We start from the raw sequence: 68,264 nt of genomic DNA, 5'->3' as shown, positions 1-68,264 counted from the left end.
CTAGCCCCTCAGATGTCCAGGTCCTTGCCCGTTCACAGCCCCCTGCCCCACTCCACCCCACTCCACCCGCCACGTACTGATGTTGGGTGTCACCAGCCCCACGGGATTCAGGTATGTGAGTTCCATATTCCTTGCAAGTGTGGCTGCATACTCCTCAAGACGCTGCACCAGTCCTGCGCTGCCAGGGGAGGCCCCGGGGACCCGTTGCCCCAGTGCTGCCCACAAGTCCCCGGTCTCTGGAGCAAGCAGTGCAGAGCCGGCCCACAGCAGATTCTGGGAGGAGGGAGGGGAAAGTGGGCTCAGCTGGGTGAGGACATGTGAAGGGACAGGGCAGGCCTGAGGGGTCTGGTCAGGTGCTCAGAGGGGCCCAGCCGGCAAGGGGGTGGGTCTAGAGGACGAGGGAAGGAGAGCCCAGAGCCTTCACTTCCCTGGGACCAGGAGGGGCCTGAATGGGGGACCCAGGGCTTGGAGTCCAGGGCTAGGGGGTCAGGAGCACAGGGTACAGCCCCACCTCATTGAAGTGGGCATCCTGTGTGGCTGTCAGCCCAAAGCCCTGCTGGTGGCTCTCAAAGGCCAACAAGTGGGCCAGGAGGCGGGCAGTGACTCGGACATCTTGGCTAAAGTAGTGGTCAGTGTGGCCGGTCACCTCCCGCAGCCTCTGAGCCAGCTTCTTGGCCTCCACGGTATCCAATGCTGTCTTGTTCAGCTCTAGGCCATCCAGCTGCCAGGACAAAGATGCGGGTGGTCACTGTGGTCCCTTAGGCCTTTCTCAAAAGCCTCACAGGAAGGGTTAGGCCAGGTTAAAGGGCAACCAGGAAAAGCCCAGGTCAAGGGCTGGGGCATGGCGTCTGGGGCCTACCACAGGCCTGGGGAAGTTGAGGCCAGGGCTGGGGCCGGGGCCAGGCAGGTCTTGAGTGCAGGGCATGGTCTGGGCAGTCTCACCAGCAGATTGAGTTCTCGAAAGGCAGGGGAAGTACAGTTGAAGAGGTCGGGCTCCAGCCAACCCTGGTCCTCATCGCAGAGCCGCACAGCAGCACCTGGAGCAGGCAAGCCCTGGTCAGGCCTGGGGGCCTGGACACCTTCACTGAGAAGGTGACCACAGCACCTTCTCCCATCCCAGGAGGAGCGCTGAGGCAGAGACCAGGGTACCAGGGATCTGCGGTTAGACTCCTGGATGGAGCAGCCCAGCCCCCAGCCCAGGCAGGCCCTAGCTGCTTGTCAGTCAATTCCTGAAGGGTCTGCAGACCACACCAACTATAAAGGTGAGCACAAGGTGGGGCCTGTGCACATACCCACTCACGCGCATGTGCATGTGCGTGCGCACACACGCCAGGGGCGGTTCACAGATATGTGGCCCAGGGCAAGTGCACACACACTCACACACACCAATGCTCACATCTGCATCCACATAGGTGTGTGGACCAGGACAAACACACAGACACAATGCTCTCTCATACACACACACACACACACACACACACACACACACACACACACGTGCTGGCATACACCAGGTTCTCCAGGAGTATTTTGTGACCAAAGTGTGGGAGTGAAAGTTATCACACAAGTTTTAACTGCCCCAGTGATGACTTTTCTGCCATCGCTCTATTGACTGTGGGATTCGGGTGGGGTTTGCGTAAGAATTGACCTGGGCCATAAAGGAGCCTGTAGCCATTAGCAAGAGGGACCCTACCTTAAACACAGAGCTCCCTCCCCTCAAGACAGACTCACAGACACATGTGCAGGCACAGAAAGACACACACACGAACATGCATACAGACAATCTCTGTCCAGCCACTGCAGGGGACCTCAGGCAACGGGGAGGGCTTGGCGGGGACCTCAGGCAGTGGGGAGGAGTCTGTAGGGTTCTCAAATGGTGTGTGTGGGGTCTTTCTTGACCTCAGACAGTAGGGAGAGACCTGCAGGAACCTCAGGAACTGACGAGGTATCTGCAAGGACCTTAGGAAGTGGGGAGGAATCTTCAGGGTCCTCAGACAGTGGGGAGGGGGTCTCTGAGGACCCTGGGGTTGGTCCTCAGACAGCAGGAAGGGGTGTCCAGGGACTTCAAGCAGTTGGGAGTAGCTTTTAGAGACCTCAGGCAGTGGGGAGGGGTCTGCAGGGACCAGGCAGCAGGAGGGATTTGCAAAAGCTCTGGCAAGTGGGAGCGGGCAGCGCACCTGAGCAAACACGTACCCCTTACCTGCACCCCGCAATCCTGCCCAGAAGCCAAGAGAAACAGACGGAGGCTCAGTGAGGTGTGTGGAGGGACCCAGAGCCCTTAGGAAGTAGTGAGGGGCCCACATGGACCCCAACCCCACTCCCATCTCATGGCAGAAACAAGGCCACCCAACTCAGGAAAGAAGGTGGCTCCAGCAGTCAAAGGACAAGCCCACCCCCACCCTCAGCGATGTGCCTGCCCCCCAGATACTCACCCAGGGCCCCCCGAGGACAGGGTACTGAGGCCAAGACACCAAACTTGGTCTGAGGCCACCACACGCCAGATCTCAGGGACTTGGGGCAGGCATCATAGAGCACTAGGGAAAAACAAGGCACTCAGCCAAATGGCCAGGGACTGGGGCAAGTGACGGTCACATCTACTGTCCCTCCACCACCCAACCCAGGCCCACTGCCCACCACTCCCCTGCTGGCCTCACGGGAGATGGCCTGTCAGGTTCTATGACAGGTCATCAAAGTACTTGGGGCAAATGTGGGGATTCCCTGGGTGTCAGTATCCCCTCAGAGAGGCCTCCCAGAGTTCCTACCCAAAGAGATAAGAATGCCATGATGCTCTGTGGCAGGCAGCATGCCAGTGCTAGCCTTTTATGTGTGGAGCTGGGTGGAGCTCACCTTGGCAGCCACTGGCTGTCACCTCTGCAAAAGGACTATCACAGCTGTTGCACTGGCGGCCAAGGGCTCCTGGGCGACAGGAACACTGCCCGCTGTGGGGGGCACATGAACGCGAGGTGGAGCCCACTGGGTAGCAGTCACACGGGAGGCATGAGTCGCTGCCCCGCGGTCGGTAGTGGAACTCCTGTTTGAGAACGGGTCAGGAGCCTGAAGTGAGAGGTCAGAGCTTGGGGAATGAGAGGACTCAAGAGAACGATGCTCACAGGCCAGGAGGAAGACTGGGCCTCAAGTGAAACTTAAGGGAGGGGTTAGATGTCAAGGACGAGAAATGGCAGTTAGGTCACAGGACGTGGGCAAGAGGTCAAGGCCTGAGTCAGGGGACAGGGGTCAGTAAGCCAGATGAGAATCGCAAATCATGGCTAGGGAAGAGTTAAAAGGTCAGGGGTCAGGGGCCAGGCGCACCTTGCAGTGACACTGCCCATTTGTCTTGTTGCAGTTGGGGTCAAAGCCCTTATGAACATCACAGTTGCAGGGGCCACAGGTTGGGCTCCCCCACCAGCCCCGCGGGCACTGCTGGTCCATCCTGCGGGTGGACAGGCAGGTGAGGTGCCTCCACGGTATCTCAGTGACCCTCCCTACTCCCCACCACATCTTCCCATCATCTTAGCCCCCAGTTCCTTACCTGTGCTCACAGTGGTGCCCAAAATAGCCACCTGCACAGTCACAGGTATAGCCATGGGGAGCTTCTGGGAGATGCCGGCATGACCCCTGGTTCTGACAGGGGTTCAAGAGGCAGGCGTCCACGCAGCCTGGGCCATAGTAACCTGCAGGTTGTCAGAGCTCAGGAGAGAGCAGGCACCTGTCCTTCTCAGTCCCCTCCTCCTCTAGGCTTTCCAAGTGCCCGGGTCTTCACCCTGAGCCCCAGGTTTCCACCCAGATCACACCAGCCCCCTTGGCCCCACCTGGCCAGCATTTGCAGGAAAAGGTCTGCCAGAGGTCTCGGCAGTCAGCATGGGGTGGGCAGGGCCCAGATGCACAGGCGTTGGTCATGACACAGCCAGGTTCCACGTTCACTCGCTGGCTGGGGGGGAGCAGGGCCGGGGACCCCAAAGGCGTAGAGCCGAGCCATACCCCCTATGGACACAGCCAGCCAGGGGTGAGACCCATGTCAAAGCACCTTGGCCCCAAGCCCTGCAGAGCCAGCCACCTGGTCTGGTGACTCCTGACATGCAGACTCCCAAAAAACACCAGACCCTGACCCCAATATTCCCAATTCAGTCCCCCCATGGGAGCCCTAATTGTGCTGTCCTTCACACATAACCTCTAAGGACCCATTATAATCTGAGCTAGACTCTCATCTTCAACAGCACAGAAAGGCTTGACCCGTCTCTGATGGGTCCCCACTCCACGCCACTCCCCCATCCCTCATGGGAATGCAGCTTTTTCAGGTCCCACAGCCCCCGGATCTCTGACAACTCACAATGCCCCATATCATCTTCCCATGCCGATCCCCACCTGAATACAGCCAACCAGGCCCCGAGGAACCTCCTCTTCACTGCTGAGGGGCAGGCCTCCCACATGGAGTCGCTTTACTTTCAGGCCTTGCAGTTCACTCCCCACCGCCATGGTGTCCTGGGGGAGAGGGATAGTCAGCACTGGGGGGGTGGGGGTGGGGGCTGATGGAACCCTGCCCTGCCCAGAGTCAGTCCTGGCCTTGTCTTAGCCCTGCATGACCATGCTATGTCCCTCTGTACCAAGGGAATGGTCTGGGAGTGAGCTGCTCCAGAATACGGAGGACCTGCGGGAGCACGGGGGATGGATGACAGGAAGATTCCAGTCAGGACCTGGGCTCAGACAGGCCCTGAAATCCCATGATTCTGAGCCAGGGAGATCAGGGCAGAGACCAGAAGGGGTTTCCAGAAGTTAAGCAAAGTCCTGGCTGCAAAGGTACCTCAAGACCAGGCTAGAAATCTGGGTAGCCTCCCTGACATGAGGAGGGCTTGGCAATGGACCAGCCTGGCTGGCAGGGTATAAGGAGGTGGGAGACTATCAGACTATGGGCAGGGGAGGGGGTTGAGAGGGGCTGGACTAGAGGTGGGATCAGATGAGGTGGTCTGATTGGAAGACAAAATGGACTACCCCAGGGTCAGAGGTCAGACCTGGAAAAGGCTAAAGTCCACTGAGACCATGAGCACATGGTGGCCCCGCCGGCCACCTGGCTCCTCTTGCAACTCCAGCCGCAGATCGTGCCACCGGCCGTCATTGACAGTCACCTGGTCCAGGAGGAGGTGGGCAGCACGGCCAGAGCCCCTGGTTACCGTCACAGACAGCAACCCCCGATCCAGCTGTGGGTAGAGAGGCACAGTCCTGGGGTCAGAGCCCCAAGTTAGGCTGGAGCCGAGAGGGTCAGGAGGTGAGATCAGGGGCTCAGAGGTCAAGAATATCAGAAGTCAGAATAGCAGGAGCAAGGCTCTATCTGGCACATAGGGCACTGTGCCAGGGACACCATGTCGCTGAGAGTGAGGTCAGAGGGTAGAGGTTAGGCCCAGAGGTCGTGGGTCGGTCCATCTAGCACAAGAGAGTTATGTGGCGCCCTGCACAGCATGGTGGGAAAGCGGCTCAAGGGCCAGGGTCCAGCGCAAGGTCAGTTACGGCAGGTACACCTGACAGAGAAATATTGGGTTGTCGGGAAAGTCATGACGTATTTTTTCTATGTTTTTCGTTGCAAAAATGCTTCATGACTTTTCCGACAGCCCAATATGTTGTGTGACCGGGCCTGAACCCACAGTAATGTTGCCAGGGGCATTATCGATTGAGACCTGGGGTCTAGGGAGGGGCAGGAGGACAGACACACCTGACAGAGAAGCGTGTTGTGTGTCCCAGCCTGCACTTGCATCAGGACCCCCTGCGTCGCCCGTGTCCGAAATGCCAGCCCCAGGTACCATGGCACAGACACAGCCATATCATTTCCAAAGTCCCATCTCAGTGTGCCGTTGCCACGGAAATGGTGGGGATGGGCCATGGCTGAGGGGATAAAAGGAGCAGGGTCACAGGCCCCACCTCAGGAACAGAATTCACCCTGCAGGTCCCTCCTGCCCCATACTGCCCACTCACTGAGCCGACAGTCTTTGCCACCAAAGCCCACGGGGCAGTCGCAGCTGAAGCCGCCCCAGCGCTCTGAGCAGAAGCCACTGTTCTTGCACGGGTTTGAGTCACAAAAGTGCAGCTTGGCCTGGCAGCCTGGGAGAGGAAGGCACATGGAGGATATGAGACATGGGGCAGGGCACAAGTGCTGGACAAAACATAGGGGCCCAAAGGGGACAAACGGGGCCATGATCTCAGTCCCATGTTCTCTCAGGGGCTCTAAAGGCTGGACTGTGACATGGTGCTTGCCATCAAAGGAGATGAGGCGTGAAGTCAGATTTGTAGTCACACCATGTAGTCATCCACCCCCTTCCTATGATGGGGACAGAGCCTACCTGCCATAGTGCCATTGTTTGCAACAAAGGCCGCCATGTCCATTCGGCGGCCATCAATGTGCAGGTCCCGCATGCAACCGATGAAATCCTTGTGGGACACAGGGAAGTTTTCGGGGAGGTTGGGGACACCCCCCAGGAGCAGAGGGCCCGTCAGGTCAAGGGACCTGGAGGACAGAGGTCCTGGTCATTGGTGGAACTGGGGCCAGGGTAGGATTGCTCCTGGGGGCCATAGGAAGGTAGGACTCAGAGGGTAAGGTGATTCAGGAGGGAGGGTAAGGCCAGGCTGGGGGAGCAGCTGGGGCTTTGCTTCAGTTGGAGATGCAAAGGAGAGCTCATGGTGGGCAGATGGTCTGGGGAAAGGTAGACGAGCTGGGGTTGAGAGATAGGACGAAGGAGTGAGGCATGTGGATGCCTGGGATAGGGGATGAAGTGAAGGTGTAGTGGGGTTTCAGGGTCCTAGTGGGGAGAGGAAAATCTGGTAGTTTGGGGAAGGATGGGGAGTTTGGTAGGCTGGAGTAACGAGTGGGGTATGTGAAGGAGTAGGGTGGGCTTTGGCAGGCAGAGGCCAGGGGATCAGGGGCTGGGGGCCTCACTTCTTGGAGCTTGTTTGGATGCCAGCAGCCGCACAGGAGTAGTTGCCAATCTCAGCACCAAACTGAAGAGCCACAGCCACGTCGCAGTCATCCACACTCAGCACAGCCACCTTGTCTTTGGAGGGGCCCTGAGCACCCCCCAGGGCATCTGTCCGGGGCTAGAGACCCATGCACACCAGTCAATGGGACTCCCAGGGTGACCCCTGAGAGCAGAACCTGGCATCCCAGGTACCCCCATACTCCCAGGCTAAGGATGGTGCCCACCTTGTTGTAGTATCTCAGGTGCACTGTGTGCCACTGCCCGTCACTCAGGCCCCCTGGAACTGTGGGGCTGACTACTGTGTTGGATTCACCTGTTGGGGGGATGCATATGGAGGGTTGTCTGGAGCTGCTAAATTGCCCCTCCCAGTCACGTAGGCACAGAAACGCCTAGGGTGACCCTGGATGTATCAGATCACTCCCCTCCCCCCACTGGTGACTGGACCAGAGTGCCTTTGGACAGATAAAAGCAGCACACTCTCCTTGGAGAGATGGACTTTCCCACAGGGAATGGCCATGGGGTTCAGGTCCTCACTGATGTCTGTTTGGCATGGAGATGAGTGTTCAGGTGCACAGCGAGGCAAACCTGAGAGGACCCGGGGCTTGCAACCGCCCCCATCTCACCCACACATGCACCCACTCACCCATGCACATCCCTGTGGCACATTCCACTCACCTGTGGAATACGTGAGCCGCACTTGCCCAGCCACGAGCTCCAGGGCCAGGAAGTCATGCTTCTCATTCAGGCGCCCATTGTAGAAGAGTAGCCCACTTGGCTGGACCGTTGCGAACCTGGGTGGGGTGGTCAGGGCGTGTCACAAGCTGGACACCTCCTCACACCCACCATTCCTACAACAAGAATTTCCAGGGGCACCCGCCCAGGCTGGGGGAAGAGAGAAGAGATGAAAGAGGGTGGGACTGGCGTGCGAGGCAAATGCAATGAAGTTCTGAGACCCCCGGGCAGGGCATCGGGGAGGGGGCGGTGTCCTGTGGGAGGTCAGGACGGGACAGTCAGGAGTCAGAGTCAGGGGCACGTAAGTAGTAGAGAGGGCGTGGAGGTGCGCAGAGATACGGGGCGGGCACCTACGAGAGGGACAGTGTGAGGTGGAAGCGCTGCCGCAGGCCGCGAAACATGACGAAGGAGCTGGGCGGGAAGGAGCGCGCGGCCACCTCGCAGCGCGGACCCTCGAAGGCGCCACCTGCTGGGCACTGGCAGCGGAAGCCGCCGTCCGGCCCATTGGCACATGTGCCCCCATTGCGGCAGACGCCAGGCACACAGCGTCCGGCCTCAGTGTCCAGCTCGCAGTCTTCTCCTAGGGTCAAACCGAGGTCAGCGGTTATCACAACCACACCAGCCCCTGCCCCGGCGGGCCCCGCCCCTCCCATGGTCCCGCCCAGACCACTACCACAGACCCACACGCCCAGCCCTGCCCACGGCCACGCCTCCTTCACAGCCTAGGCCCCACCTAAGGTCTTTAAATTCTTCGTGGCCCTAAGCAGTCTGTGGGCCAGGCTCTACGACTTCTGGTCTCACGGCGCCCAACCTAAACCCAGTTGGCTTGACTGATGCCCCATAGCTCACTTGCATCGTGGTTCCGCCCTCATGCTCTGCCTGAGGTTCCCCCAGCTCCTGCCAGGTTCCCAGCCCCTCCCCCTGCTCACCTGTGAAGCGCGGGCGGCAGACGCAGGTGTAGCCGCCCTCACGCCTTGCGCAGGCGCCGCCGTTGCGGCATGGGTTGGAGTAGCAGAGGTCCAGCTCGGTCTCGCAGAAGTCTCCGGTGAAGCCGGGTGGGCAGCGGCAGCGCAGGCCTGCGATGGGCTGGATGGGTCGGAAGAGCGTGGAGGCTGAGGCCAGGAACGGCGCAGACGAGTCAAAACGCAGCACCGACACGCACTTCATGTAGTTCTCACAGGGCTCCCGCAGGCACACGTTGTCGTCGAAGGGCAGCACATCCAGAAGTGAGCGGGCGGCAAGTGCAGCGCGGCGCACGTACAGCTGCTCCTGCAGCTCCTCGGAGCTGAACCAGGGACCCGCAGCGCCAGCCCCGGCCCCGCGTGGCGCCAGCGCTGAGAAGCTCACATTGAGCACGGTGCCCCCCACATCCGTGTCGTTCTGGATGTTGAAGATGAAGACATCCTCAGCAGGTGTGGCAAGTACCGCAGCCACGCCTTCCAAAAAGTGTCCCAGCAGTGGTGATAGAAAGCGCTCCTGCCACATGTTCTCCAAGCGCACGGTCAAGCTGTTGGCCAGCAACTCCTCCGTGATGATGACCACCCGCAGCACACACTGTGCGGTAACGCTGTGCAACCCATCTGTGAATGGGAGTAGAGGCAGTGGTCAGTCTGGGATCAGTAGCTGCCCTTTCTGGAACACAAGAGGGCTAGGACCAGTGACTGCCCAGTCCTCCAGCACCTAAGTCAGTAGTCTGACCCCGCCAGGACACAAGGGAGTCTGGGGCTTGTTACCACCAGCTCCTCCAGGGTCAAGGCATTAACAAGTTGCTGCTTCCTCTCCCCTCCCTCCAACACAAGGAGTTGCTTGAGCCGGGGATCGACCAGCCCTCCCCCGTGCCCCCCCCCACACACACACACAGTGCCCATGGGTCAGAAAGCCATTCCTCCAACACAACACAAGAAAGGCCCTAAGTGGTCAGTAACCCATCCTTCCCCATGCTATCATAGTCAGCAGGCCACCACCACTCAGGACAAAGAGGAACCAGGGCCACTGACCCCCCACCCCAGCATTGCAGAACCAGCAAAACATCCCCTCCAAAAAACCAAGAGGGTTCTAGATCAGGGATCACCCACCCCCTATCTCTGGTCAGCAAACTACTTTCCCATGGCATTGGAAGGGGCCCTGGCCCTGGGATCATTCAACTCCATTCCCTGGGTTGGTTGGCAACCTCCCTCTCTCCAGGAGGGTCTTGTACCCTGACTTCCCCCACCCTCAGCATTCTTGGATCAGCAAGCTGCCCATCACCCCAGACAAACCTGGATCCTGCAATCTTAGTGGCCACCCTCAGAAATGAGGATGAGGTGCTTATATGCCTTGTCCCCAGACCCTAGCACACATTGGGTCGTCAGTGAAGGTTGGTTGTTGAGTGAATTGAAGGCTAAACGGAGGCTGTGCTTCTTTGGCAATGCCAGGAATCCATGCTCCAGAATTGGGGAATGGACACCAGTAAAGCCTTTCTGCCAACCTCTGTAGCCTCCAGTAGGCAGGATTGCAGGAGCCTCTCCCACCTGCACCTTCCTATTAGGGAGAGCTTTGTGAAAGCGTGGGGTTGTGGAGGCAGGAAAGAGGCAGGTGGGCCTCTGGACATTTCCCCAAAGGGCAGGGCCTCGGTCAGTCTCTTGGATAGTAGCCAGGTCAATGTGGGCCCACTCTCTGCCTAAAGCTGCCAGAGTAAGCTGCTGTTCCTGACCACTAAACTATTGGCTTCCCTCTCCTGCACAGATTGGGTGAGGGTCAGACTGGACCCAAAGTAACCCATCATCTGAACAGAGGTGTGGTGTGGGCTGACTGGCCTATGCTGGCTTTCCCTGCAACCTCCAGAGAATTACCCCAGGATTACCTCCAGCCTTTCAGAGAAAGGGGGGCTATTAGACACATCATACAGTCTTTATGGGGTCTGCTAGATGCCCTAGAATGTTTGGGGTTCTGCAGAGACTTCTGAAGAATATCAGCAGGGACTAGACTATGTGAACCTAACCTAAGGGATTCTTGGAAGGCTTGGTTTACAGTGCTCTGTGGGAGCCCCTGAGGCCCTGACAGGTTGAGGTCACTTGCCTGCCCCCCACCCCTCACCTGTGACAGTCACCAACATGGAGGCCACGAGTGGGCGGTTGTTGTCCAGCTTGCGGCTGAGTCGAAGCTCCCCGCTTGTCTGGTTGACCACCAAAAGCTGCAGCTCATTGCCCCGCTCAAAGGAGTAGAAGAGGTGGTCAGAGACATCGGGGTCATGAGCTGGGATGCGCCCAATGATGCCCGAGGGGAAGGTGTCTGAGTGGTTGGATACATAGTTGTTGAAGAGGATCTGGAAGTTGTTGAGCACAGGGCTATTGTCGTTCTGGTCAACCAGGCAGATGTGCACAGTGGCGCGACTGACCAGAGGGGCAGACGTGGCCTGCACCACAATCACATATTCCTGGTGAGCCTCGTAGTCCAGGTCGATGAGTGCTGTCAACTCTCCAGAGAAGATGTCCATTTGGAACAGCTCAGGGATGTTCCCCTCCACAATCTGGTACATTATATGAGCATTGGGGCCTTCGTCAGGGTCCACTGCGGTGATCTGGGCCACCACGGAACCCACAATGCTGTTCTCCTTCACTCGTACCTCAAACTCCTCAGCTGGGAAGACAGGTGCATTGTCATTCACATCCTGCACTGTCACCTGGATGCTGACTGGAGTCCGCAGTGGGGGCACACCTCGGTCCACGGCATAGGCAGTAAGTTCATATACTGGCACAGCCTCCCGATCCAGCCGCCTCACTGTGCGGACAATGCCAGAGGTGGGCTCAATGGTAAAATCTCCATCCCCATCTTCTCCATTCTGGAAAGTGTACTGGACCCGGCCATTGGCATGAGCATCCCGGTCAGTGGCTGAGATCTGCAGGACGCTGGTGAAAGGTGGGGCATCCTCAGAGACCAACCCCGTGTAGTGGGAGGCCACAAACTGCGGAGCGTTATCATTCACATCATTGACCATCACCTCCACGTAAGTGGTGTCTGCCTTCTGCGGGATACCATTGTCTCGAGCTGTGATAGCCAGCGTGTAGGTTACCTGATCCTCATAGTCCAGTGGGGCCTGCAGTGTAATGGCCCCTGAGTCTGCATCAATGCGGAACTGGGGCAGGTTGTCCTCCAGTAGATAAGTGATACGAGCGTTCTCACCCACATCATCGTCAGAGGCACTGATGACCACCACGGTGCTGCCCACTGGCCGATCCTCATTCACACTCACGGAGTAGTGGGCGCTTTGGAAGACAGGCCGGTGAGTGTTGGCATCTGTGATGTTGATGTGCACATAGCAGTGATCGTGAAGGGCACGGTCAGATGCAGTTAGCACCAGCTTGAAGTAGCGTTCCTGCTTGTAGTCCAGTGGCAGAGCTAGTGTCACCAGACCTACACCACCCTGGGTGCTGATGGCAAAACGATTCCGAGTGTTGCCGCCTGTGATCTGGTAGCTGATGGCACTGTTGGCATCACGGTCTACAGCGGTCACGCTGACCACACTGGTGCCCACAGCGGCATCCTCATTCAGCCGTAGGTGGTACTCCTTCATGGTGAACTCAGGCCGATTGTCATTAACATCCAGCACAGTCACTGTGACACTGGCTGACGCTGAGAGTGGCGGTAAGCCATGGTCTCGGGCTTCCACACCAAAGAAGTAATGCTCCACAGACTCACGATCCAGGGGACCGCTCACAGAGACCCAGCCAGTGGCGCTGTTTATCACAAAGGGTGTATCAGGTGCCACACCAGTAAGGGAGTACTCCAGCCTGGCGTTCTCCCCATGGTCTGCATCCACTGCCTGAATGTGGATGACTGAGTGGCCCAGGGGTGCGTTTTCCAGGACAGAGACCTGGAAGGGCGTGCTGACAAAGATAGGCGTATGGTCGTTAATGTCCACCACCTGGATGCTGGCCAGGCCGGTGTTGTTGGACAGTGGGGGCCGGCCTGCATCCTGCGCCCGGATGCGCAAGGCATACTCTCGTTCTGCCTCAAAGTCCAGAGGTGCCACCACCTGGATCTCTCCCGTGAGGCTGTCGATGGCAAAGTGGCCGCGGCTATTGCCGCTGATGATGTTGTAGTGCACCAACCCATTGGCGTCCTTGTCCTGGTCGGTGGCCGTGACGCGTAGCACCACCGTATGGGGGCGCACATCCTCGCGCACCTGCGCCACGTAACGCTTCTCGCTGAACTGAGGCGCGTTGTCGTTCTCATCTAGCACAGTTATGTGCACACGCACGGTGGCAGAGCGCGGCCCGGGCTCTTGGCCCTGGTCGCTGGCCTCCACCACCAGCTCGTAGCTTTCCATGTGCTCGCGGTCCACGCGACCGCTGGTGCTGATGAGGCCTGAGCGCGGATCAATCTCGAAGGCGGCGGCAGCTGCAGCACGCGCAGCTGGCGGCCCCACGAAGCGGTAACGCAGGTTGGCATTGGGGGGCGCGTCGCCGTCTGTGGCACGCAACTGTAGGATGGGGTAGCCCTCCTCCACGTTCTCACGAAGCGTCTCCCGGTATTGCACCTGCTCAAACACCGGCGCGTGGTCGTTGCGGTCGGCCACTGTAACAGCCACCATGGTGGTGGCCGAGAGGCGCGGCGAGCCGTGGTCCTGCGCCGTGACGCGCAGGTAGTGGCGCTCTATGTTCTCGCGGTCCAGAGCCGCCTCTGTTCGGATGAGGCCGCTCTGCGGGTCGATGCTGAACAGCTCCAGAGAGCGACTGTTCATGAGCGCAGCCAGCGTGTATACTAGGCGCCCAGCCTCGCCCGCGTCCGGGTCCTGCGCCACCACACGTAACACCGCCGTGCCGGCCGCCTCGTTCTCGGGCACTAGCGCCTGGTAGTTGTACTGCGGAAACTGAGGGTGGCGGTTCGCTGCGCGACGGGGGCGGACCCGGCTCGCTGTGGGTACTCTCCTGGTTTCTGACCCGACCGGGAACCCCGGGGGGCGCGGCCCAGCGAGCAGCGGGAGGAAGCGGCGGCGGAAGAGACGGCGGGAGCGCATGCGCTTGGGCGTCGGCTCGGGAGCTGTCCGATAATCGCGCGGTGCTGAACCAGATGCGGGAGCTGTCCTCGCCGTGCGCGGTGCTGAATCCAGCCCGGGGCCAGATCCCGCAGCTCCGGGAGGACAGTCCGCCCGGGGAACTGTCCTCTCGGCTCGGGATGTCGTGGTTCTCTCACTCTGACCCCTGTACCCGAGCGTCCACAATTCCCCGCAGCAGCGTGTTGTTCCCACTTGTTTTGGGGAGCCTCTCTCAGCATTCTTCTGGGAGGACACCGGCTTGAAACCACGGGGCCGAACCAGAAGGTCCGAAGGGAAGGGCGAGCTGTTCTCTGGGCCCTGGACCCCTGGGGACAGAGCCCCTGGTGACGAACTATCTCTTCGTAAGGGGCCTGTCCGCCTGCAAGAGGAGACCTCTGGGCGCCAGCATAACAGAGACCCTGGGCCTTGTCCTCTGTCTCGCCCGCGGCGGCCTAATGCCTGGACCCCGTATTCCGCCCCCAGCCCTGCGTCTGGCTGCTCAGGGGACCTTCGACCACTCTGGGCGCTTTGCCTTCCCCCTGGGAGCCCCTCGAAGATAGGCTCCCTGACTTCCAGGCCAGGCTCTCCATCCTCCCGGGCCCCGGGTGGCTCGGGACAAAGAGCTAAGGCTTCGCCGCCGATCCGCGCCCCTGGCCCTGTAGCGGCAGCTACCCCCGGGTCCCAGCCTTGGCCCGCGCCGCCCCCCAGCTCCTCCTGGCTGAGAGGGAACAAAGAGAGAAGGAGCAGGAGTAGCGGGGTCGTCGGCCCCCTGAGACCCCACCGCGGCGGCTGTCTCGCCATCACCCCCCGCCTCCCCACACGGCCTCCACCGCCCCCCGCCCCGGTCCGGGCCTTGGGCCCGCCCCACCGCTCGGGCCCTGTCCCAGGCCCCTGCCGCCGCCCCGGTCCCCTTCCTCTCGGCCTATAGCTCCGCGCCACCGCCGCCGCCCTCTGGGCACCATCTATTCCGCGGCCAGAGCCTCTTTGGCGTGCGGTCCCGGCTTTTGCCTCCCCCACCACAGCATCCCTGACGCTGCTGCTGCCTCCCGTCGCTCCAACATGGCTCCCGGCCGCTGCGATGGTTCGTTCCACCTCCGCCCGAAGCTCCAAATCCGGTGGTACAGCCCTTCGCGCATGGCAGCTCTGACTACCGAAGCTGTTACCGCCATCTTTATTGAGGGCAAAGCATAAGCGCTGCCCACGGTGCTGAACAGGGCGCAGAGGTTCGCGGCTTCTGGATCCACCCTCCCTGTTCGCGGCCACCGACCTCACCCGCCTCTCTCCTTCTAGGGCGCTGTCCCAGCGCCCACGCTTTCTTCTGTTTGAGGGTCTCTTGTACCCCTTGCTGAGCACTAGTTCCGAATCCTGTCCCGGATTTTGGTCTGAAAATTTGGTGCACAGTGAGTATACTCATGACTGCTGAGCGGGGTGTGGGACGCTGGGGGTAGAGAGGGTGATGATTAGATGGGTACCTGGGGCGCCAGCAGCCCGAACAATAGCTTTAACTATTCGTTCGGTGAGTTTTAGCTCATGAAATATGTTGCGACCGTTTCCTACTTTGGAGCAGCCCTGCGGAGCAGGGACGGGAGGTGACCCGCCCGAGGTGGAAGTAGAGGCCAAACTCTTCCCTGCCATGATGGCCCCCAGCAGCCTCCCCGGGCTGGGGGCTCCTCCACTGGAAGCTAACCTCCCCCGCCCCGGTCGCGTGTCTCGAGTGCTTCGGGATGCCACGTGGAGTCCGGCGTTGCCACACTGCTGCGGGCTGGGCTCCTCGGATCCGCCCCTCGCCCCCTACGACCGCGTCCCTTAACCCCTTGAAGGGACTAACGGAAGCTCATTCTTCCTACCGCGGTTCCATTCAGTTCTCCCCACGCTGTGCAACTCTTGGCACAAGTCGGTCCCGGCTGGCCAATGGGCAGACACGGCTGAATAGACGTCACAGAATACGACAGGGGGCTGTGGTTGAACGCAAATTATTCCAATCGGAAAGTCACGGTCTCTATTGGCACAATGGGAGGCCCCGCCCCGACGGCGGACTCATTGTCTCGGGGGAAGGGGCTCCGCGGGTTCCAGGATAGCCCAGAGATCATCCAGGATACGTTCTATGGGCTGGCCTGCAAAGGCAGCAGCGACAACTGACTGCAACGCCACGTGCAGAGGGTGCGGGCGTCCCAGGACCGAGAAAGGAGGAAGGAAAAAGGAGGCAGGAATAAGGAGTCAGGTCCCGGGCGCCGAACACCCCAAGGAGCGCGGTTCCTGCTTCCAACCAGTAGAGAACTTCTGGCTAAGGCCTCTGGCCCACCCCAAATGGTACATATGACATCACCACCAACCAATCCGCCAGCTCATTCTTTGGCTTCTGGACTTCTTCGTCTACCGGAGGCGGGGTTCCCTCGGGTTTCACCTCCAGAGCGCCTCACGTGGCAACAGAGAGCCAGCGGATGGGCCAAAGTGGTGCCCTCCAGAGTTTCGGAATCTGAGGACACCCTAAGGTTGGCGCTTCGCGCCAGATCCGTGGTCTGGGTTCCTATGGGCGTGAGGGTGGAGCATCTGCAGATGGGCTGAAGACCGGAAATTCCGTTGGATGGGGGCCCGGTGCAGGCTCTGAAGGAGGGAGGCGGGGGACGTGGTTTTAACTGCACACCTGCCCTCTGGGTCCACAATCTAGCGAGTGGAGGGCACAAAACTTTACACTAACAAAGGATGGAGACAGGCGGAGACCTAGGGGAAGAGGTTCTGGGTTCTCAGAGGAGGCGCCTGAGCCAACTTAGCTACCTGGGAAGGCTTCCTGCAGAAGATGCCTGAGTAGAGCCTTGAATAACCCAGAGGAGGTCTGCAGCTGCTAGGGAAGGAGGGGCCATCCTAGGTCTTGGAGGCCGTGTGGGCAAATGTGCAGAGACATAAAAGGACCAAGGGAGGAGGGACTAAGGGCTGGAGGAAATCAAGCTCTGGTCTCTCCACTAGGGCTAGCACTGGCCTCACCTGGTGCTTCTTGCAGAGACAAGACCTAGACCTCTCCTTGACACCCCTGACTCCCTGGCTTCCTGCCGTTCCTGCCCTTCACAGTTGTCCTCCCTTTGTGGTTGCTGTTCCCTGGAGGTCTCTCCCTTCCCATCTGCACTCACCTCTATGCCTCACCCCCAGTGGCAGCTTATATTGGTGATAGTTCCTCCAAGTCCAGCTTCACCCCTACTTCCTAGGAACATAGCAAGACCCCTACATGGTTCATCCTCAGTCTCCTTGTCAGCTCCGAGCTAGGGGGTCCACCCAGGGCCCAGAGACCTGGATTTGCGGTTGCTATGGGGCAGATGGAGAGCAGGACAGGAGACCAGAGGGCAAAGGCTTGGCAGAAAATGTCCTCCAGAACATCTTGGCCTCTTTTCTCCTGCCTTGTCCTCCCTACTCTGTGTGTGCTCCCTTATTCCTCCCAGTCAGGGATACATTGCTGGGAGAGCAGTCCAGAAGGTCTGGCCAACCCATCCAGCTCAATTATCCAACAGTTCTTTGATCTCACTGAGATCTCTAATCTGTCATTCATTACTTTCTCAGTTCCTTGCCCTTACCTCTAGCCTTATAGAATCCAGTCCTATAACAACTCTCCTGCCCGACTCTTCTTAGACAAACATGCTGGGCTAAAATGTAACCCCACTTAAAACAGACTATTTGTGTATCCATCACCTCTGGAGCAGCAGAGCATTGCTAGAAAAAAAACACTCTATACTCATGACCACAAGCCTCAATATTATATAGGAGGGCCTAGCCAGTGCAGTCAGGCAAGACAAATAAAAAAAGGGGGCCAGCCGAGTGGCTCAGTTGGCTAAGAGCTCACTCAAGAGTTTGAGCTCTGAGCAATAGCAGTTCAAGTCCCGGCCCGAGCTGAGCAGCCGTGGAGCTGCCAACAGGTGGCAGGATGGCTCAGCTAAAAAAAAAAAAAAAAAAGGTATGAGGTTTGGAAAGGAAAAAATATAAAACTCATTCACAGACAACAGGACTGTGTATGTAAAAAATCCAAAAGTACCTACAGATAAGTTGTTGAGTTAGTTTAGCAGTCACTGGACATACAAGGTCAATATATAAAAATCATTGTAATTGCTATATATCCACAACAGATAGAAAATTAAAAAATTAAAAACATCAAGTAACATAAAAAGCCAGGAATAAATCTAATGAAAGATGTGCAATGATTCTACACACACACACAAATTGAAAGAATAAAGGCATAAATGAAGAAAAACTATGTTCAAAGATTGGAAGATTCAATATTGTAAAAATACCAATTCTTCCTAAATTGATATTCAATGCAACTCCAATAACAATCTGTGTGTGTGTGTGTGTGTGTGTGTGTGTGTGTGTGTGTGTTCACGCACTGACAAATGAGATTATGTATGAGGGCTAGGAATACCCAAGATAGTGTTGAAGAAAACCAAAGTAGGACAACTTCCTCTACTGGATATCAAGAAAGCTATAAAACCCAAGACTGTCTGGTCCTTGTGTGAGACTAAACAGACTAATGGAACAAAATCCAGAGACGGGCCTAAAAAATGTATGGCGGCTTGAATTTTGACAAGGGCGTTTCTTAAAAGCCAACATGAGGAAGGGATGGGCTTTTCAATAAATGGTGCTGGGTCACTTGGATATCTACAAGGTAGGACAATTAAGTTCGCGAACTTATTGAAATGATGTTGCTAACCTTTTTTGATATCAGAGGGATTATTCAGTATGAATTTGTACCAACTGGACAAACAGTTAGCCAAGTTTACTATTTGGAAGTGCTGAACAAGCTGCGTGAATGTTAGATGACCTGAACTTTTCACCAACAATTCATGTCTCTTGCATCACGACAATATACCAGCTCACAGGGCACTGTCTGTGAGGAAGTTTTTAGCCAGTAAACAAATAACTATTAGAACATCCTACTCTCTGATTTAGCTCCCAATGACTTCTTTCTTTATCCAAAGATAAAGGAAATATTGAAAGGAAGACATTTTGATGACATTCAGGACATCAAGGGTAATGTGATGACAGCTTTGATGGCCATTCCAGAAAAAGAGTTCCAAAATTGCTTTGAAGGGTGGGCTAGGTGCTGGTGTCAGTGCATAGCTTCCCAAGGGGAGTACTTCGAAGGTGACCATAGTGATATTCAGCAACGAGGTCTGTAGCACTTTTTCTAGGATGAGTTCTCGAACTTGTCAGACCTTGTATGTAGCAAAAATGAAGTGAGGCCCCTCCTTCATACTACCCACATAATCAATTCCAGATAGATTTGACATCTGAATATGAAAGAAAAGAGCTTCTTGAAGAGAACACAGAAGCTCTAAATGACTTAAGCAAAGGTTTTTTTAACAGGACACAAGATGCACTAACCATAACAGAAAATACTGAAAAATTGGATTACATTACAATTAAGAACTTCTTTTCATCAAGAGATAACAGTAAGAATGAGAGAAGATATTGTAAGATACACAACCTAAGGACTCACATCCTGAATACATACTACTGGGTTGTCAGAAAAGTCATGACACATTTTTGCAACGAAAAACATGTAAAAAATACATCATGACTTTTCCAACAACCCAATACAAGTCAATAAAAGATAGACAACTCAGCAGATGAATGGGCAAGAGATTTGAACAAGCACTTCACAAAGAGAAGATCCAAATAGATGGTAAACTAATGAAAAGGTGCTCAACCTCTTTAGTTATCAGGGAAATGCAAATTTAAAATCAAATACTATTATACCAGTATGACTAAAATAAAAATGACCAACAATACCAAGTTTTGGGAAAGATACAGAGGAGCTGGAACGCTGACACTGGAGCATATGTTGGTACAATTACTTCGGAAAACTTTGGCAGTGTCTGCCTGTGACCCTGCGATTCCACTCTTGCACACATACCCCCAATATAATGCATATGTACAAAAAAGGACATGTATATGAATGTTACTGGGCTGGCCGAATAGCTTAGTAGGTTAAGAGCATGAGCTTTGAGCAACAGGGTCACCAGTTAAGATTCCAACATGGGCCAGTGAGCTGCACCCGAGCTGAGCTGCCACTGAGCTGCCAACAGGTGGCAGGATGGCTCAGCTGGTGAGAGCATGTGCTCCTAGCAACAAGGTTGCCGATTTGACTCCTGCATGGGATGACTCCTGCACCCACAGCTAAGATTGAACACAGTGCCTTGAGTTGCGTGGCTGTGAGCTACCCATGGTCAGCCGGATGGCGACTGGACATGGAGCTGAGCTAGCTGTGCTCTCCACAACTAAGACTGAAGGACAACAACTTGGCTGTTCCCCTTCCCCAATTCCCCAATAAAATCTTAAAAAAAAAATGTTACAGCACTATGCATAAGACAAAAATCGGAAACTGAAAGCATCAACAGTGGATAAGTAAATGAGGGTATGTCTCTTATAACATTGGGAATGAAAGAACTGCAACCACGTACTATGACACAGAAGAATCTCAAAAACTTAATGGTGAGTGAAAAAGGTAGACATAAGAGTTTATACTGTATGATTTCACTATACAAAGTTCAAAATCAGGCAAAAGTTACCTGTAATTACCACTAGGAACGTGGCTTGGGAGGAGTCAGTGATTAAGAGGGGGTGCACAAGTAGACTTTGGAGATTGGTGGTATTCTATTTCCTGACCTGGGTGATGGTTATATTAGCATTCTCTATCATAATTTATGAAGCTGTACCCTCTGTATACTGTACTTTTCATAGTGTTATTCTTCCATAAAAACAAGAGAAAAAAGATTGTCCCTGACTAGTTGGAGCCTCATTTTGTGTCTTTTGGGAACTGAGCAGGTAGGTGATCTTCATTCAGCCCCTTACCCTGGAGTTGCCATATGTGCATCCACCCTGTGGTCCATGGTGCATGTCCCACAGACTCGGTGCCAACACCCATTTCCAGCCCAGAGGTCAGCCCAAACCCCAGCCCTCATTGCCCCTCAAAAAAAATTTTTTTTCTCAATTCCACCCAAATAAACCCCCTTTGAGTGGCTTAGTTCTCTGCCTTTTCTCTCGCCTAGCCACATCCCACACCCACCGTCATTTCAAGGCGTTCCCTCCGAGTTCTCTGGCTAATCCTTTTTCCTTGTGGTTGTAATTTCGTGTTGTGAGACCATCAAAGTGTTTGCTGAGGGGGTCCTGGAATACTGGGTCCTCTCAGAACGTGATTGCTGCCAGGGGCCGGCATTATTTAACTTCGACAGCTGGGGCGCCTGCATCCTTTACAAACATGTACAAGCAGCCCTTGGGCAATCATGTGGAAACGGCTGCACCTCTGGTCCTCCTCCCATAGGGCCACACTGTTCGTCATAAGTGCCAGCACTGGGACAGATGGCACAGCGGAGCTCTGTTCTTCCCACGAGGTCAGCGTATGCATCATAACAGGGAACAGAGAGGGCACAGAGGCTGTCAAATGTTCCTGCCTCAGCTTCCTGAGGACTCGTGCTTTCCTCTGAATTAGTTTCTCAGGATTGTGGTTTTCTGATGCCAGCACTTCAATGAGAAAGGGGCTGTGACTCAGTGTTTCATTGATTGTAGATGCAAAAGGGAGGCAGAATGCCTCCAGGATGAAGAGTGACTAGGCTGTGCCACACGGAGCTTTATCGGGGCCAAACATTTTGTCAGTCCCTCCTCAGGTCCAGGTGAGCGTGTGGTTAGCCTCCTGAGAGTCAACAGGTAAGGATGTCTCCCCATCAGCCTCCTGGGCTTTGTTTGCTCCCCTGGGTTCCCTGTCACATGTTCCTGCCTCAGTTTCCTAAGGACCAGTATCCTGGGGACCCCATCCTTAGCCCTGGCGTCTCTGCGCTTCACTGCATTAGTCTTGTTGGGAGACTAATAGCCCCGTCTTCAGCATCCCAGTGAGGAAGGAAGTCATAGTATCAGCGATGCTGGATGTGGGGAATCATGTGATAAAAAATAAAGGGAACCGATGAAAACCACTGACGCATCTGCCAGTAGGTTCTGGGCTCTCCTCCCCCACTTATGGCGAGAGCTTTTAACCCGGGAGCCCCCAAGGAAAATGAAGTTTTTGCCAAACGGCCTCTAATTTCCTCTCAACCAATAGTGCAAATCTAACCAACCCCACACTTGTTTCCTTTTTTTGCCATATGTAATTATCAAATCTCTGCTGAAGCAAAATGAGGGGATCTTGCTGGGCCCCCTGACAAGTGAGGAAGAGTAGAGCTGGCACTCAGAGGCCAGGGCTGGGGTAGGGTTTCATGGGGGGTGCGGGGCAGGGCATTCAAGGCTAAGAAAGATTTTAAGTGAACTGTGGAAGGGCAGTCACTTGCAAATGGACAACAGGGCACTCGTTGGCTGTGGCCCATAAGACAGAACTCAGGGAAGCGGCTGAAACAGGACTCAAGGGACCTTGAAGGAGGCCTGTCGGGGTTGCAGAAACCAGGGCAAGCTAGTGATGACGTCCTGGGGCCCCAGCGCCCTTGCCACCCTCTCCCATCACCGCCCAGGACCACATAGGGAGGCCTTTCCAGAGGCCTGTGATTTATTTCCAAAGGGGAGCTGCAGCACGTAGGAAAATACACATGGCTTTTCAGTCTACATTTTTACAGAGAAAATAGATTTCTGTCGTTGGCTTTCTCAGCGCCATCACCCCATTCTGTGAGGCTCAAGGATCGCTGGCCTGTCTGCAAGATTCTGCTTTCAAAGCAGCAGCTTGGCCAAGACCCCTGGGGGTGGGATGAGGGGGCAGCGACCGCCACAGGGCAGGGGAAGCACATGAGCAGCGCTTACTGCAAAGCTAAGGCAAAGAACAGAGCTGGCGGGGGAGGGGTCTCCCCTCACCCCAAGGACATGGCTTGGTGAGGCCCAGGACACAGACCAGGCAGGGTGGGGATGGGGGCTCTGGCCCCCATCTGGAGCAGCAGCAGGACTCTGAGTGTGCGTGTATACGTCGAGGGCGGGGGGACATGCTGAAGAGGCAGCTACCGGGAGGTGGAGGGGCTTCAGCTCACACATTCCTTCTGCCCCTGTATCGCTCCCAGAGCATGGTCCCCAATATTGTACTTGGCCCCTCGCATTAGCCCTACTTCAGGTAGGGGGTCCTGCTCAAGTCCCTTCTGCCACCCTTCCCCCCCCATACAGTCAGTGCAAAACATTCTTAGGGCCAAGCCCCAAGTCCCCTGCACTCTGCCCAGGGCTGCAGGGAAGGGAAGAAAGGAAGGTGCTAGCTGGGGGCCTCGCCCAGCTCCGGGAACTCCTTGCACATCTCTCGGACAATCATGCGGTCCATCTGGCACTGGGGCGAGGCGTCCTCCTCGGTCAGGATGCGCCGCAGCGTGGCCTGCAGGTCAGGGAGCCGGTGGCGGTGCTGCAGGTAGGGCGTGGAGCGGACCACAGCGTGCATCAGTGAGAGGTACTCCATGCGCAGCTGTGGAAAGAGCAGGCGAGCTCAGGGACAGGCCACCACTGCCTCATGGCAGCCACATGCACCAGTTCACACCCCAGTGAACATCTGGGTCGCATCCCCCGCACCCAGAATGTACTTGGCACAGAACTGGACCTTTGATAGTTGTCGGATAAGTAAGTGAATGAATGAATCACCCCAGACGTAGTCAGTCCCAGGGGAAGATCTGGCTCAGAGAGGTGGCGAGGAGAAGCAGTGAGCGCTGGGTTCCTTTAATGCTGGGCCCTCATGTGCCAGTGTCTGTAGTGACAGGCCCTCTGCCTCTCACCCTCATTCGCACCCACAGCTTCAAATGTGACCCGCACTCATACCCCTGGCCTAGGCCTCTCCTGTGAGCTCCAGGTGAGAATACGCAGCTGCCCACTTGTCACCTCCTACAAATCTCCGACTCCAAGCCCCTATGTCTACCATCACACTCATGACCTTCCCCATCTTCCCAAAGCTGAAGGCTTTCTCATGTTCTTTATCTTATAAAGAGCACTGCTGTCCATTCAAACGCACAGGCCAAACCTGCAGGTGTCCTTTTAGATTAGTCTCTCCCCACACCCCAAACTCAACCCATCAGTGAAACCTGCCCTTCTACATAAGCCCTGAATCCATCTCCAATCCCCACCCCCAACTTACCCTCCCAGGACCTCAGGTTAAAGTGCTCCAACAGCTCCTCCACTCGGAAACTCAAGCTGCTCTTTGCCCTCACTGAGACCCCCAATTCCTGACCGGGCCCCGGCATTTTCACTCAGTCTGTCCCGCTCCCCAGCCCTTTCTCTCTTTACCTTTGATTAGAGGAGCCAATACCAAAACCAGTGTTAGGCCGCATCACCCTGCTGACTCCCCACCCTGGTCATACCTAAGCGCCTGCAAATCAAACCCTGGCGTCCAAATAGCAGACAACTGCAGAGACGTGTGCAGGCCTCAACCTCGTTCCTTATCACAAACCTCCACCGGCTGGCCCGACAGGCACTGCCTGGGACTCCCGCCACGCCCAGCTGTGTTCGCTGTCCCGTAAAGCACCATTGCCCACCTTCTCTGTTTTCCAAACCTAGACTGCCTGGTCAGCTGGCCTCGTGCTTCATGGCGAAAACAAGCACTCTTTCAGAAAGCCCTGTCTTCTCTCAGCACCCACATCTTCCCTGTCCCCACGGGAATTAACTGCCCTGGCTCTTGTCAGGCGCTATCCCCTGACGATATGGGCCTGGGCCCTTCCCCGTGGCCTCGTCTACTTGCTTTCTGCAGCGGCCCCCTCTCCCCAACACATGGGCCCCTTCTCTATGCTTCCCGGATCGTCCCCTCTGGCTTAGAGACATGCACCAGCATCTCCCACCTTTAAAACACTCTCCCTAGCCCCATGTCGCCATCCAGCAAGCCCTTTTTTCTGCTCCCCTTCACAGAAACTCACAAGAGTTGTCCCCATTTACTGCTTCCAAACCCGGTCCAGTTTTATTCCCTTCCAACTTCAAATTCTCTCTTAAACTTTCCACTCAGACTCTCTTCCTTCCATTCCACAGACGTGACCTGTCAGTCACCACTGACCTCTGCCCGGCACAGCCAATGGCCAATGTTCAGCCCTCATCTTACTCAGGGTCCCCACTGTGGAGACGGCTCATCTCCCTCCTCCTCTAAACGCATGGCTTTGGGCTCCTGTTCGCTTGGTTTTCCTGCTGGAGTTCTCCCTACTTGCTGTAGTGGGCCCTGGGCTGAGGCCTTAGCTTTTTTCTGACCCGTCCATTCCTGTTCCCTAGGTGATTGCACTGTCACAGGCTTCGCACCCCTTCTATGCACAGACATCCCCAAAGCGTCACTCTCCAGTCCTGACTCCCACCCTGCGGCCTCCCTGCCGTCCTCTGCACCTGGATGTCTGTCTAGCAGGTGTCTTCTCAATCTTGACACATCAAAAGAGAGCTCTCTTTCCCCCCAGAAGCTCCTCCCCGCCTCAGAAATCAGCATTTCATCCACCTGGTTGCTCAGACAACTGTGGCAGCGCGCTCTGCCAGGCCAACTTCCCCCACCCCCAACCCGGAGCCACTCTCCCACCACGTCTGCACCCCTGACAGCTGCGGCTGCTTCCTCACTGGCCTCCGCTTCTGCTGTGCTCTCGCAGTCAACATTCCATCTGGGATGTGCGTCAGGCCACTTCCCCTCCTCATGCTGCAGCCGCCACACTCCACTTGCTCTCCCCTCGCCTCCCACCGCTCCCTCCAGACAGCCAACCCCCACACTGCCTCATGGCGGCTCCTCTGGGCCCTGGCACACCGTCACAGCTCCTGCACGGCCTCCCACACCTGGCTCCAGCAGCGTCCCGTCCCCACCGCAGCCACCTCCAGGCACCTTGTCTCCGGGTGACAGGTCTGCGATGTGCCTCACGGTGATGTCTATGAGCACCATCATGTCCGTGTGGTAAAAGATGGCGGCTGTGGTGGGGCTGGCGAACAGGTCCTGCAGCAGCTTGAGGATGGAGTGCGGTGGCTGCGGCTCGTGCTTGAAGATGCGCACAGGGTCATCTAGGAGGCGGGAGAAGAGGCGTCAGGGCATTCCTCAGAGCAGCCCCCGAGTTCCCCCAGGGAGTAGAGGGGCTCATGGAGTCACGGGACATGGAAGGGGCACCCTCAGATTCTGGGGCCCTCACCCCCTCTGTTCAGGAGCAAGAGCAGCTTCTCGGAGAAGAACTTGACATTGGTGTACTTGGTCAGGGCGGCCATGACGACGTTCTGGTCAGGGGCTGAGGAAGGACATGGGTGGAGGCAAGAGCACAGGTGCTAAGCATGGAGAGCCCCTAGCGCGCCAGCCACCTCCCAGCCGGGCCCCACCCCCACCTGGCAGGTGCAAGTTGAGAGCCAGAAGCAGGTTCATGCACAGATCCGGCAGCTGCTCTGTGTTGTCCAAGGGCAGCCCGTCCTCCACAATGCTCAGCAGGAATTGGGCGAAGGGTGTGCCCAGGTGCTCTGGGAGAGGGGCACACGGAAGTTTGCAGCCCCGCTCCCCTCCCCCATACCACCCAGCCTCCCTGGGTTTCTGTGAGCCCTGGAGACACCCTGTCAGGCTATGGTCAGTGAGTCCCCAGGCCCTCAGGCCGTGAGTCCCAGCTCCAGCTGGCGGTGGGCTCCTCACAGTAAGCTGGTCAGCAACTGGCCTTCTTACCATAGTGTGCGTAGGGCACTGCCTCCCCCATGGAGAAGACCATGGTCAGGACGAGGGCTGAATAACAGAGCTTCTGGTGGTCTGGGGGGAAAAGGGGAGCAGGGCAAGCAGTCAGAGCCCCTCAGGATGGTGGGCACTCCCCCAGAGGGCAGGAAGCTCCCCTTCCTCACCCTGCGTGTCTGTCTGCATGTCCCGTGCAAGCTCCACAGGCAGCACAGATGACACGAGTGTGGAGATGATGGCTGCATCCAGGCTGCACATGGCACCGAAGCACTTGAGAAGCAGCACCCGCAGTGACACCCGGTGCTCCTGGCAGAGGACCCTGTGTGCTCAGTGCCCAGAACTCCCTCCTCGACCCAGGTCCCTCCATGCCCCCTCCCCCTGTCTTGCACACACCATTTGGTAGTAGGCCACCAAGGCCAAAACAGACTCAAACTCGTTTCTCTTGCACATTTTCTTGCAAACTTCAGGGTCTGCGTCAGTCTGTGGGGAGGAGGAAGTATGAAAGTCACTCAATGTGAGCCATGCGGCCACACTTGAGCAAGTTGAATACATGGAGGAGAGACTCCTGAACACTGAAGAATGGTGTAGGGTGGGGTTGCTGCTCTGGACACTGGGGACAACTGTGGGCGCCCACCCCGTACCAGAATGTGCAGTAGCTCCTCCAGGTAGCAGCGGATGACACCTTCGTCCTCGTACAGGGCCCAGCTGCGCTGCTGGGCATCGTCCTTCCGCTGAGCCAGGTCTGTGAAGATCACCTCCAGGCGCTGCTGGTCATGGCAGACCTGCCCTGAGGGCAGGGCAGCGCTCAGGTCCTGGGGGAAGGGCAAGGGATGGCTCAGCACACTCCCTGCCCGTTACCATCTCCAGGAAGCCCCCAAGGCCTGGAGCTCAACCCACACCCTGAGGTTGTGGGCATGAGCTCTAGGCCAGCATCGGGCAATAGGCCCTGGTCTCATCTACCAGAGCTGCGCCTAGTCAGTGTCCTCCTAGGACCAGAGAGGGGACCACACTTGGGTTCTCTTACCTCCTCTCCACTGCTTCCCCTTAAGCTCGCACAAAAGACCTGTTCCCACGATCCATCCCTCAATGTCATGGCTTCCAAGGGCACCAGCCCGGTTCTACATCCCTCTCCAAGTAACTGCACTGCCCCCCCAGTCCTGATAACCTCCTGGGACAGGTTTCTGCATGAAGCGCATGGGAGAGGTGTTTTCCAGCAACTTGCCTCTCATCCCAGACCTAGATAAACCTCCATGAGGAGTGTGGTGGACTGTCGTTGCCTGAATGAGACTCTTGACACTCCACCCTCCAATTCCACACAAAGTAGCACCAGGCCTGTCATCTGCCCACCTCTCCTTGAACTTTGCCAGCCACGCAGTGCCCACATTGCCTAGCACAGGCGAGCCCATTGACCCACTACAGCGCCCCCCCCCCGCCCCCTTTGCACCAAACCTGAGCTGCAGGAGCCACTGAGGTCCTCTGGCTTCTCTGGCCACCACTGTGTAGCCTGGGCTGGCTGCCCTCTAATCCTGCTCCCTGACCAGTGCCCACCCTAGAATGCCCACACCTCACTCATGTTTGAGTCAGCACTTAGGCCTTCGTAGCTCTCGAAGCACACATTTCTCTCCACTGTCAAGGTCAGCAAGGCACTGCCCTCACTCATGCCCTATGTCCATTCCTTCCCTGCAGCCAGAGAGAACTCTTGGCCATCCACATCTGGTCTCACCTGTCACCTGCCCAGGGCTCACCTCCTCCCACACCAACTGCTCCCTCACTCCCTCTGTTCCAGCCATGCTGGCCTTGTTCCACTTCCTCCTGTGAGCTAAGCTCAGTCCTGCCTCATGGTTTTTGTCCAGCCTGAGCCCCTGCCTGGAATGACCTTCCTCCCTCTCCTTCAGAGATCAGCTCAAATGTTTCCCGGCACCCAGCACAGTGGAGGCCCAGAGCCAGAGGTCAACTGACACTTGTCGAGGAAAGGCTGGACACCAGTGTGAGGGCGGGAATGGGGCAGGGGTGGCAGGGCGGCCCGAGGACGGGGAGGCTCCTGGCCTTGCTGCCCACCCTCACCTTGCCTTCTACCAGCGAGAGGAGGACCTGCTCCATGACAGGTGAGCTGGCTGGCACGGAGGCCTGGATGTGGCCCACCACAACGCCAATGGCCACGCGGCATAGCTCGTGGCTCAGGCCGGTGTTTCTCCGCACAAGCTCCATCAGCTCTGCCCCGATGGTCTTGGGCACAGCCGTCTCAGCCACCGCCTTCTCCTCTGTGGTCCCCAGGCTCAGCGCACCCAGGGCCTCCAGCTCATCAGGGGCTGAGGTTGTATCAACTGCTACCTCCTCTGTAGGGGGTTCAGGGGCTTGCACCTTGGAGGGAGGGGGCTGAGCCTGGGACACAGTGGTATGGGTGCCTCGTCGGGGCACAGGTGGGGGTGTGGGTGAGCAGCTGGGGCCTGGCTCAGATGAGCTGGAGCCAGTATAGAGTGTGTCAAGGGAGGTGCTGCTGACTGAGCCGCCGCTGGACACAGAACTGCCCCCAGAGAGCGTGGTGTTGCGGCCGCCTGTGGGCAGAGAGTGAATGCTGTGCTAGGGTAGCCCCCTGGGGGCCTCTAACCCTCCAAGCCCAGAGCTCCTGTTCTCTAGTACAGGGCTCAGTTCCTCTGCCAGACCCTCCCCACCAGGCCCAGAGACCCCAGTTGCCCCGACAAGTGCCTTGTCTTCCCCCCAAGCCTGGAATCTCCAACTCCCTGACACAGCAGAACGACCATTCCAAGCACAGGGGCCCTCCCATCCTCCCAACCCTGCCTTCTCACCGCTCCCCGAGGCCACCAGGGCCTCACGGTCTCGGCGTTTCACAGGTGGGGGTGGTGTGGCAGGTGCTGCTCGGCGAGGCTGTGGTGGGATCTGGGAGGACACAAGTAGGATCTGAGAGGACAGGCTGCCATCTGGGATGCCAGTGGTTAGGGCCCTGAGCTCCCGGAATAGGCAGGGCTATGGCTCTGGGTTGTATCGCTGACCCGAGTGGACCCTTTGAGCCTCTGGACAAAGCCTTAGGCCCCACCCACCGCCCTCCCCCAGGATGTTCTCACCACATACCTGGTAGAGGCCTCCGTCTGCCCCAAGATACTCAGAACTGGGCAGGCTATGCTGCCGCTCGAACCCAGTTCGACACACCCCATTGGGTTGCCTAGCAGCAGAAGCATCGAGGTGGTGGTCACTGGTGGATAGGGTCATAGCTGCAGGGCTTGAGGTGGAGGGGCCCCTGCGGGACAAAGTCTCTTTCCGGTGGTAGATCAGCTTCCTGATGGAGGGCCAGGGAGATTATTGGGCGTATTACCTCACAACCCCAAAGTCCTCACATTTTCCCTGTGGGGTGATGGGTCTCCCACAGCCCAGGCCGCTCCCACCTCCCTCATGCTCCACCCTACTCTGCAGTATCACCAAACCTGCCCTCCGTGCATCCGGGTACCCACCGAAGGACCCCACCCCACCATGCTCACTGGAGGACTCCGCGCTGCTCCAGGCTGTACTTGCCCCCATCCCGCATGGCTGCATTGTGCACAGCCTCAATGGCCCGGTCAATGGCTTGGAGGACATCCTGCTCCAGGCCCTGGGGGGAGGGGAGAAGGGTAGACAGTTAGACCTAGGGGCCAAGTGAGGGTACTGAGCCCAGGCTTAGCCCAGGATGGAGCCCGGGGCAGACAGCGGACCACGACTGCTGAAGCCTGGAATGCTAGATGTGAACACAGAAAGCTGGACTAGAATACGAAACGGGGTTCTCAAACTGCGTCACTCGGGGAGCTGGGGCCTGGCATATTGGTGCCTGCTCAGGATTTTACCCCATAGTGAAAGTCTCTGAAAACCAGGGACCTAGAGCGAAAACAGAGCTAGATCCCCAGCTTGAGGCCAGGGGTACACACCTAGTCTATTCCCAAGCTTGACTCAGCTCGGGCTCAGCTGCAAAGCAGGCAGCCTCTACTGTCTGGAACCTTTAACAAATCACCCTGCATCTTGCTGATCCTTTACAAAACCAAGGTCACACTCCACAGCAGCCCTGTCCTCATAGAGTCTTCTGCAGGCCCTCGTAGCTGAGGACAAACCAAAGAGATCTCTCCCCACCTCTGCTGCCAGCACTCATTCCCCCTCAAGCTGTTCCAGGAATCTTCCAGACCTGCCCCAGGAAGCAGCAGTTCTTTGTGGCAAAGGATGGACACAAGAAGGGGGCCTGGCCCCTGCCTCAGATTCTGTGTTGCCATCCCCAGCAACTCAGCCTGCTTGGGGTGGGGTGGAGAGTAGCAGGGTGGCAGCTATGGGACAAGCCACCCTCGCCCCTCCCCTGTGGCTGGCACACATGGTCCATCAGGCTACACAGGAGCCTCAGAACTGAGGTGATGTCATTCCAGAGCAGGTTTGAGAAGCTTCCCTGATGGGGATAGACAGAAGGACGCAGAGGTTAGCAAATCCCTGCAGGGAGCATGGGGTGTACCAGAGTGCAGGGAGACAGGAGACAGAAAGACATACATACACACAGAAAGTAAGACAGACAGACATAGAGAGTGGGGGGCGGGGAGAGACATGCGGAGGGAGACAACGCAGAAAGAAATTGAGAGCCGGAGACAGATACAGGGAGAGAGTCAGAGAAAGAAAGACACACACAGGTGGAGAGTCAGAATGACACAGAGATACAGAGTTAGGGAGACCAAGGCAGGAAGATATGTAGAAAGAAACCAAGACAGAGAAGACGGCAGCTTCTCTGCCCTTCCCAAACACCCAGCCCTAGAGGCCCTGGCTTGGGGAGGGGCCTTACAGGCCCCTGTGGAAGAGGCAGGGACTTTCCTCAGAGGCCTCCAACAAACCCTCCAGCCCAAGAGGTTGGGTCTGATGTGCTCACTCTAGCCCAGCAGTCCTCACTGTCACTCCAGGCACTCCTAGATGGGAGCAGGCCGAGGGTCCAGGGCCCAGGCCCATGTCCTCTGGTAAGACCAGATGACATCTCCAAATTTATCTTGTTATTTCTGTCCTGAACTGGGCTGGGACAGGATGTTTCCTAAAGGCTAGGGACGAGGATGGGGCGGAGGTGTCTGGCACAGGCCAGCCGTGGCGACTCCAGGCCTTCCTTCCCGCTATGGTCAGAACAGACTTGCTGGAGACACTGCACCCAGCCCCCACAGCAGGACTATACTGGGGAAACAGGAATTGGGGCTGCAGCCTCCATTGGAAGGAAATGAGGCCATAGTCAGACCATGGGGAGCTGTCGCTGCCTCACAATGGGAGCAGCCCCCACTCCAGGGATAAGGAGGGATGGAGTTCACTCACTTTCTCAGAAAGGAAGTCTGAAAAGTCAGGACCTGAGGCTTGGAGCGGGGTGGGGGAGAAGTGCCAGGAAGTGTCAGCAGGGGATGGCATCCTTGGTTCAAAGTGGGTGGGTGGGTGGTCTTAGGAAGAGCTTGGAGGGTGGCTGAATACAGGATAGTGAAAGGTACTGAGGTCTCAGGGCTTTGGGGGGTGTCATATAGGGGATGGGGGTGCCTATGGCTCCAGGGTCCAAGTCAAAGGGTGAGGACATGGAGGATGGCTGGGGAAACAGGTGGTGTCCAGGGTGGCCAGGGTCTCAGTGGGGGAGGCAATGGCTCTAGCTGAGGGTGTGAGGATGGGAATCAAGAGATGTGGAATCCTGGGGACCCTGGGGATCCAGGGAAGGGGCCGATTAAGGGTCTGGAGTCTCAGGGATCTGGGGAACTGGTCAGAATTCGGTGGGGCTGGAATCTCAGGGCTGACTCGAATTCTATTCAGATGGGGGTTCAGATATTCGGTCCCAATGGGTCTGGGATCTCAAGGAGTCTCAGTCCCAGAAATAGGTTTTTGGAAGGTCTGGAGTCCTTAGAGTTGGCTGTCAAGGGCCTGGTCTTATGTGGGGGTGCAAGCTCTTAAGGTCCTAGTCCTCGTGGGTCTGGGGTCTCAGGGTCAGGTTCTCAAACTCCCTATCTGCTGAGGTCCCGGTGGGCTTGGGGTTCTGGGGTCAGCCCTGCGAGCCTATGATGGGGCCAGGCTTAAGGGTCCACGGAGGCCCCGGGGGGGGGGAGCACACTCACCTGCAGGCGGCGCAGGTAAGCGGGTGGCACGTAGCCCGTCTCGCCACTGCGCGCCCGCGCCGCCAGCCACCAGTGCGTGCTGCTGCGCTCCAGCACCAGGAAGGTCTCGCCTGCCGCGAACGCCAGCGCGTTGGGCTCCGCCGAGCGGAACGCGTACAGCGCGCGGTACATGGGGCCGAGCAGGGCCGCGATGGGGCAGGGTAGCCGGCCGGGACTGCGGAACCAGGTCGCCAGGCCGCGAGCGCCGCGCCCGCCCCGCCCCGTCCCGTCCCGTGACACACGACGCGTGCGCGCGCGCGCCCGCCCTCTGTAGCCCCGCCCCCGAATGTGTCGGCCCACGCACGCAAGCGCGGCGCCCCCTGGCGGCCTCAGGCGGCTAGAGTCTGCCTCCCCTTCGGCCCGCGGCCTCTCCAACTCCAGGTCTCTGGCCCTTCGTCCCGGCGCCCTCCCCGGGGCCCCAGCCTCAGCTTCTCCCGCCCAGCCCTCTTTCTCCCCCGCCCAAGCCTGAGTGCTGCGGCCCGTCCTACCTCCCGAAGGAGCGCTCTGCCGGCAGCCCAACGGCAGAGCCTGTGTCCTGTGCGTCCCTGCCACCCCGGGGGAGTGGGTCCTGACCTACTAACAGTAATGAGGGCTACCCCGTGAGGGTAGCCCATTGTTGGGTCTCACTATTCCGACACCTGGAAGCGCCCGCAGGGGCCGGGTCTCCTCGGTGTTTTTTGTTTCATGATCCCTCTTCAAGTGCCAGCTCCAGCCGCGGGCAGTAGGGAGCAAAAGCGAGAAGGGGACAGTGAAAACAGAAACCACGTGGGGCCATTCCCCTGTTCAGAGTCCTCCCATCCTTGCTCCTCACCCAGCCTCCTCTCTAATGCCGCTGGCTGCTTCTCTCTTCCTAACGTGTCTTTGCATGGTATGCATCCTCTGCCTGGTACACAACATTCCCTTCCTCACAGCATACAAACGCTCCCACTCCTATCAATCGCTTTCACGTTTCTCTGTGCTATTCTCTTTATAGGACTTAAAACTCCCAATTATCTTATTTCCGATGCTCCCTTCTGAGAGCAGTTAAGAGGGCTGGGGGAAGGTTGGGAGGAGGGTGCCATGTGGCCTTAAGAGCTTGTTTGACCCACCCACTTTCCAGTCAGTAGTCCTGACCTGGACAGGTCTTCTAAGTCCTATGAAGGAAGGCAGGGAACCCAGCGGAGGCCCTAAGGGTCTTAGGGAGAGACTGGGGATTCCCCCATTCCTGGCCCAGCCTACATTCCCCACTGGACGCCTGCGCCCAGGGAGCAGGGGATATAGGCACTACCGGGCTAGTGTATGCAGTTGGCCTGTTTGGGGATATAGTGGACATGGGCATTGTGGGCCTTGGAGAGAAAGCGCTGGGGGGTTCAGGACAGGGGAGGGACTGCTACACCTGGATATCCAGAACCTGCCTTCCTGGCACCAGGTCTGTGCCCCTTCTCCCTGGTGTCTGGTTCTACAGTTCAAGACCTCCTGCCACATTTCCTCTTCCAGAAACCCTCCTAACAGCAGTAGCCACCTTCTTAGGGGCTGCCCTGGCTGGAGCTACGTAAAGGATGAGACTGGCACAGTTGCAGTGGGGCCCAGGGCTGGGTAGTAGTAGTAGTGACAGGTGGTGTGGCCCAGAGAACCAACCTGCACAGAACACTGCCTCTTTGAGCCATCGCTCAGGACCCTTTACCACAGAGCCCATGGCTGCCAACAGACAAGCCTAGTGGCTACTTGGGGCCCAAGTACTGTATTGGTTCCAGGACGTCTGACATCACAATGTCCAGCCAATTAGCTGCTGCCGGTGGTGCGGCTGTTACACCTAAGGTTTGGCACACCTGCTGCCCAACTTTGGCTTAAGCTCCATGAGGGCAGGGAAAGAAAGACCTGTGTCAAAAGTCAAGTGTAGCTCTTTGCATAGTGGGTACTGAGACACTAGGCCAGCACAGACCCCACAGGAACCTGGCTAAGGTTATGTGTATGGGGTTCCTTTTTTGTTGACCTCAGGGTGTTAGGTTAGGGATTGAGGACCAAGCAAAGAGGCTGTGGTGACTTTAAGGTCCATGGGGGGCGGGGCGGGTAATGGCAACGAGAATACTGCTGGGCCAGAGTGGTCATGACATGTGTGAGGCAGCTTCTGAAGGTTGGCTGCTGCTTCTGGCCAAGAAAAACAGCAGCACTGTGTACAATTAACAAAAAGATTTGTATTAGAACATTTACACTCAGGGAAGAAAGAGGTATCTGCATCATCAAATGTGGAATGTTGAAGAAACAGTTAAAATAAATAAAGACTCCAAGCATGGTTGGGGCTGGCTCAGGCTAGGACTCACAGGGGCCTCTCCGCACATCAGCTCCAGGCTGCAGAGGCCACCACCTGGCCATACTGGCCTCCTCCCCGATGCAGCACAGCTGTGCCTGGGACAGAGAGTCTCTCAAGTGCCAGTGCAGCCAGCAAGTTCACTCTCCACTTTCCTCACTTATCTCTGTGACAATGTCTATCAGGCTCTGGAGCCCGAAGATATAGCCAGCATCCTGGCCCTCGTGTACCACGCTGTCCTCGCCATAGAGCCTGCAGGTGGTATGCGCAAAGTCGATCATGCGCACGTCCACTGAGCTGGTGCCGATGGGCTTGAAGGCATAGGCACCAGCAGACTCGTCGGCTGACTCCTCTGACAGGTCCTCCAAGTCCTCAGCATCTGAGTCCAGGGCCACCTCAGGCCGCTCCTTGCCATCGTAGATCACTAGCAGGGAGCTTGAGTAGAAGCGGTAAGACTCCTGTCTCTCCAACACAGCCTTAAGCTCAGTCAGCTTCTTAAGCACAGGGCCAAGGAGCTCACGGCGCAGGTACCGCCCGTTGTGGAAGAACTGGAAAAGTGCTTCCTTAAAGCCTTGCACTGACAGCTTTCGTCCATGGTACTTGTTCATGAACATGAGCTGCCCACTGCCCGCCTGGTACACCTGTGGGAGGGAGACCAGCAGGTCAGGTGCTGACAGCCATGGATCAGATCGTTTAGCTTGCTGAGTATACCCAGTTACAGGAGACACTGTCGTCTCCAATCAACACCCACTAGGGATACAGCCAGCCCTCTGACTTGGGTTCTGTCCCCAGCACCTGTTCAGTGTATGGTTGGTGGAGATGACCTAACTTTTTCTTTTCTCTTCTTCCTGTCCAGTCTCTGGACTCAGCCAGCCAGGCCAGCCCCAAAGGGCATCACCCAGGCATGCTTTCTTTACTAGCCAAAAAGTGCCACATTCAGTCAACTCTGGCATCTTTTGAGAAAACAGGAACTATGCCAGGGTGGGGTAATGGCAGCTACTGGATGACCTAGCCAGCCTACGCCACGCACCAGCACCCCCCTCACCTGCATGCCACAGACGCGTACACCGATGACCGCAGATGTGCTCTGCTGGCATTTGCGGATCTGGTTAGCTGCCTTCTCTTCTGAAGCATCGTCACCATGCTGGCGTGTACCCATCTTGAGGTCCAGGACACAAGGTACCTCATAACGGGAAGTCAGGTTCTCCAGTAAAATAAATTCTGAATGGTTAAGGAAAATGCCCCTCCAAAGAGGAGGTGATGCCAAGTCCACAGAGGGCTCCATCAGTTCTGCCATCTCCCACATAGGGAGCCCAAAGCTGACTAGAGAAAGCTAAAAGGCACCTTCAATTCTTGTCAGGAAACTTGCCCAAGAACAGCCTGGGCTCCTCCAGCCTGGGAGAACACACACCATTTCCTGAACTCAGCAAGGTGTGGGACCATGTCCTAAATTATAAACAGAACATCAAGTAAGTGCAGTAAATCCTGTAGCCTTAAATATGAACTGGAAACATTAGTATGAATGCATAAAAAGTTTTCTTTTCAAAATAAATGTGCATTTCCCAGCTGTGTGCACTGAAAGGTCTAGAGACAATGACCAAACAGATGTATGAGCGCCCCTAACCCAGACTAGTGCTCCTAGAGCAGGGACTGGTGAACTGTAGCCCTCTGCTCATTTTCACTATTGTACAGCCTGTTAACTAGGAATGGGTCTTAAATATACACAAGTGGACACTTTGGTCAACGTTGCTTAAGCAGTAGTTCGCAGTAATCAGAAGTGTCTGGATGCTGATGGGAACCACTTTGAGCAGCTCTCGTAATTGCAGAAGTCAAACGTGACTTGTATTCATTTTTTATTATTGGTCTACAATATTGAGTATTACAATTTTAATATTTTCCTTTCTTAAAATGTGTATAAATTTTTTTAGCACCCTCTGTATATGTAAAAAAAATACTTCATGACAAATGAAAATTAAATGAAATTCAGGGGTGATTGGTTAGCTCAGTTGGTTAGCACGTGGTATTGCTAACACCAGGACTGCTGGTTCGATCCCCGCATGGGCCACCGTGAGCTGCGCCTTCCTAAAAAGAGTTGACTATGCCATTGTAGCATGAAAGCAACGTGTCACCAATGACTATGGCCAATAAAAATTCAAAAATGAATGAATGAATGAATGAAATTCAAATCTGTGACCATAGTTTTACTGGAATACAGCCATACTCCATTTATTATCTATGGCTTCTTTCGTGCTACAATGGCAGAGTTGTGACACAGAGTATGTGGCCTGCAAAGCCTAAAATATTTACTATTTGGCCCTTTACTAAAAAGGTTTGCAATCCCTGCCTTAGAAGAATGACTAAATTCGTATCTGTAGTGGAAAACATACACAACCCTGGACCATCTTTTCATACTGGAAAGTAAGATAGCTATCACTGTGATTGTGTCAAAGTGACCCAAGAGCTTATTTAAAAAGGCTCCCAAGTAGCTAAACATGAGACAATTTGAGCATCAATAAAGATAACTACAATGGACTAAAACATGTCAAATTTACGAATTCATAATGATGCTAAAAAACTCACTGGTCACCTCTGAAGGATGTTAAACCCATTCATTACTCCAAATACATACCTAGTAAATAAAGGAAAAATTTAACCTGCCTTTCCTATATAAACTATACCTCAGGATAAGCACATAGTTGATGAAGAAAAGTTTTTCTTTACAGGATTCCAGCTAATGAATGAATGACAAAATCAGAAAATCACTTAATAAAAAAATGGATCCAAGGCAATGATAATACACAAGAGAAAAGACAACACTGTGCTTCCTGATGGACAAGTACAAGACCATCTCCGGAGACTCCTGCCCCCATCCCACCCAAAATTGAACCTAAATCTGATCTAGACTGTAGATCAAATTATCAACTTAATGGAAACAGAGGAGACAGAGTAACATGTAAAAGATACCACAGGGATGTAATCAGTAAAATCCAGATGGTGGGAAACTCTAGAAGACCCAGTTTCTTTGGCAAGAAATTTCCAAGAAGAAAAAACAAGAAGGGTATTTTTAAAAGACTTAAAACATTTCAACCAAATGCTACATGTGAACCTCATCTGGATCCCCAAAGAAACTATCAATAAAAGCATATTTATGAGACAATTAAGAAAAGATGGACACAAACTAGATATTTCACAGTAAGGAATACTGTCCACTTTTTAAGGAGTAATAATGGTATTGTTTTAAAATATCCTTATCTGGGGCTGGCCGAGTGGTGCGTTGGTTAGGAGTTGGCTTGGGACGCCAGCTCTGAGCAGCAGGGCCCTGGTTCAGATCCCACATTAGGGTCAGTGACGTTGCGCCCTCTACAGCTAAGATGGTGAACAATAGCTCAACCTGGAGTTGGGCTGCCGTGAGTCGCCGGGAATGGCATAGGCTGCAGTGGGGCTGCAGTGGGCTGCTGTAAGCTACCATGTGTGGCTGGCAGCCAGCGTGAGCAGCCGGCAGCCGGTGTGAGCTGCCAAGAGCCGCTGTGAGCGGCCGTCCAATGGCCGGCGAGCGACTGCCTCACCCAGAAAGAGCGCAATGATTACAATACCAACATGGGCCAGTGAAGCGATGTCCTCCACAACTAGACTGAAGAACAAAAGAACAACAACTTGTCTGTTCCCCTTCCCTTGATTCCTCAGCTGTTCCCCTCCCCCAATTCCCCAATAAAAATCTTTAAAAAATAAAATAAAACATCCTTATCTTTTAGAGATGCATGCTGAGGTGTACACGGGTAGAAAGATATGCCCAAGACCTGCCTCAGAAATAGTTCAGTTACAGGGCGCTGGGGGTATAGGCAGAGTTGACACGAGACTGACAAGAATGGGTTAACTGCCGAGGCTGGGTGACTGGTACTTAAAGGCTAACATATTCTATTTTTAACGTTTAAATTTTTCCATAAAAAAAAGTTAAAACAAGCATAAATACAACACTCAGTTCTGAGGAATTATCCCCCATAAGATTAAAAAAAAAAAAGAAATCAATGATGCAGAGCTTAATGGGTAAAGGGGTGGGGGGGAAAGGACCCCATGCTTTCATGTCTGGTGAACCAGGATTGAAAGGTCAGTCCTCCTCCCCACCACCTGGCCCTGGACAGGTCAGTACTGTTTGGGGACTTCTGCAGGAGTTTGAAACTAGCCCCTTACACTCTAAAGCACCTCTGATGCAAGTTGGTCCCTCCACGAGAAGCCCCATAACCCCCAGGACCCATCAACCCCCTTCCCCTCCACCTGTACTCCCAGACCAGCCCTTGGCCCTGAGGGAAGTGATATCTGCCCATGGTTATCATACAGGGTGTCCAGGCGCAACCATGATAAAAAAATCCAACCCTTTTCTCCAAGCTCCAAGAGTCTCCTCACTTACCCTCCCCCACCAGACATGCCCAATGAACAAAGGATACTGTACTGGTTCCGGTGTTTTGCATTCTCCTTCATTCTTTGTAACTGTTGCTGGTGACACTTCATGCTCCAAGGGTTATAGTGTTTAAGCTGGGAACTTATATTCCCCTTTTTCTCTACACTGTAGTATAAGACTTCAGATTTCTTTAGCCACTCAAATTCTTCTTCTAACTTATGGCTATAAAGAGAGAAAGAGCCAATAAATCACAATGCCTTATCAAAATTCAGGGCCAAAGAAGCACAAAGGAACACACTAGAGTGATGGAAAGTTTGCTATCTTGATGTGGTGATTTCACTGTACACACATCAAACACTTCAAATGGGTACATTTTATTGTGTATGTATTATACCTGAAGAAAGTTAAATTTTTTAAAAAGGGGGCCAGCTCACTGTTTTTCTACAGTAAGGAGAACCTACGATGCAAGAAAGCCTCTGCCTCCACTCCCACTGCTCTAGGCGGCCTTCACTGCCCTCTAGATTCTTCTAGGCAGTACTGCCCCTGGCTTCCCTGACTCCGAATGCTAGAGGCTGGGAAAACCTGAATTGAAATTCCATGGGAATAAGATTATACATACTTCAATTTACATTTTTACAGCTCTGCTGAGTTTTGGGGATGCCCAGTGGACCATTTCGTCTACTACCTGAGCCAGATGGCTGTCTTGGTCATTGCTATAGCCCCAAGATGCAGTACAGGGCCTGGCACAGGGCAGTTGCAGAAGGCATGAATGACTGAAATTCTTTTACAGCTGCCACTGCAGTTATTTACCCAAAATGACATGATTTAATGCAGAGTCAATTAAAGAGGAGCTGGGCATGCCATGTGGGAAACTGGCCACTGAGTGACAAGGCACCTACTAAGTCCATCATATGAATCCTTAGGTCCAGGGAACTGGGCTGTAACTAAGATCCCCGACTGCTCCCCTCCCAGAGTCCAGGGTTCCCCTTTCAGTTTATACCCACCTCTTCATCTTCTCCTCTTTCCAGTGCTGCCGCACCCAGTCCTTGGAGGTCTTTTCCGTTTCTAGGACATGGTGTTTTTTGTTTGTCCACCTTAGGAGCTTAGTTTTTGGTTCACAGTCTGAACTGTCTACACTGTCCACAGTTCCATGGTCCCCTTTTAATGGATATGCTATTAAACATAAGTTCCTGTCTTCATCTTCTTCAAAGCGCACAGATACCACACCTGGAAGGGGGGGTGAGGAGCAGAGGGGACTTTTAATTCCACAGGAATAGAGAGAACTTTTAATTCCACATGTGTTATAAATAACGTGATTGTAACGTTTGTGTTTTTTCTTACCCTGTTCCTTAGTCTCTATGTTGCCAGAGGCCCCAAACTCATCTGCAAACCTAACAAATATCAAAACAGCTAGAAAAGATGACACCGTACAAGACAAGCGATTAGGGAGCAAACATGGCCGATTTTTCCTCTCTGATGCACTCAACAAGGCAAGAGCCAAAGAATTACAAGACACATTTTTCCATCATTGAAAATGTTTATTAATTTTTATGTAATTCTTCTAATCCTAAGAGAGACGTAAAAACATTTGCTCTTTATATCTTGTGGGAATTTTTAATGCTCTAAACAGAAACTCCAACGGCCTTGAGGCTCACTTTAAAGCAGAGCCTGAACACGGAGGGGAACACAGGTTTGCCTGAGGGGTAAGAAGCATCCAAGGGTATGGGGAGACTGGGTAAGCAAAACAAAATAAAGGAGCAAACAAAACAAACCACACAGCACAACAGACACCCTAGCAAAGGCTTTTTGCAGCACCCCCACACTGGTGGGTACCCCAAGCCTTTAGTCCTTCTTAAATGTTACTTTATTGGTCTTCGCAGTCTCATGTCACAAAAGAACAAAATGAACACAAGGCAAAGGGGGTAGGGCTGGGAGCACGGACGCATGGTGGCCTTGAAAGCGGCTCTCCCCCTCCAGTCTCTAGAACCTGCCTTGTGTAATTAGTCAGTCTTTGAGGGGGCTGTCAGGTGGCAGCATTTCAGCAGGTGCCGACGAGCGCCTTACAACCGACTGGCTGAACACCTTTCCTCCCAGACCTCTCTGGGCGGGGATCACTCAATTTGCTCAGTCCTTGCTGCCCGCCCGCTGCAGGGGAATGCGTGCTCAGAGAGAGACGACACTTCTGAGGTGGTCCCCGGCTCTGGGCGCAGAGGAGCCGGGGTGGGGAATTCAAGGGATCACACTTCCCTGTGGACACGGGGAAAGAACCAGGGGGAAAAGGGGGGCAGGGGCGGCCAGCTAACAAAGGGCCTTTGGCTTTGTCCTGGAAAAAACAACAGAGAAGGACCAAGTGAGGGCCCCCAACTCCCCCAACCCCACCACAACACACATGCATATTCAGAATACAGAGGCACCCAGTACATTCAGTCTTCAAAGAGCGTGTTTCAATAGTCCCAGAAGAACCTCAAGTGTTCATGAGTCTTTTGTGTAACTAGGCAATGCAAATTTTAAATTATTTTCCTTAATGGATTCCTCCTTGACCTACAAAGGATCCCGCCTCCCCAGGAAAGACCACACCATGCTGGTGGCTGCTGCTATCCCCCAAAATGCATTAAAAAAAGGAAGAGTCACCATATGTGAATCAAAGGGTTGCTGTTAACGTTGCAATTTTGGGGACATTCCGTAACAGCAATGGGCTTCAGCTAATCGGCACAGGCCTCCCACTCCTGCATTCCATCTGACTCAGCCCTACTTCCAAGCCTACCTAATCACCAGGGCTTCTGGTTTCCTGGAGGACAAAAAGCAGGCGTCAAGTATTCTGGGTAAAATCCTCCCCAAGTCTTCCCCCGCTGTCCCCCCATGGGGACTATGGGCTACTGTGATCAAGAGACACCTGAACATAAAACACAACTACGCTTCCACCAAAAATAAACTCAAAACAAATCCACAAAACAAAAGAGAATTGAGCAATCTTACCAGGGCTTGAAAACTGAGGGTGTGAGGTGCTGGGCTGAGGGCCAAGAGGAGGAGGAGGGAAAACAGTGCGTGGGAGGGGATGGGGGCTCCCGGGATGGCTGCCACGGAAGGCCGCGACGCCTCGCATGTCCTCGCCAGGCGCTGGCGACCCCTACAGCAGCTGGGGGCTCACCTTTGTACTGGGGAGTGAATTTGCGCATCTCAGCTGGGAGAGTCTCGTAGAACTGGTGCTCCCTCGGGACGAGGGGCTTGCACAGTGTCGTCTCGTTGAAGCGGAGCACACAGGAATGCCCCCCAACCTGGTGGACAAAGGGCTCCAGCAGGACGCCCTTGGTGCGGAGCTCCACGTCCATGGCCCTGAAAGCTGGGCTCATCCTCCAGGCGCAGGAGCCAGGGAGAGAGGGAGGCGGCAGGATCCAGCGGCCAGCGCGTCCTCCGCCTGCCGTCTATCTGTGTGTCCGCCTGTCTGGCTTCGGCTCCTCGATTGCGCGGGCTAGGACGCTCTGCCGGAAGCAAAGTGACAGGAGTTGGAAGCGGCCCGGGAACCGCCTTAGAGCGTTAGCCCTGCTCCTTCAGCAGAGACAGACTGAGCTCACACCGCCCGACCACATCGCCCATTCTGGCCCCGCCTCCTCCCGCAGAAACAAACAGCCAGAGCTCTCCCGGGGCGGGGCCGGATGCCCACAGGCAAGGGCTGGCTCCAGGTGCATCTGAACAGCCGGTGCCTTAGAAAGCCACTGAAGCCCGCAAAACGCGAAGCCGCTCCCAGGCAGTCAGTTTCCAACCTAATATTTGGATTAAATCTCAACATTTTTAAATAAAATCGTTAAATTTAAGGTAATTAATGCCTAAGTCTCTGTTTATTATACATATTTTTTAATAAACTTTATGTTTTAGAGCAGTTTTAGGTTCACAGCAAAATTAGGAGGAAGGTAGAGATTTCCCATATAACCCCTTGCCCCACACATGCACAGCCTCCCCCCATTATCAATATCCCCCAAGTGCAGTACATTAGTTACAATGATGATGAACCTACATCATCATAGTTTACATGAGGGTTTTCTCTTAGTCATTAATTATGTTTTTATAAAATGCACTTAAAGGGAAAACTGTTTACACACCATCCAGTAAGATTTACTTCCCCAGGGTGTCCACACACACCACCCCTGCCCAAATCCAAAGACAGGCCCCATTAACCTTATTAGCAATGGAGCTTGGGCCTAGCTTTAATGATTAACGTCTGTATCTAAAAACAACTGATCAAGGCTGGCTAACTCCCTCTAAAATGATACACAGTGTTCTAGGTCACTGACTATTTTTATCAGTTCTATCCTGATCGCCAAAAGCTGGGGCACACCTTTAAACCAAAGCTGCACTCCTGGGGCAATCACCAGGCTCAGCCACTCCGAGGTCCAGGGCCTTACACCGGACTTCCCATTCCCAAACACACTGGATCTCAGCAAAACATGCCTCTATGATCTGTTAACTGTTTCGGTGCATGTCAAGCTAGTTCTCTCTTTTCTGTCTATAACTTACAGACTACATAGTCACTACCAGCACTACATACAGGGCTTGGGCTACACTACAGTATCTGTATAGGGTTTCTTACTGGGAACTCCTCTGGTTCCCATGACTCCCACTGAGATAGATGGTGGTGGTGCGAATCGCCTGCTGGAGATGTGCCCACAGTCCTCTAAGGTGGGTAAAGCACCTATTATGTGCTAGGCTCATTACAGGAGTGCACCTCATTTGGTCCTCATGATACTTTCTAACAGGTAGACATTGCTCTCCCTGTTGCAAACAATGAAGCTGCGTCGGGGAAGTGAGGAAACTCATCTGGGGCAAGAGACAATAAGCCACAGCTCCCAAATGAACCTCAATCTGTTGGATGCCCCCACACAGCTGCCACTAGGGCCCAGGGTCTTTGGCTTTTCTGACTTAGTATAACAGTCCTACGTACACGGGACATTTATAGCTTGTTCTGTGAGAGTGCTTTCATCATGTATTTATAGTTCCTATTTATGAAACAGTCATGTGCCACTTGACAATGGGGGTACATTCTGAGAAATGCGTGTTTAGGTGATTTTGTCATTATGCAAACATAGTGTGTACTTATACAAACCTAGATGGCACAGCCTATTACACACCTAGGCTATATAGTATACAGCCTATTGCTCCTAGACTACAAGCCTGTACAGCAAGTAGTTACTGTACAAAACACAAGATTAAATCAAGCACAAGAGAAAATGATGCAATCAAGAGATGCAGTAAATATGAGACACATGAGGTTGCTGCTGGCGTGACATGGCACACTGTTTTACAGCAAACCTTTGTTTTTTTGTTAAGTAGAAAGAGTACACTCTAAAATAATGATAAAAAGTATAGTACACTAAATATATAAACCAGTGACATAGTCATTATCAAGTATTGTGTACTGTACATAATTGTATGTGCTATACTTTTATACTACTGGCAGTGCAGGTTTGTTTCCACCAGCATCACCACAAACATGTGAGTAATGTGTTGTGCTATAATGTTAACATAGCTACAAGTCAATGGGAATTTTTCAGCACCATTTTAATCTTATGGGACCACCATCATATATGTGGTCTGTTGCTGACTGAAACGTCATTATGCAGCGTATGACAGTAGGCCTCTTTTAAACAGTTTAAGCTGGTGTTAATTTCTTCCTTTCAGAGAGAGCTGACTGTGGGCCCCAACTGGACTCAAGGACTAAGAATCAGTAAGTTTCCCTATATACAAAAAGCAGAAAACGCAAGGTCCTGATTTCTCACCTGGTACTGCCTTGTCATCAGCAGAGAAGCCCTCAAGAGAGCATGTTCTGAGAAGAAACCCCTGACACAACAAAAGCAATCAGCTCTAATGAGTAATTCCAGCAATTCCAGACTTTCTCCAGAAGGTGGAGCTCTGAGATGCTTGGCTACACAAGCCCCTTCTCTAGGTCAATACAGACCAGTTCATACTCGTCTATTGAAAAGACCTCTTGAGTAAGAGCAATACCAAAGGAAAACTACTGACTCATGGTCGGCCAAGCACAAACCAGGCACCATAATTATAAAACTGTGAAGGCACAAGACATTCACGGGCCAGGCTTTAGAAGCATAATCCAAACCTTTTATAGGTGTAAAGCTGCTTTTGTTATCAGAGCAATGCTAACAGTGATACAAATCCCTTTCTAAACTCTGTTCAAGATTCCTCAAATGTATTCAGTTAAGTAGGAAAATCTCTCTCCAGGGGTCTTCTTACCCACCCTCACCTCCGATGACAAATCTGAAACAAACAAAAACCAGTCCTTCGTGACAGCTCTCTGGAGTACAGTTCATGGGTGTGGCTAGAGCCTGAAAGGCCCAGTTAGGGTCCCCATCTCCTCCCAGGTCCCCAGCGTGTTCATTAGCTGCTGGGTATGATGTGGCACCTTGCCACCCTCCCCTCAGCACCCAACTCTGGCAGTCCACAGGACATTGCTCCCCAGAGAAGAAGCATCATCTTGAGTAGAGAGGCAAGAAAAATAAGGCTCATTCCTGCTTGAGCCAAATCTGATGACCGAGGAAACTCCCAAATGTGAGGTGGAATCAGGGAGAGAACAGATTATCCTACAGTGAGATAGAGCCAGATTCTAGTCCCAGTTCTGCCCATCAATTACTTGGAGAAAGTCTCCAAGTCCTTGACTCCCTTTAAGACCTGTTTTCTGGTTTGTAAAACAGAAAGGAGAGGACTGAAGTAGGCAGTGGTAACCAGTAGTTAGTTTGCTTTAATCAAAAAGGAAAAACCAGTAAGTATCAATGTACTGCACATAATAAGGTGAGTCCTTTTTGATTTTTTTATTTCAGTTATGTTCCATCTCTCAATTTGAACATAAGTGTGGCTTCACTGTACAACATATTTCTCATGTTTGGGATTGCAGATAAAGAAGTGGGGCTTCTATTCCCTCCTTACAGGCCCTATCCCTGTGGGAAAATGAAGCATCCACTTCCCAAGAATTACACAGCAGATCCACTTCCTCTCTAGTAGCCTCAAAAGAAAAGCACCCAAAGCACCTGCTCTGTTTCTCCTGCTGCTCTCTCTGTTCCATAAGCGGTTTGAGCAGCAGGATCTTTTCATGGTTTTTAAACATCTGATAAGTCCAAGGCCCAGTTTCCCAGGAATCCTGGAGCCGTTATGGTTACTATGAATGGACCCCGTACCTAGGGAGACAGGGAATAACCATAAAACACAGGCTTCAGATTTAGTGCCTATTTTAGCTTTCTTTATTGCCTCACACATTTGTCCATGAAACTATGAACAGGTAAGGAACAGAACACGATTCATCCTAGGTTTTCCCCCACAGCCCATCCCCCTAAATCTATCAAACTGGTTTAAAGATCGGCTGGAAACAATACCTTAATATTCTTAACTTTTAAAATACTACAAATAAAACAGCAATGACTCATGAAAGCCCCTGGGCCCTTAGCTCACACATCTTGAATTTAGTTAATGAGGCTACAAAATGGGATCTGCTGGGGCCACTTACTCTGCCTCAAGAAAAGCCCCAGGTTCGGGTAGGCACAGGGGATGATGGTGTGAGGCACACTTGCCTGATGGTGGAAAAACAATCCTTACCACCCCGCACCTCCTCTCCGTGAGCCCCAGAGCCACTGCAGGGTATCTGATAGCACACATCCATACACACTCCATGACTCCACCACCAGGCCTGTCAGTCCCTGGAACTCTCAAACACCATTGGGAGAAATAGAAAGATACAAACACTTTGCAAAACAGTTCAGCAGTTTCTTATAAAGTTAAACACACACTTATATGACCCAGCAATCTTCATAGGTATTTACCTAAGAGAAATAAAAACAAATGTCCACACAAAGATTTGAACACGAATGTTCATAGCTGCACTACTCACAATAGCCAAAAGGGTGGAAACAGCCCAAATGTCCATCAAATAGGTGAATGAATAAACAAATTGTGGTATATCTGTATAATAGAATATTATTCAGGAAAAGGAATGTATTGATAGATGCAACAAAAAAGATTAATCACAAAAGCAGTATGTGAAAAAGTCAGTCACAAAAGACTATATACTGTATAATTCCATGTATATGAAATTCTAGAAAAAGCAAAACTATAGTAGCAGAAAGCAGATAAGCAGCTGCCCGAGGGCAGAGGGAGAATAGGATTGACTGCAAAGGGTCCCAAGAGAGCTTTTAGGGTAATGAAATGTTCTATGCTGTGACTCGGACAGTGATTATAAATTTGTCAAAAACTCATCAAATTATAGACTTAAAATTGATTAATCTTACTGTATACAAATTATATTCAATAAAAGGATTAAATTTTTATTTACACATTTTAGAATTTACAAAAATTTCATAATTATATATATTTTAATCAGAAAAGATTATATTTAAAAAGATCACCATAGCTGTATAATTGTTTCTACATGCAAATGCACTGGCTGAGTTTACCTTCCCATCCATTCTAAATGGGCTCATTTGCCTCACATGAGCATCCCGAGTCACTCGTACCAAGGTCAGCCTGAGTCGCCATCTCGGTCCAAGCAAGGGCTTCTTTCTTTCTGTGAAGGTACCCCCTTGACAGCTATGTTTTCCCTCATAAATCCATGAAATCTGCTGCTAACCCTAAAGCCATCTAGTCATTTTGAATAATTTTTATCAGGGTATTAATACTAGCAGACTTCTACCAGTTGCATGGTTATTTTTTTGAAGTCTTGTAAAGCCAAAGCATCCTTTACACACAAACAAGCAGAACAAAAGCATAAAGGGCCAATAGGCCTGTCTGTAAAACACCCACCCAACGGAAAGAAAAATCAACATCAAATCTGCTCCAATAATATGGCTTCCTAGTTAGTTCTCCCACATGCCGGCAAACACCTACCTCAGGGCCTTTACACTTGCCATTCCCTCGGCTTGGTATACTCTTCCCTAGATATCCCCCTTGGATCACTCTTACCTCTTTCAGCTCTTTATGCAAATATCACCTGTTTAATGAGATCTTTCTCATCCACCCCACCTAAAATAGCCACACCTCCCCACCCACACTCCCATATACAACCCCGCTTTCTTTTCTCCTTTGCACTTACCACCATTTAATATACAGTATATTTTCTTATTTCCCATCTCATCCACCCTGCCTCCACCACAAAACAAAGTCCATAAAGTCAGAGCAGGCACCCTACAGAATACACCTCAAATCACTCCTGCACCATGAACACCTGCTGCACACAGGTCAAGAGAACTCAAAGGTACCCACAGCAATTATCCAAAACCGCACCAATCATAGAGTTGAGTACAATTATGAAAACGAGGCATGTCACTCACTTGACAAAATGCATTCTGAGCACTGACTGGTACTTATTTTGCACTTATAATCTCCCACCTTTATCAAGTCTGCATTAACTGGGGAGAATAAATTGAAGGACTCTGCACCTGATCACTCGTCTGAGAACTGCTGGTGTGGAAATATTTCATGTAAACAAAGCCTAAGCTCTTAATGTAATGACAACCAATCTCTTGGAAAAGCCTCTCTTGCAGAAACCAAACAAAAAAAGAATGTTCACTGAAGAATAAACTTTAAAAATATAACTATAAGAAGATTAAAATGTTATTATAGTTTAAAACAAATGTACTACCTAGAATTCTAAAATTCTGTGTTGGTATTGAGTTAACATCCCAAAGACCCAAGGTTTTCGGGTTGCTAAATTACCACTGAAAGATAAGTATCCCCATTTTTGCAGGCAAAGCAAAGAAAGGACATGGGTTGGTGCTCAGCACATGCTGAAGGCTTCTTCAGCAATGCTGGTGGGTACGCCATCCAGCTTTAAATGAGGTATCTCAGTGAGTCAATGCAGAAGGAAAATCATCCTCTCCATGACCAGGCTTCCAGGAAAGCTGGGCAACAAATGAGGCACAATCCCTGGTGACAAAATGAATATACAAAAAGGAGTTTTAGCAAAATAAAGTCAGGACGGAAGAGAAAAGCTGTCAATGTTTGCCTCGTGGGAGGCACTAAAGATAGTGGCTGACCAGACCGACCCATCTGGGTAGATGGCATCAAGCTATCATCAATCTCAGGAAAACTCCCACCACTGCTCCGTAAAAATCAAGTCCTGGCAGGACATCTCTTAGCCTCCATCATGAACGCACTCACCTCCACCACGTCCATAACAGGAGAGTGTACGATGGACTATAAAATCGGATACTATAAGGGCCAGCCAAATGGCTCAGTTGGTTAAGAGCTCGCTCAAGAGTTTGAGCTCTGAGCAACAGCGGTTCGATGCCCAGCCCGAGCTGAGTTGCCGCTGAGCTGCCAACAGGTGGCAGGATGGCTCAGCTAAAAAAAAAATCAGATACTATAAAATGTGTATCAATTTTATATTTTAAACAATTTCAGAAAATGCTTATGATATGCTCTTTAAGTGAAAGAAGCAAGACACAAATTGTGTCATCTACATTATCCAAGTGAACTATGTCCAAGACTTAGAGAAAAAGACTGGCAAAAAGTACCAGCAATGCCACTGAATTGTACACTTAAAAATGGCTAAAATTGTAAATTTTATGTTATGTATAGTTTACCATACACACACAAAAAACTAAAAACAAACGTACAAGCTATTCACAGGGGTCATGGCTGCCCGTCCCCTTCCAAGGCCCCATTGCCACTGCATAAAAAGCCTCCAATGTCTTAAAGTCTTACAACTCATGTGTGAAAGAAACTTGACACAGGTTTCCCAGATTTGACAACAATCCTAAAAATTTACATGACATATGGTGAGTCGTAAAGCTGAAAGAAACTTTTCTAAGTTGTCAATAATAGAAAGCAGATGGGGAACAACCACCTTAGAGTGACTGTGTGACCTTTCTATAGAAAAATTATGACATTGGTGTCATAGAAAGAGGAAGTTAAAATGCTGCCCTAAAATGTAGGGAAAAAAGTATTGTAGTATTTGTTTGCTTTTTGAAATGTATAACTTTTAGCGATTTCTTTTTTCAATTTAAAACGTTCCCTTTCCTACCTAACTATTTTCATAATTGTAAATTATTTCATTGATAGATGGCATTTATAATTATATAATTACAAATTATGTATTTACAAAAATTATATATTTATATTATATAAACTTCAAGCACCACAAAACCTAGATTTGCCTATACTAAGTGGTAAGGTGGTCATTCCCATCTCTTCAGTTTTCCACATGTTCCAAACTTCTTGAAATGTTCTCAAACTTGAAGCATATGTTAACTTTATTATTAGGAGGATGTTAGGGGAAAAAAATAAAAGACTTCTCTGAGACTGAAATGGCAAACCCAGATGGCTGCTCAGCTCTTGAAGATTTTGAACTCATACACACACACACACACACACACACACACACACACACACACACACACAAATGATCCAACCCACACTGTGTGCTCCGAGCTCCGCTCCAGGATGGAGAACCTAGGAGATGGACCACGTGTAAACAAGTTAGGATAACAACACCAACACACCATGTCCCTAAGGTGTGTACAAGACGCTGAAAGGTTAGAGAAGTGACCAACTCCTCAACCTTCAATGACAATGGGATACAACCATGCCAGAGAAGAGAGCTACCATTTAGCGAGAATTCCTTCACTCTCACAACAGCCCTCTGGAGAAGACACTATGATTACCTCCCTTACAGAAGGGTACACTGAGGCCTCATCATGAAAAACAACAGGTACCTGAGATGAAGGAGTCATTGCCAAGTATGGTGGAATCAGTCCTAACCTCAAAGGAGCTGCAGCCTGGCTGGCTGGCTGGCTGGGTCACCACTATGCCACAGCAGGTGCTGGTTCTGCCAAGGCAGCAGTGCCAGAAAGACAAGACACAGAAGCCCTCCGTCGACTTGACACAGGTGCCTGCGGTCCAATGCTAATCGTTCATTTTCTCCCTCAGGTATGTAAGTGGAACTATTTCATGAAGGTCATAGTAATGCAGATCCTTCCCCCAATGCTGAGGGACAAATAAAACAGCAGATTCTGTTCCAAATATGTGAACAAGCTTTTCCATAAAGAAAACAGCAGCCTCGCAGATGTTTCTTCTCTCTAGAGGAGCATGACCACATTGCCCTCTCTCTGCCTCATCAGACCAGATTTTTGGAATGACAGACTAAAGGGCCCCAAGACGGAGGGAGGGCAGGGAGGAGGAGCTTTCAGCCTTCCCAGAAATACGTTCATCAGTTATAGGGCTAGAACTACAGTTTTAGCAATTTAAAAGCTTTTTCTAGCTAAAACTGTGTCACTACTCCCTTAAGGAAACCTAAATTATTAATTCTAAGGTATCACGTGTCCTCTTTATGAGAATATCAATTTTTTTAAATAAATAAATGTATTCCATACACATATCAAGAATTTTCAGACCCATTTTCAGTCTCCTTTCCTGGTACAGCCTACGACACCCACCACCTTGTAGGAAACATACACAACAGGAACATGCAGAAGTGACCCTTCTCAGACTATGGCCGAAACGGCTCTGAGGTCTAGATCCAAGGGGGACATTCCTACTTTGAGTCAACGGCTCTCTCATTGCCAACAATGAACAATCCCTTAGCTTCAGGCAAGATTATATGCTCCCTGCCTGTGGTCAGTGTTTACCTCTGTTCATCTCTCAGCCAGTTCCCAAACGAGATGACACATGAACTCATCCTCTTAAATAAAGGGTGCCCAAAATGTTTCAGTCCTCATGGACAAGCACAGAATCCAGACAGCCCTAACCAGTCCAGGCCAGCACTGACCCCTAGAGTGCTGCACCTGCTCATGGAGGAACCAAGGTGTGCCCTGCATTGCACTAAATCCTGTGCCCAGGGGGCACAATTTCCTCTGGGTCCACAACACCTCACTCAGGTAAACACTCCCCTCAAAGGCCTACAAAACATCACAGGCTCAAAACACCAATCTGGTAGCTTTCATCACCCAACCACTCCGAGTACAGTCAGTGTTCTTCTCCAACTAACCAGGAAAAGAACAAGCTACGGGAGTGAGAAAATTCCTGACACTGTACAAGTCACAGCATTATGTTTAACACAAGTCCATCTGCTAATGATCCCAAGTCCTGAAATTTCTTTCCAAAGTAAGGCATAGCAAAATATAAGAAAATTTCTTTGGAGAAATCAAGTTCAACTACACCCATAGTTTTGAAGCAAATCATACACTGATCCCTTCAGATTCACCTGGCTTATGAAGATAGTGACTTCAATCAAGAGCACATTTGAGGATTGGGAGGGAAGGTCAGTGGGGCACTTCCACTTTGTGACATCTTACCACTCTATTCCTGCTTTGGCTCTATACAAGGAGCCTATATTTTCAAAGTAAAAACATTGAGAGCAAGATAAATCATTCCTGGGAGAGAGGCAGCCTGCCCCTTCCTATCCCAGCCCTCACCTGCCCCAGATCTGCTGGAAACACCCATTAGTTTTTGGAGGCCCAGAGTCTGTCAGCTGCTAACTGGCACTCCTGCAAGGTCTACCCTTCCAAATGCTCGAGGACTCTGCATTTTGGGCTTATAGTCCTCATCCAGGGTAGATGCAGCATACCAGTCGACTTGTAAGGTTCTCAAGCATATGACACTGGGAAGGTGGATATTTTGTCCATGAGCTCAGAGAGCTATGAAAATACTGTGTTGAGGTAGAGACACTTAAATATGAGGGGATGGTCAAGCACTCAAGGAACGTTCAGCTGATAGTAGGGAACAGTGACATTGAAGCGTGAGTGAATCTAACTTGAAAACAGATTTGGGAATACCTACGAAGACAGGAGGCGCCCCAAGACTAATGTGCAAAGAAAGAAGAGCACTGGGTCAAAGCCCCCATACTGCGAATTGCCTATGAGCAGAGGGTGCAATGTCAGTGTGAGAGGAGGAGGTCAATAAAGAAACAAGGAGGCAGAACTTCTTCACCTTCTGGAGGCCAAGGGTGGCTCTCCTTCCAGTTTCACATGAAAAATCTAGGGCTCATACCCTCTGGACCATATGACACAGAGGGAAGAGGAAGATCATACACTGTGTGGCCCTTTAGGTCCCTGACAGCCCTCAAGAGTTCAGTTTGGGGCTCATTTTTGAATGAGCTTTGGCAGTTCCTTCACAACTTTTTCACTGAAAAGATATATAGGCATGACCCCTGTCAAACTCAGCCATCAGAGTCAAAAGGTTTTAAGCACCAAAGCTAGTATATGGGAAACTCTACAGGACAAATGACAGTTGCTTCAACAGATAAATTATAAATACAGAGTGGGCATATATAAATTTAAGAAACAAAAGAGACAATTAATCAAATGCAATGTGTGGACTTTATCTGGATCCCAATTTGAACAAACCAACTGTAAAAAAATTATGAACATTTTTTATTTGAACATCACTTTTTTTTAAATTAAGGAATTATCATTGTTTTTCAGGTGGAATAATGGTATTATAGATACCATGGGTAACCCCTTGTCTCTTAGAGATACTCAATGAAATACTTATGATAAAATACATTTGGGGGATAAGCTTCCTAAAAAATTCAGCTTTTTTTTAAGTGGGCGGAGGAAGGCAGAATGTAGAAGCAACAAGATTGGCTAGGAGCTGAAAACTGTGGAATCTGGTGATGGGTGACAGACCCAAACCAACTGTGCATCATCTTGGGAGACTGTCTTTTCCTTCAAACTCTGAAGTGGCCTCTAAATTCAATTTTTGGTGAAAAGGGCCTTTCATTGCCATTGGAATATACTGCAAAATGCTAGTACTATTAATTGTCACTCTTAGTACTCAGTATGCAAATATGAAGAAATAGAATTTATTTAAAAAACAAAAACATGCTTTAAAATGTAGTCACATGAGGGTAATCAACTGCTTACTTTCTACTATGCAAAAATATGTTCAATTTGTTTAAGGTGATTATCTCACTAGGTAAAATAACTTCACTTAAAGGGAAAATCCTTCCCCAGTGCATCCCCTTTATGAGCCAAACAATGGAAAATTTTCACCTCAGCAAGCTGGTCTCAGAGGCTCTCAGGCTCGTCCTGGTTGCCTAGATACCAGTGACATCTCTGGTGCTCAGAGAAGGCTCTGGTACCTTTCTGCAAGGGAGACTGGCTAAGGTTCATCAGTCAGCCTTGTTTCTTCCTCACACATTCCACTGTTCAGACAGATACAGGGCTGGTATACAGGTATACAGTGCACTGGTCTGTCACCTTCGAAGCCTTGAAGCACAAAAGAAATCTATTACATTTGCTAAACTGGTTTTTACAATCATATCAACTCCAATCCCTGTTCTCATCCACTTTGATTTCTAACAAACCCTGTGAATTCTATTCTAAAATCACCAAGCAGGTAAACCAAATGGAGTAACAGTAACAATTCAAATGACTTTTTCTCAAAAAAAAAAAAAAAGTTACTAAGCGATCAACTGGTTTATTATGTCAAATATGATAGTGTTCATTTTTCCCAGTTTCTAATTACGATAGTGGCTAAAGTTAGAACAATAACAACACCACCCTGAAACTTCTCTTTAAATACTTAACAGCAGGTTACAGGGTGCAATTATACAAACTCCACAGCAGCAACCAATGTAAATAAGCATCTTAGTTCACTGAAAATGTTACCCTGCTAAAGATGCAAATATAGCAAATAATTTAAATACTAGAATTTATCGAAATTACTGTAATCATGGTGCTTTATAAAAACTATCATAAAACTGGTTATCTGCAACATTTCTTGTTACCACTTTTCAACAGTTCAGTACTTTTTCTTAAAATTATTCTTCCAGATGACTTTTATTCATGTTCAATGTACATTTTGCCACCAAAATGTTTCATTCCAAGCAGTAACTAGTTCTATTTCCCCTGGCATTTAAGAGCACTAGATTTTACTGGTTTCTACATTTTATTTTCACAAAATTTGGATTCATTTTTCTGCTAGTGCAGCTTTTTCTTAATATATGAGAATAAAATCGTAAAATGAAACATCACTAGGATGCAGAAGACACAGTCTGTAATCAAATGTGAAAGAAACGAAAGCTCCACCCATAGCGAAGTTATCACTATAAAGAAGGCGTCCTCTGATCCATTTTAAGACTTTTTTGGATAATAAGGTTAGGTGTGGAGATTTCCTCACCCAGATACCAGCTGACAGGCCCAATTGCCATTCAACACTCAAAATGGCTGCACATCTGCCAGCCTCAGGTAACAGTACCTGAGGCGCTGGGTTGACTCCTTCACCCCAATCACTCAAGGAGAATCCCCTCAATAATCGGGGAGATCGTGGACGTCAATGTACCAGGGAGACAATGACCCGGGGGAATCTTTCCTCCCTAAAGACCCGAGGAGACTTCCTCAATGACCGGGGGAAATCCTGCACCCCCCAAATATCCAGTAGACCCCCTTCAATGACCAGGGAAGAGTCTGCCCCTCAAAACCAGGATAGATCTTCTCTCCTAATAACCTGAAGAAATAACGTTTCTCTCAAATGACCCGGGGAAATCCGGCCCCACAAAGACCCTGGGAGATCTTCCCTCCCCGCCAGACTAGCCGGAGCCCCCCTCCCCAAATAACCTGGGGATACCCCTAATAACCAGCGACCTCGCCCCACAAAAGCCCAAAGCAACAATCTCTTAAAACTCCCAGAGTGGCGGAGCCACAGCCACGGAAAAGCTGGCTTTACCTGCGGCCTCAGCCCTGTCCCGCGGCGTTTCCGTCCTATTGTTTCTCTCCCATCAAGATGGCGGCAGCCGCATCGGGCCCCGCCCCCCGCGCCTCGCTCCCGGGGACCCTCGCTATTGGCTCACACCGGGAGCCCCGCTCGTGGATTGGGCAGCCTGAAAAGTGCTGTTGCTAGGGCTCTGGGATTCTCTGCAGCAGCTTCCGGGAGGGGCGGGGCATGGGGCGGGGCCAGAGAGCGGGGCGGAGCCTTGCCTCCCCCCGAGGGAGGGTGGCCAAGGAGGTCTGAAGAGTGATGGGCGGACAGATGGGCTTCGGGCTGATGGCTGCAATGTGGGATGCCTGGGGGATGGATGAATCCACCGACCGTACCATTTTTCCCCAAGTCTGAGGGGTTTCCCAAGATGTGGTACTCTCAGTGCTAATAATTGAGTCAGTTAGCAGCAAGCTGGGGAGCTGGTCACCCTAGCAGATGGATGGACATAGAACTGGATGTGGATGGATGGAAAGATGGACTGAAGACGGTGGATAAAGGAGTGTATATCTGTACAGGTGGACAGATAACTGGATAAAGATAGGTGAACAAATGACTAAATACAGAGGGGTGGACAGAAAAATGGTTGTAGAGTTTTTTGTGACTAGTGGATGACCCAATGCCTGACCCAAGTCCCACCAAGCTCCATACTGCAGGGCTTGTCTGAGGTTCATTTGTCCTGGGCCCTGTGTTGGCCAGTAGGGCTCCCACCTGAATGAACGTCAGTGTAGCTGGAAAAGGCAAGGGAAGAGGCAGGCGCTACTGAGAATGGGCAGAGCCTCCCACCTGATCTCTGCTCTTTCTGTAAAGGAGGTATATGTTGCAGCCCTGTTTGCTGGGGGTTCCCAAAGATGTGAATGCAAGCATATACGTGAATTCAACCAATATTTGCATTCAATACTTCATTCAACAAGTATTTATTGAGCATGTATGCTCTGTGCTGGAAATATAGCGGTTAACAAAAACAGGTTTAAAAAAAAAAAAAAGAAGCCATCCCTTATGGGGGTGGAGGGGAAACACTTCCTGTGACCGGCTGATCTCTCCTCTCTTGGAAGCACCTTCTCTGTGTGGCTTCCAGGATTCCATGCCCTCCTGGTTTCCTCTGACCTCACTGGTTCCTCCTCTTTGCCTCTTCTCTCTCCATCTACACTATTTGCCTCACAATCTTATCCACGTTCACAGCTTCAAATTCCACCTACATGTCAATTACTCCCAAATGTGTATGTCCAGTCCAGACCCTTCCTGAGTGCCAGGTCAATGTCCTGCTGTGGACTAGGCATCTGCACTATGACTTCCACTTGGCATCTCTAACTCAATTTGTCCCACCCTAGCTCTGGTTCATCCCTCAAACCCACTCCACCCCACATTTCACAGCTCAAGTCATAGCAGCTTAGTCCTTCCTGTTGCTCAGGCTAAACGCCTTGGAGTACCTCTTGACTACTTACATTCAATGCCCCCAGGAAGCCTGTTGCTTTTTTGCATCGTCTACCCAGAATGAGACCAGGGCAATGGCCTCCACCCAGTCCAAGCCACCATCACCTGTCTCCAGGGCAATGTCACAGCCAACTCCCAGTCTCCTGCTGCTGCCTTTGCCATCTTCAGTCTGTTCTCCACACATCATCCTGTGAATGCATAAATCAGAACCCCTCATGCCCTGCTCAGAACCCTGCAGTAGCACCTCCCCAAAGAAAAGCCAGGGCTGGCGTGGGCCCCATGGTTCCTCATTATCTCCCTGACTACATCTCCTCTGTTTGCCTCCAGCCCCACTGCTCAGCCTCCCAGAGTTACTCACATATCACACCCATGCACTCTTCTGGCTCAGGGACTGCGCTTCAGTTGTTCTCTGTACCTGGAATGCACTTTCCACAGATTTCCACAGGACTGCACCCCAATGCCTTCAGAGCCCCTCATTTCAGACTGGCATCTGTACCTTTTGGCCCCCAGCACTCAGGATCCCCCTGATTCCCTGACTTCTACTTTTTTCCATAGCTGTTACCACCTCCTCACACACTTATTTATGTAGGTATTTATTATCCTTATACAGAATTGCCTGGCTTCCTCCACTAGAACAAGAGCTCTAGGAGGTGAAAATCTTTGTATTGTTCATGGATACGTCAAACACCAAGTAAGTTCCAGAAATACCTGTTGACTAACTGAATAAAACAAATGCCATGTGGTGTTAAGTGATAAGTGCTGTGAAAAAAAATTAAAATGGGGCAGCAGGAGATTGGGCAGGGTGAGAGTGCCCCAGATCAAGGCTAGCCTTGGGTCAGGCCCAAAAGGCCCTCCACCCAGTATGATTGCTAGGAGGCCCAGCCCAGCTCTTGCTCCTGTTCCTCACGTGGCTTCAGGACCTGCAGTAGGTGCTGTAAACACAGAAAAAAAGCCTAACAGGCACCAGCCATTCAGGCCCTCACAGGCAGGCACTGCTCAACTTCCTCTGCCCACCGAATCTTCCATTCCAATGCTCCTATGTATGGGGTGGAGGCTGGATAGGGCAGGATCTCCCTGGGGCAGCCCCAGCATTAATTCACTCTTCCATTCATTCCATAAGTGCTTACCAAGGGCTGACCTGGCCTAGACACTGGGCACATGGCAAGAATGGACATGACAAAAATTTGAATGATTTGTGGAGTCCCTGCCCTCCAGTGAGGAGTGTGGGTTGGGGGTGGGTGAAGTATGGATAAAACAAACAATAAAAAAACAAATATGGGCAGTGTGACTACAATGGAGAGAAGGAACCAAGTTGATATGCAGAGTATGGTGTTTATATCCAAGGAAGTAGGAAAGGTAGACCTGAGAAGAGAACATCTGAACCAACGGCAGTTGCTGAGCAGTGAAGGTCTAAGAGAAGCCATTCCTGACAGAAAGTATAGCAACCGCAAAGATCCCCAGAAAAGCACAAATTTTGTTAAAGGAATGTGAAGAAGGTGCTTGGATCTAATGGAGGAAAGAGATCAGAGCTCAGTGGAAAGCTCAAAGGTATGAGGGGACAGGTCAGAGATGTGGAGGCCAAATCCAGGAATCCTGATGTGCAAACCTGATGTCCAGAAGGAGAGAAAAGGATAGATGAAATAGAGGCACCAACCAAACAAGTTACAGAGAAAACTTTGCTGACATAAAGAGAAAGCTGTGTCTACAGATGGGATGCACTGACCATATTCCCAGACAGTATGAAATGGAAAGATAATAGTAAAGTTCCTAAACTTCAGGAGAAAGAGAACATTGTACAAGCTTTGCAATAGATAGAACAAATTACCTACCAAGGAAGAAGGACCAACTAGCCTTAAAGTCTCCCCACATAACACAGGTACATGACCTGCTACCTATGCCCAGCCCGGGGACAGTGCTCATGCCTGGAAAGGGAAGGGACCACTGATGGAATGAAAAATTAGTAGAATTTCAAAGTTACCAAATGGAAAAATTAAATGAATGATATCTTGTTAAAAGAAAGAGAAAAAAGTACTAGATTTTCTGTATAAAATTGCTAATATTCAACTGTTTTAACCAACAAAAATGGTAGTTTTATATAGTTCAATTGAATAAAAAGATAAACCACAAAGAAAACAAAACAACATAAAGTAATTGTGGAATGAGCAAAATCAAACATCTTTATCATACTAAATAAGGATACCTCAAACCCCCATTAAAGACCTAGAGACTGGGTTAGAAAGACAAAACACAGCCATGTACTGTTTATAAGGAAGACACTTGAAACCACCAGAAAAGACTGAAAATAAAGGAGTTGGTAGAAAGAGAGGTCAGGCCAGCACAAATCAGAAGACAGCAGGGTTACCCATGTGACATCAAAGAAGATAGGAATTAAGGTGATAGGCATTGAGCAAAATAAAAAGGGCCATTATCTAACAAAGGTACAATTTGTGAAAAAGGTATTTTCAAAAATCATAAGTCAACATACACCAGATACTAAAACTGTTTTTTTTTAAAAGCAGGAACTAGATAGGATTAGTATCAACACTATTATTATTACATATTGCCTTAGAGGTCTAGCAAATGTAATGACAAGAAAATGAAATGTTATAAATATTGGAAAGAAAGAGATTGCACTATCTCTTTAGTCAATGCCATGATTGTAAATCTAGAAAATCCAAAGCACTTCCTCGAAAACTACTACAATTAATGAGAAAATGTTGAAGTATAAATACAAGAAAATATCTTAAAAATAATAGCATTTACTTCAAAAGCCTCTGAAAATAAATAAAAATGAGAAAAAAATATTCAATTAAAAACAAAACTATAAAATATTTAGGAATAAATTTATTTTAAAAAGTATAGAAACTGTACCAAGTGGGAAGCCTATAAAATCTTACTTAAGGACATGACACCTATAGAATATTATTAAAAGAATAGAATATATTGGGTTGTCGGAAAAGTCATGATGTATTTTTCCTGTTTTTTGTTACAAAAATATGTCATGCCTTTTCTGACAACCCAATAGAATATAGAGTAATATAGAATATTACTATTTGTTCATACCTTTATGAACAAATGGAAAGGCATACTAAATTCATGGCGTGATGTGTGGTCTAGATCTCAACCCTCAGCTGAGTCTTTCTCTGGGAATGGTCCTCAGCAGAAAGCAGCCAACTACCCAAGTTTAACCACTCCCACTCTCAAGGTCACCTTGTGCCTTTCCAGGTACGGTACTACTTGTCCTACAGAGGTAACCATTATTCTGACTTCTATTACCATATATAAATTCCCATGTTATTTATTTTTTTAAAAGATTTTATTGGGGAATTGGGGGAGGGGAACAGCATTGGGGAATCAAAGAAGGGGAGCAGACAAGTTGCTGTCCTTTTTGTTCTTTAGTCTAGTTGTGGAGGACATCGCTTCACTGGCCCATGTTGGTATTGTGATCATTGCGCTATTCCCAGGTGAGGCAGTCGCTCGCCAGCTATTAGACAGCTGCTCACGCTGGCTACCAGCCACTCAAGGTAGCTCACGGCAGCCCACTGCTGCAGCCTACGCTGTCGCTGGCGACTCACAGCAGCCCAGCTCCAGGTCGAGCTGTTGTTCACCATCTTAGCTGTAGAGGGTGGCCCTCATGCGGGATCCGAACCGGTGGCCCTGCTGCTCAGAGCTGGCATCCCAAGCCAACTCTTAACCAACGCACCACTTGGCCAGCCCAAATTCCCCCCATTTTAAATTGAATCATACAATATGTACTTTTTTTGTGTCTGGATTTTTTATTCAACATTATGTCTGTGAGATTCTTCCATGATAGTGCGTATTGTGATAGTTTTCTTTTTCATTTCTGTATGGTATTCCATTATAAGACTATACTACAAATTATCAACCCATTCGACTGTTGATAGGCATCTAGATTGATTCTGATTTTGGTTACCATGAATATAGTTTCCATGGATGTTTCTTTACATGTCTTTTGTGGCCACAATCATTCATTTCTGTTGCACATAACCCAGGCTTTTTGGACCTTCCACTACCATCCTTAGCATCTTGATGTTTGTCTTCATGCTTGTGGCCCCAGCAATGCAAGGTAGCTGCAGTCTCTCCAGACATCACATTAGTATTCAAAGCAGGAGGAAGATTGGTACCAGTCACATCTATACCCTTCATCAGGTAGGCAAACACCTTCCCAGAATTCCCAGCAGACTTCTCTTTATTTCACATTGACTAAAACTGGGTCATCTGTGGCCACCCCTAAGTGCAAGGAGGCTGAGAGGTCAGGAAATGGGGTCAAGAGTGGTCCATCACTTGAGACTGGGCACTTGCCACTCCGGACAAAATCTGGAGTTGTTAGCAAAGATGAAGGAGAAAAAGGTATTGGGAGGCAATCAACGGAACCTTACATATGAAAAGATGTTCAGGGCTGGCCGAGTGGTGTGTTGGTTAAGAACTGGCTTGGGACGCCAGAGGGCCCCGGTTCGGATCCCACATGAGGGCCAGTGACACTGCCCTCTACAGCTAAGATGCTGAACAACAGCTCAACCCGGAGCTGGGCTGCAATGGCAGGTGGGTTGCCATGGGCTACCGTATGTAGACAGCAGCCAGTGTGAGTGGGCCAGCAGCCGCTGTGAGCAGCTGTCCAGAAGCCAGCGACTGATCTGCCTCACCCGGGAAGAGCGCAATGATGGTGCCAACTTGGGCCAGTGAAGCAACGTCCTCCACAACTAGACTGAAGAACAAAAGGACAGCAGCTTCTCTGTTCCCTTCCCCCAATTCCCCAGCGCTGTTCCCATCCCCCAACTCCCCAATAAAAATCTTAAAAAAAAAAAAAAGGTCAGACTCACCAGAAAACAAGAAATGCAAATCTAAATGAAAAATGTAACAATGGCAAAACTGTGGAGAGACTAAAATGATGAGTAGTTGCCAGGCATTGGATGGGGAGGGAGTAATGGATTTTTTTAGGGCAGTAAAACTGTTCTGTATGATACGATAATGGTGAATATTTGTCATTAGACATTTGTCAAAACCCATAGAATATACAAGACAAAGAATGGACTCCATGTAAACTATGGACTTTGGGTGATGATGTGTCAACATTAGTTCACTGATAGAAACAAATGTACCACACTGATGCAGGGTGTTGATGGTGAGGGAGGCTGTGTGGTGGGGGTGGATGGGGTATATGGGAACTCTCTGTACTTTCTGCTCAATTTTGCTGTGAATGTAAAACTGCTCTAGAAAGGAAAGTCTTTTTTTTTTAAAGAGTAACAATGAGATAAGTCACTTTCTATTTAGTAGACTAGCAAAAGCTAAAAAGAGCTGTACCAACTCTTCTGTCAGGCATGTAAGGAAAAGGATTTGTCTAAACATTGTTGACAAGGGAAGATCAGTTACAGCCTTTTTGGAAAGCTATCAGGCAAATTCCAGTAAGATAAAAATGCATATACTTTTGGACCTTGTAATCCAAATCTTGGGATTCTCACTTATAGAAATCAAAGCACTGAGATGTGAGCTGTATGGTCAGGGATATTTATTGCTACATTATGAGGAGTGGAAAGAAAATTGCAATGTGATGGCCCCTCCATAAGGACATGGTTGGAGACATTTCAGTGCTTCATAGTTACTATGCTGTATAACAAATTATCCAAATCTAGTGGCTTGAAACTATAACATTTATGTTGCTCACTAATCTGTCATTTGGGCAGAAGTCAGTGGATTCTGCTCTTCTCTGCTGCATGACTCTGAGCAGCTTGAAAGTTGGGGCTGGAATCACCTGAAGGCTCCTCACTTAAGTCTGGTGTTGGGTGCTGGCTGTCAGCTGAGACTTTAGCTAGGGCCTGAACACCCACATGTGGCTGCTCCGTGTTGTGGGCTTCCTCACAACGTGGTGGCAAAGTTCCAAAGATGATTGTCCTGAGAGAGGGTGCCTGCTGGAAGCTGTATCACCTTTCCAACCTAGACTTAGAAGTCACAGTGTCATTTCTGTCTCCTTCTATTCATTAGAAAGAGTCACTATGGCTGGGCTATATCCAAGGAGAGGAAAATTAGACCCCGCTTTTTGTGGGAGAATTATCAACAAGCGTGTGGACAGACAGACTTTATGTCACCATCAAAAAGAAGGAATTGGGAGGCCAGCCTGGTGATGCAGTTGGTTAGAGCACGAGCTCTGAGCAACAGGGTCGCTGGTTTGATTCCCACATGGGCCAGTGAGCTGCGCCTGAGCTGAGCTGCTGCTGAGCTGCCAATGGGTGGCCAGATGGCTCAGCTAGTGAGAGCGCATGCTCTTAACAAGGTTTCCCGTTCGACTCCTGCATGGGATGGTGGGTCCCCTGCAACTAGATTGAAAGTGGCAACTGGACTTGGAGCTGAGCTGCGCCCTCCACAACTAAGATCGAAGGACAACTTGACTTGGAGCTGATGGATCCTGAAAAAACACAATGTTCCCTTTCCCAATTCCCCAACACTGTACCCTTCTCCAATTCCCCGATAAAATCTTAAAAAAAAAAGGAATTGGAATACTACTACTTGATTTGGAGGACCTGCCACACAGTTGGGATGAGAAAAATAAGATGCAGAAAATTGTGTACAAGATGATCTAAATGTGTACAACAAACTGCTCTGTACTTATATACATGTTTTTATAATTATATAAGCAAGGAAAAATGTAGAAAACATATATCTTGTAACTATGGGTTCCAGAGAGATGGTGAGAGAAGGGAGAGGCAGGGGTAAGCAAAAGAGGAAAAGATAAAAGCCTGCTAAAAAACAGCAGTTAGAATAGGTTCCCCCTTACCCTGTGATTATAGGTGTATATTTAATTGTATGAAGAAAGTATTTTTTGGAGAGGCATGGAGAGGTGATAGGAGCAATCAAGAAAATCAAGGAAGTAGCGACCACGTGACCTGAAAACTCAGGATAGGTGCTGCTGACACTGTGCTTCGTCTGAGTCTCGTTTTGTGTGTTTGGCCTGTGAGAATTATTCAGCAGAATGTCTTTGTTTTATGCACCTTTTTGTATCTGTTATATTTCATACTTAAAATTTTTGTTAATTAAAAAAAAAAAGGAAAAGGGTGGCTGGTTAGCTCGGTTGGTTACAGCGCAGTGCTCATAACACCAAGGTTGCCGGTTTGATCCCCACATGGGCTGCTGCGCTGCGCCCTCCACAACTAAATTGAAATAACTACTTGACTTGGAACTGATGGGTCCTGGAAAAACGCACTGTTCTCCAATAAAAAAAAAAAAAAAGAAAAGGAAAGAAAAGCAAACTTTATAGAAGGTCCCAGTGAGTGAAGAGATGAGAGAGGGACTCTGGCGGGACCACTGGACACTCAATTCAGCAGTGTCCCAGACAGAGGTCCCAGTGAGCAGTGTGGAGGTAACACCCAAAGCCATGCTGTCCCTGACAGAATCTCCCTGGAGGGGGACAGGAGAACCCAGAGTGGAGCCCTGGGCCACTCCAACATTTAACTGTAGTCTGGGTAAAGCTGGCAACGGAGGTGGGAAGAAAACCAGGAGAACTGGGTGTCGCTGAAGTGGTCCTTGAAGCAGGAAGGAGGCGTCCACTACTTGGGCAGAGACTCCAGAGAGCCAGCAAGTACACTGGCTCTGCCTGTGGAAGTCACTGGGGACTGAAGTGGTGAGAATGGGAGGTGAGGAGGGAACGGCTGAAAGTCTCAAGGCTTTTGCCATGAAGGGAGAACAATGTGGCAGGAGCTTGAGGAAGACTTGGGGAGGAGCAGAGGAGATTTTGACCCATTGCTTCTGTTTTCTCCCTAGAAACAAGGCGAGGCCATTGCTGGGGGTGGGGAGTAGGGGTGCAAGAGGTTAGAAGTTGGGCCCAGGGCCAGGCAGTAAGCCCTGTGAGGGGCCTGGAGATGAAGGATGGCAGGGAGGCACTGAGCAGAGCTGGTCTCAAGGATGTAAGTAACTAGGTTGCAGGCAGGAATGGGCCAGGGCAAAGAGGTTGTCCAAAGCTGGAGGGGCAAGAATTAGACCAACGGGTCAAAGTGGCTCTTCTGCGCTGGAGATCGCAGTTGCCCCAGGGTGTGCGTGTGGGCAGTTGCTGCTCCCCTGCCACACTTTGTCCCTCCCAAGCAGCCCTGGCTGGGGCCAGAAGAGGGGTGAGGGTGGGGGGGGGTGGTACGGGTAGAGTTGTCTGGAATCAGGCACGTCTCCACATCCCTTTTCCTGCCTGTTGCTTAAACTGAGCTGGCCCTTCTGGCCTAACCCCACCCACTCTGGCCTGGAGTCCTCCCAGGGCCCCCAGCACAGGAACATGATGTTCCTACCAGGGCAGGGGTGGCTCCCAACACCCCCCATGTCCCCCGCCCTCCACACCCACAGCCCTGGGATGCAGGCCACCGAGGGGAGGAGCTGACTGCAAATGATTCCTAAGATTGTTTTACCCCAGAACAAAAGGCAGGAAAATTATCAAGAAAAGGATCTCACAGGGCCAGGCTGAAGGCGGCTAGAAGCACGTCCTGGACTCACACGCCCTGTCCCTGGCACAATCGCACAATCGCTAATCAGGCAGTGAATTGCTGGGGCACTCTGGGAAATCCCCGTTGTGCTGGAAAGCCTGCCTGGTCTCAGTGGGCCCCACTCCAGCACTCTTAAGGAACCTTTGCCTGCACGTTGTAAATCTGGCCTAGAACCAGTTTCTGGGTGCAAGGCTAGCCCTTGGGTTATAAACATAGCTTTACCCATTTATTGGGGATGAGGCTAACCCAGTTTTCAGTTGTGAGGCCAGTTCTCTGTCGGGAATTGGGGGCTGTCAGGGAGTGGGGGCTGTTTTTGCTGTGAGCCAAAGATGCCAGGCTTAAAGTAACCACAGGGGGAGAGACCGCACCTGCCACTGGATCCCAGCCCCCTGTGTAGCTGGGCCTTGGCTCAGCCCAGGCAGGTGAGGGGCTGGGCTGGAATCCCTCTGGGCCTATGCCTGCAGGGAAGGCCAAAGGTAGGGGGCACTGGCTCTGTGTGTGTGTGTGTGTGTGTGTGTGTGTGTGTGTGTGTGTGTGTGTGTGTGTGTGTGTGTGTGTGTGTGTGTGTGTGTGTGTATGTCTGGTGTGGGGGTGGGGGTAGTGGGCGTGGTGGCGGCTTCACACAAACTGCCCCCTTCTTTACAGAGGAGCAAGCAAAAAAGAGGCCCTGGATGAGGGCTCCAACTCATCTTCACTGGCCTGGCCTCAGGCAGGAGGCGCTGCCAGCTGGATGGAACCATGTTGAATTCTGAGGTAGGGCAGATGTGGGCATTTTGTATGTTCACCCACAATGGCGGCCCAGACTTCAGGATCTTGGAGTCATGTGCTTTCCACCCCCCAGCTGCATCCTGGTTTGGGAAGTACTCTGGCTCCCAGGTCTGCATCTGCAGGGGGAACAGCCCCTTTCTGGAGTCCAGGCCGATTCCTGGGGGCTTCTGAGCCTGTGGCCTCATTTCTCACTCCGTGCATGAGGTCATCTGCACATTTCTGGGACAGGATGCCAGGGTCCAGGTAGCTCACTCGCTGTTCTGACTTCCCCGGACTTTGGCACATCTGCCCCAAAAGCCTCTTCTCTCCCGCCCTGTAGGCCTGAGACTTAGCTTCAGGTCTACTGCTCCTCCGGCTGCCCGGGCTGGGCTCATGGCAGGCACGGGAGTGTGTATACAGGTGTCTCTTCCTGTCCTGGCCTGTCATTTTCAGAATGAAAACGTCCAGTTTAACTATGCTAGGATGTTATGCTGGACAGTGCTGGATTGCTTAGCTGGTGGGTCTGGACTTTAGCTTTTCTTTTTCTCCTGTTTGCTAGAAAAAAGCCAATTGCACACTCCTGCTTCTTCATTCTGTGTGTTGGAGGACCTGGCCAGAAAGGAGATTGCTGGATCCTGGCTCCCAGCAGAAAACACAGTGACTATTGACCCATGGCTCAGTGCAATTCTGCAGAAGAGGAAGGGGTAGGCCATGGAGATTTTGGCTGGTACTGTTTCAACTCCTTCCCCAAGAGCTGACATGCAAATGCCCATTCTTTTTACCTGTCAGGATGGACTGACTGGTGGAGTCAGGTCCTGCTGGCTTTCTTAGTGTCTGGAGAAACTCCCAGCCCCCCTTTGGTTTCACACTCTAACCTGGCAAAGCTCCTCTGTAGCCTTTATAGCTCTGTAGTCTATAAACGGGCTGGGCACTGCTTGACTCTGTATTCTCAAAGACAAGCCAGATAACTGGTTTTATAGAATAGAAAAAAAGGCCCACAGGATCAAGGATTCTGGATGGGAAGAAGCCAGAGAGGAAGGGGTAGAAATGTCACTTGAAAGACACTTTCAGAAAAATTTGATTCTTAGCGTGTCATCACAGAAGGCAACCTAGGCCAGAAAGGCATCTCTGGCCAACTTGAGTGACGTTTAGAATGACTAGCACGAAGGTAACAATTTCCAAGGGGCCCCTATCTGGAGAGTCTTTTTTCAAATCTTAAATCTAGTTGTTCTCCTTTCACAGCTCTCCCGATGCTTTGGCAACCAGGATTGCGTGATGCAAGATAGAGCAGTAAGGGACATTGCATGCTTGTGTGTTCAAACCACTCACTTTACGAAGAGGCAGTGGCAGCCCAGATAGAGAAGAGCAGCACGATCAAGGTCAACAACAGGCCTTGGGAGCATGTTTCTGTGTTGAGTCCAGAAATATGGAGGATAAGCTCCTACAGGCACTGGAGGAAAGGTCTAGGATGGCCCCGGCAGACCTCAGTATCGTCACTCTTGCTACAATTTCTGGGGTTTAAGCACAGTGTCAGGAATGTCTACGGCAGGACATCAAGATTTGTTCACTGAACAAATGAGCTGAGTCAGACCTAATTTCTGACATTCTAATTCAGAACTTGGATAATACTCATCTGAATTCACAACTGATTGTTCAGTATGTTCCTGGTTAATACTCTGCATTTTATCAGCATATCCCCAAATCAGGTAACAGTGATTACTGGCCATCATCTGTGATGGGGCATTTGTCTGTAGGGAGGATGAGTAAGGGAAGCAAAATTCATACTTAACACGATGCCTTGTGAAATGACCCAATTTCCTTCACCATGTTA

At 51.2% G+C, this 68,264-nt stretch overlaps 3 protein-coding genes and 1 long non-coding RNA gene across 14 annotated transcripts in view; 1 reads left to right on the top strand and 3 right to left on the bottom strand.

Annotated features, from left to right (window-relative positions):
* Positions 1–14,853, bottom strand: part of CELSR3 (cadherin EGF LAG seven-pass G-type receptor 3) — a 25,894-nt gene extending 11,041 nt beyond the window's left edge. For 3 of the 6 annotated variants that reach the window (XM_019632156.1, XM_019632132.1, XM_019632167.1), the window contains exons 1-20: positions 10,767–14,510; positions 8,621–9,271; positions 8,046–8,271; positions 7,635–7,750; positions 7,184–7,272; positions 6,920–7,077; positions 6,327–6,490; positions 5,962–6,087; positions 5,702–5,871; positions 5,007–5,192; positions 4,363–4,479; positions 3,810–3,981; positions 3,530–3,671; positions 3,310–3,430; positions 2,848–3,031; positions 2,433–2,534; positions 2,201–2,215; positions 943–1,037; positions 512–721; positions 78–273 (exon numbers count right to left, since the gene is read on the bottom strand). In XM_019632156.1, coding sequence (XP_019487701.1) covers positions 78–273; positions 512–721; positions 943–1,037; positions 2,201–2,215; positions 2,433–2,534; positions 2,848–3,031; positions 3,310–3,430; positions 3,530–3,671; positions 3,810–3,981; positions 4,363–4,479; positions 5,007–5,192; positions 5,702–5,871; positions 5,962–6,087; positions 6,327–6,490; positions 6,920–7,077; positions 7,184–7,272; positions 7,635–7,750; positions 8,046–8,271; positions 8,621–9,271; positions 10,767–14,508 — 6,982 coding nt within the window. In that variant the 5' untranslated portion in view covers positions 14,509–14,510. Of the gene's footprint in view, positions 1–77; positions 274–511; positions 722–942; positions 1,038–2,200; positions 2,216–2,432; positions 2,535–2,847; positions 3,032–3,309; positions 3,431–3,529; positions 3,672–3,809; positions 3,982–4,362; positions 4,480–5,006; positions 5,193–5,701; positions 5,872–5,961; positions 6,088–6,326; positions 6,491–6,919; positions 7,078–7,183; positions 7,273–7,634; positions 7,751–8,045; positions 8,272–8,620; positions 9,272–10,766; positions 14,511–14,666 lie in introns of those variants that run through there. The other 3 variants (XM_019632161.1, XM_019632148.1, XM_019632140.1) reach the window with 3 other exon arrangements.
* Positions 14,854–22,191: 7,338 nt separating this feature from the next.
* On the bottom strand, positions 22,192–32,660 carry NCKIPSD (NCK interacting protein with SH3 domain). 3 transcript variants are annotated; one of them, XM_019632221.1, is made up of 13 exons: positions 32,365–32,660; positions 29,773–29,882; positions 29,369–29,573; positions 29,086–29,176; positions 28,343–28,833; positions 26,920–27,090; positions 26,672–26,758; positions 26,446–26,584; positions 26,276–26,356; positions 25,951–26,079; positions 25,764–25,856; positions 25,466–25,638; positions 22,192–23,104 (listed from the first exon to the last, which is right to left on the bottom strand). In XM_019632221.1, the coding sequence occupies exons 1-13, from the start codon at positions 32,533–32,535 to the stop codon at positions 22,901–22,903; spliced, it is 2,145 nt and encodes a 714-aa protein (XP_019487766.1). In that variant the 5' UTR covers positions 32,536–32,660; the 3' UTR covers positions 22,192–22,900. The 3 variants fall into 3 exon arrangements, with proteins under 3 accessions (XP_019487766.1, XP_019487782.1, XP_019487774.1); XM_019632229.1 differs by having other exon boundaries at positions 22,924–23,104; positions 25,420–25,638; positions 32,365–32,625; XM_019632237.1 differs by lacking the exon at positions 32,365–32,660 and having other exon boundaries at positions 29,746–29,869.
* Positions 32,661–34,557: 1,897 nt separating this feature from the next.
* IP6K2 (inositol hexakisphosphate kinase 2) lies at positions 34,558–57,380 on the bottom strand. 4 transcript variants are annotated; one of them, XM_019632813.1, is made up of 7 exons: positions 55,746–55,825; positions 54,071–54,286; positions 42,235–42,565; positions 40,091–40,313; positions 39,133–39,308; positions 35,736–35,911; positions 34,558–35,331 (listed from the first exon to the last, which is right to left on the bottom strand). In XM_019632813.1, the coding sequence occupies exons 3-7, from the start codon at positions 42,434–42,436 to the stop codon at positions 34,831–34,833; spliced, it is 1,278 nt and encodes a 425-aa protein (XP_019488358.1). In that variant the 5' UTR covers positions 42,437–42,565; positions 54,071–54,286; positions 55,746–55,825; the 3' UTR covers positions 34,558–34,830. The 4 variants fall into 4 exon arrangements, with proteins under 4 accessions (XP_019488358.1, XP_019488371.1, XP_019488349.1 ...); XM_019632826.1 differs by lacking the exons at positions 54,071–54,286; positions 55,746–55,825 and adding an exon at positions 57,315–57,380; XM_019632804.1 differs by lacking the exon at positions 54,071–54,286 and having other exon boundaries at positions 55,746–55,862.
* An 8,362-nt stretch (positions 57,381–65,742) lies between these two features.
* LOC109377529 (uncharacterized) overlaps positions 65,743–68,264 on the top strand; it is a 6,334-nt gene continuing 3,812 nt past the window's right edge. The window contains exons 1-3 of the long non-coding RNA XR_002122890.1: positions 65,743–66,162; positions 66,332–66,439; positions 66,993–68,264. The exon at positions 66,993–68,264 is cut by the window's right edge and continues 3,812 nt beyond it. This is a non-coding gene — a long non-coding RNA (uncharacterized LOC109377529). The remainder of the gene's footprint in view (positions 66,163–66,331; positions 66,440–66,992) is intronic.

The sequence above is a fragment of the Hipposideros armiger genome, unplaced genomic scaffold (assembly GCF_001890085.2).
Source record: "Hipposideros armiger isolate ML-2016 unplaced genomic scaffold, ASM189008v1 scaffold_18, whole genome shotgun sequence".
Lineage (NCBI taxonomy): Eukaryota > Metazoa > Chordata > Mammalia > Chiroptera > Hipposideridae > Hipposideros > Hipposideros armiger.
The sequence above is the reverse complement of the archived record's forward strand: the minus strand, read 5'-3'. Positions and strand labels throughout refer to the sequence as shown.

Bases quoted from the DNA above. Each gene is read 5' to 3' on its own strand.
- IP6K2 (XM_019632826.1), bottom strand. From the start codon at position 42,436: ATGAGCCCAGCTTTCAGGGCCATGGACGTGGAGCTCCGCACCAAGGGC. The intron at 40,314-42,234 runs GTGAGCCCCCAG...CCCCCCTTCCAG, and splicing joins ATTCACTCCCCAGTACAAAG to GTGTGGTATCTGTGCGCTTT. The intron at 35,912-39,132 runs GTATCCTTTGTT...TTAACCATTCAG, and splicing joins AAAACACCGGAACCAGTACA to AATTTATTTTACTGGAGAAC.
- NCKIPSD (XM_019632221.1), bottom strand. From the start codon at position 32,535: ATGTACCGCGCGCTGTACGCGTTCCGCTCGGCGGAGCCCAACGCGCTG. The intron at 29,883-32,364 runs GTGAGTGTGCTC...CCCTCCCCCCAG, and splicing joins CTTACCTGCGCCGCCTGCAG to GGCCTGGAGCAGGATGTCCT. The intron at 26,357-26,445 runs GTGAGGAAGGGG...TTTTCCCCCCAG, and splicing joins CATGCAGACAGACACGCAGG to ACCACCAGAAGCTCTGTTAT.